The sequence below is a fragment of the Hibiscus syriacus genome, unplaced genomic scaffold (genome assembly GCF_006381635.1).
Source record: "Hibiscus syriacus cultivar Baekdansim isolate YM2019G1 unplaced genomic scaffold, ASM638163v2 tig00111565_pilon, whole genome shotgun sequence".
Taxonomy (NCBI): domain Eukaryota; kingdom Viridiplantae; phylum Streptophyta; class Magnoliopsida; order Malvales; family Malvaceae; genus Hibiscus; species Hibiscus syriacus.
Window position 1 is genome coordinate 131,725 of NW_024063121.1, and position 72,089 is coordinate 203,813.

The following is a 72,089-nucleotide window of genomic DNA, read 5'->3' on the forward strand; positions in this document are numbered from 1 at the left end:
GAAAACAAGAAATTGAGAATTCAATCAGCTAAAGTGCTATATGAGTGAGTATTTTGAAGAATTTTATTGCCAAATGATCTTCATTTGATGTCTTCTCTAATCTCGAATGACTTTTTTTATTAATCTAGCATAGCTTAGGTTAATATATAATAGTTGCAAATTTTGCAATTACAAACTGGTTGTGCTGAAAGTATTTCTGAGGATTGGGGTATTCCATTGCAGTAGAAAAATGTTTGGAAATGCAGAGTTTTTGTCATACTCTGGTTCGAGTTCGGATTTATTTGTTCAATTATCCAACATATCCAAGAGCTATAGATTGTTTTTCCGATATAAATCCTCTAGTCTGGACGAAATTCCCCGTCCACATTAATCTTTAATCGTGCCAACTGTCGGTGGTTTATCGTCGTCACTGAACCACTTTGAGTCGGGGCGATGACATTGCGTTGTATAGGAGTATAAGAGAGAATTGATCCTTCTTGTTGTAAGATCGACACTATTCACAAGCACAATCTCTCCCAAGTTTTTAAACCGCCACTCTTCTCTATCATTTTATGTACTGATTTCTGTTTAAATCAGAATGGACCATAATCTCTCATTTAGACCATCAACACAACTTTTCATTGATAATAATCCACAATATGTCATCATTGAGCTATGATTACATCAATTTGTAAATGAGTCGTCGAGTTATGATCACACACCAATTTATCAACGACCCATTGTTGTTTTATACATTTTTATATTAATATTGATGTTTATTTTCGTTAAAATAATATTTATTTGTATCTATTATTTGTTTGAGTTGTTTAATTAGATTTTTTAATAATTTATTTTTTTAATAGTCTAACGTGATTATAAGATAGCACATGTTCTGAATTTTATTAATCAATTGAGACACATATTCTATATTATATAGACATAGTTACTTAAGACCTTAAAAAACACTTTCATCATTAAATTCTCTCTTAGATGACTAATATATAAACATTGGTGATTTTAATTTATTTTCTTATTTAATAAAAGAAACCATTATTAGATGTTCAAAGAAATAGGAATTTTAAATTTTATAATAATTATAAATAATGTAACCTTTTATTATGTATATATTACCTCAATGGTTAAAGGAATTGTTGTTGTTTCTAGAGGTCACGAGTTTGAGCATCAACGGCTATAGCAGGTGATTGAGCGTTCACTGTCACATTATTGAGAGTATTTTAGAACATATATTACTTTGTAACCACTTTAATTTAATAAAAACTGAAATATTGAATTAAAAGTAATATTTTAAAATTTTAAAGATCTCTTAATTTTTATGCTAATTATAATGACGTATTTTCCAACAATAATTTACAAACCAAATTAGCACATATTTTTAAGGATTATATTTATTTTCTATGCTAATTATAAATGATATATTTTTAAAAATTAAATTACATACCAAATTAGCACTTATTTTTTAATTTCCTCCCAAAACCCCAATTGTGATTTTATTATTAAATAAAAGCTAAAATCAAAATAATTTATCAACCGTCAGATCAAAATCCAACGGTGCAGAAACCATGAACTAGTCGAGGAATAAGGCTAGGAAGAACACCGCCACAGTAGCTTAGCTGGGGCGTATCCGGGTTGATGATGTCAGTGCGACTAAAATTCTGATAAATACTTCTAAAATCTTAAAAAAGTCTTTTTCGAGGATATCTAAGATGTGTCAGTCTTAATATACGCTTAACGTTACTAGAAATGTTGATTTTTTTTTATGTTTTGAGTATTATGTTTTTCTGTTTCAAATGGCTTTAGTCAGAACTCTATACCTAGGAAAAATCCAAAGTCTTGTAGGACAAAATAAAGTCAACATTTTGTGTTACAAATAGCTTTGTCAGGAATTCTCTTCTTGTACCATTTGTTGATTTAGTGTTGATCCTTATATGGCAGTTACATCGGTTTCATAACAGGTTCCGTGGACAGCTGAAAGATGCTCGACTTCTTAATACAGAATAAGAGAGATTATCGGTGGCATGGGAACACTCATACGTGTTTCCACTTCGACATAATAAGTAAAGCGATCCGACTGATCGACAGTTGTCGGGTTAGATTTCAAGTCTGATTCCTTTCCACACTGCATTCCATCTATTACCTGGAAAAAATAATTTCCCCCCTTTCTTTTTCGTGTTTCGTAAAGCTGAGATAGAGAAATAGATATATCTCGTATTCTACCATTGTTCTTGCAAGCATGGAATGTTTGCAGTAATACCGTCAGTTCTTGTTATTAGGTCTGCGAGTCATGTCTGTAAGACATGAGATTAAATTATGAGCTTTGTGAAATGCTGAAGACATGGTTTTAAAGGTGAAAGGTCAACTTTACGAGTAGTGTCACTGATGTTTATCTTGCTCAACTTTTGGTCTCGTAGGACTGTTCCATAGCTACCGAAGAAAATATGTGATCGGTTCTGGAATTCCGTCATCCTGTTCGGTAGCGTTGAGGAATTCAGGTCAGGCTGTACAATTTCCTTTTCAGTATTTGCTCTAATGTTCTACAGATTGTAACTCGAGCCTTAGGTGGTGTTTGTTTTTATAGAGGTAAAATGTTTACAGTTTGCGGACCATCTGCAGCAAAAGAGATGGACCAAAAGTCTGCAGTCTGCAAGAAGTAAGACTGTTTGTTTTTTAACGTCTACATACTGCTAAAATAAACTGAAATATAAATAAACTGATTTTTTAAACTATACTCAAATAACCATTTTTGCTATTAATTTTTTAAAAATTATAAAATGTCATTAAATTTAATGAACTATTACAAAATAGTCACTATAATGTTGTAATAAATTATAAAAGTTCGATAATATAATAATTATTTTATAGTATTTAGATAAATTTATTAATAATTTTATAATCTTTTAATAAATTTAATAAGTATTTTATATTTTTTAAACTTTATTGAAGAAAATGATTATTTGTATATAACTCAACGATATCTAATATACTTTATTTGAAAAAATATATTAAATAAATATTATACGAATTTTATTATTATAAATTATTACATCTACGGACTATTAGATTTTGGTTTTAATATTATATATCATTTTAAAAATTATTATTAAATCAATCGATAATGAAATCAATTTGATTTTAATTCAATCTGTTTGTTTCAGTTTAAGTAATTGTTAAAAAATTATATTTTAATTCTCAATTATTATCGATTCAAAAATATATCAATACTCGATTTTATAATATCATTTAAATCATCTTAATTTATTCGAGCGGTACAATCCGACTCTAGTAACATAAAAAAATATATAATATATATTCCATATATTATACATCAATTAGTATTTTTCTATTTAGAAAAAATATATTATTTGTTATTTATTTATTTATTCTGTATAAAAGGACTTTCGTACTTTACCAGTATTAAATGATAAGAATCAGATTTTTCAATAGTGTGAATATTTTTTTTATTAAAACATTTATTTTGTCTTTTAATGCTAATAATTATATGTCCCCATGATTTTCTAAGTTTTTATATATAAAAAAAGTTTACTAAGTTTAATATATTTTTTCAAATAAAGTATATTAGATATCGTTGAGTTATATACAAATGATGATTTTCGTCAGTAAAGTTTAAAAAATTATAAAATACTGATTAAATTTATTAAAAGATTATAAAATTATTAATAAATTTATCTAAATACTATAAAATAATTATTATATTATCGAACTTTTATAATTTATTACAACATTATAGTGACTATTTTGTAATAATTCATTAAATTTAATAACATTTTATAATTTTTAAAAAATTAATAGCAAAAATGGTTCTTTGAAGAGGTTAGAAGAGTTTTGAAGACATAAGTCCACGTTTGCGCCAAGAAGAGGACGCGCAGACGTTAGAAGAACTTCTGTCTTATAAAAAACAAACTGTTTGCGAAGCCCAATGTCTGCGCGTGGTCTGCGCGGCGCAGACATAAGAGCTTTGAATATCTTAAACAGTGAAAACAAACACTACCTTACTAAATTTGTGCAGATTGTTACTGTCTTTCCTTCAAAAGAGAATTTTGTACGACACGGTCGAACAACAATGAAGTGAATGCTGCTGGCTCCATTCAATTATATATAGGAATAATATCCAATTGTATTATGTAAAACTCTTTTAGTTTTATATCTTTTTAATATCATTGGATGAGAGAAATTAAATGTTGAGATTAACAATAGAAAATGAGAATATATTCACTGAAAAAAGAGTTAATATCAGCATTTGATTTCCCTCATTCTAATGATCCTAAAAAGGTGATTTCACTCAATCCAACGATCTTAAAAAGGTATAAAGTTAAAAGAGTTCAGTGTAAGGGATCCTATCATATATTATCAAACCGTGTTAAATCTGTCTGTGAAAAACAGGTTATGGCAACTTTTTAAGCTTAGTTTTACGTAGTTCGTTGTTGTGTATTTGTTGTTTTGCATGGGAGAACGGGGTCTTGAAAGGCTGTGCCAAACTAAGCGTTACACAGTGCACAAAGTATTGGGTAAATTGCACCAAATATCATTTTTGAACTCTCTGATTTGTTTTTATCACAGTTTTAACTTATTTCAATTTTAGCGCTGAACTTTTTAAACCATTAATCAATTGAAAGATGGGTGATATTACATTCTAGTATTGGTATGCGTTGACGTGAAGTTTTTCATAACAATTGACGGTTCAATAATAAAATTGATACATAAAAGTCCAATAATGACATTTGGTATAGTGCATTCAAAATCATGTGTTACAGTTACCAGTTGGGCTAGATCATGGCCGTTTAGCAAAAGATCGTCTAACCCTGACCAGATAGGCCCAAAAAAATAATTGAAAAATGTTGGAAAGCATCTAGAAAATTTGCTAATAAACACTAATTAGGGCAGGGGCGAAAGGACATCATTTTTCTCGGAATGAAATTAGGAGGCTCAAAAGTACAATTAAAAGTACAAATTTTCTTTTGGATTTGATATAAATGACTTATCATTGGAATTCTAGCTAATATACAAAATCATAGAATTCCAATGGAGAAAAAGAAAAGAAATTTTCACAAAGCAGGAGTTATTTACCCACTAAAATAAGGTAAATGTGTAATATGAGCACTGCTTCTACTTTTTTAACCCCCAGGGAGTACTGAAATCTCTACTGTGCCCCTCTTCTAAGCATTTCCTGGTACCGATTCAGAGACTCCTGCCTTTGCAACCTCATTTCCTCGTTAAACTTCTTGATGAATTCTTCCACTCGGCGGTTCAGCTCGTCCTGACTCAACGAGGGGTCTCTCTTGAGTTTGCCCGATCCAGAAGACCGAGCGAGTGACGGCTCCCTGGTGCGTTCGTTGAAGGTATCGGATTTCTTCATGGTGTTTGGGAGAGGAGGGGGAGGGGGAGGTGTATTAGGGTCCTTTTGAGCACGTTGTTCCCACGTGTCGGATTTATTCAGGTGACGTGTTAACGGCATCGGACGGCCCTCCGTTATCGTCTTCCACGTCGATTCCAATGTATCGTGCCGTTTTGGCTTCGACACCCTCAACGCTTTCCCTGCAAAAATTTTGAATCATCCATCATCAAATTTACTGTTCTGTCCTCACAGTTCAATCTTGTGAATGAAATTTTGCACTTTTTTTTTCTAATTTCTTTTGCATTAAGCTTTTGAAAAAGCATTTATACGTTGCTTGATAATTTTGGCTTTTCACGAATGCGCTTTATAGTTTGATTTTGAAATCTCATGCTACAGAGGTTGAGAGATTTAAGGTTTCTAGTGGTTTACCTTCTGCCGCCGCTTTCACAGCTTTCCGCTGAGCGAATCTCTTCGACACCGGCGGCTTCTCCGCCGATTTCTCCCCCAACAAACTCATAATCTCCATAGACTCACTCCTCATTGGCGCTACCTCCGTCATCACTTTAACCTGCTCCTCCTCCACCGCTCGCTTACTCTCCTCCGCCGCAAGGACTCTTGCTGGAGCGGTTCCATAACTGAACTCGTTACTAAATACTTCACTCGAGACCTTGAACGCCGGTGAAACTATCTCCGGAGGATTGATCAGTTGAGGAGACTCTGGCTTCTGAGCCTGGAGCTTGGAAGAAGCGACGATGGAGATGATGATGCAGTTGATGAGAAGGTAAAGGTACGGAGGCCGAAGAAAAGAAAGTATTAAACCGTAAGTTGAAGGAATACCGGACGTTACGAATTCAGTCACAAACGGAGCTGAAACTTTAAACAAAACGGCCATGGATATGACTCCGGTTGATATCAGTGCTGTTTTGAGAGAGAACGTTAGATTTGCCATTAGCTTAAAAAAGAAAACTGAATTTTTTTCTCTCGAGAAAATGAGTTGAGAAAATAGTAATCCTGAAGGAAGTGGAGGAGATTGTTTTTGGAAGGTGGTGGAAGACATTTATATACGAGAAGCGGAACCGCGGAAGGTTTCGTGATGAAATATTGACCGTCTAATTGGAGTTGATGTGGGGTCACCCGTTACGGTTTTGAGAGACGACGCGTTGGCAGGCGGTGACATGGTCTTTTATTTCCACGTGGTACTGTGCACATTTGGCGTACAGTCCACGTATTTTTCGACTCTTTGATGATATTTATTAAATTTCCCTTTTCTATTTATGCATTTTGCCGTTTTCTAAAATCAATTTTATCTTAATAAATAAACTCAAGTTAATATATCAATTCAACTTGCAATGTAAAATTAAATTAGGTAAAGTAAACAAATAGTAAGGTGTTCTCTCGTGGACTCATTCAATCATTCAAAGTTATAAAATAATATTTCAATTATAAGATATTGATTTGTTAAGTCTCTCGAATATCAAAAAGTTATAAAATGGTCATCTGACTATGATTATGATCTAAACTCGTCATTTTCTGTTAAAAAATTGATGATAGTCCAAGTTAGATGTTAACCTACTGACTGAGATATGATAAAATATGATATTAGAATCTCAAATGACTATCATATCCCAATCAGCCTGTTAACGTCTAACTCAGACGATCGTCAATTTTTTAACGAAAAATGATGAATCTAAAACATTTGAATAATTAAGTGATTATTTTGTAACTTTTAAGAATCGATAAACTCAACAAATCGATGCCTTACGATCATACTTTTGATAGTTGGATGATTTAACAAAGCAATACCCTATAACCAGAAATCATTTGTGTATTTTACTCAAATAAATTTACGAATATCAACTAGAAATAGATTGATTGAATCTAATAAGAAAAATCCAATTTTTTTATAAGCCACAAGTTTTTTTTATTGTGCCAATGATGACATTTATCCTGAGGTTGGTTATCCACTGTCGATGTTCAATTTTTTTATTTCTTACTTTTTTTATGTTTTACGTATGTTTGTCTAATTTTGTAGCACGTTTTAACTCACTCTTGCGTCACGTTTCTTTTGTCTTATTTCATGTTTTTCACCTATCTTTGTGGTATATTTGCAATTGTGTAGATATTCTCATATTGCTCGTATTAGATTTATGATTATCAGTGGTTTTTCAGTGATTAGATTTCTTTTTGTGGTTGTTTTTCGATGTATACAGATTTATTTTGCAAATCAGCTTATAAGTTTGTTTTGATTTGCTCGTCACTCCATTCTCTCTAAAGCGTCTAGCTGGATAGAGACAAAAGAATAATATTGACGATTTTGGGTTACTATGGATGATAAACAGTCTTTGAGTTTTCTTTTTTCTTTTATTTTATATTTGAGGTTTTTTTTATGAACGTAGTCCCTAAAATTCTCTCTTTGATTGATTGTATTGTTAAGGTTGTATCTTTCTTGTTTCAATAACGATTAATATCATTTCAAGCATAAACAAACTTGTAGTGCGATAATAAAAAACTATTATTAAAATAAAGCCAATTGCATGCAGAAAGTATCCATTTGGAGATTCACCCCTAAAGTTAGGTGTGCGACGCATGTCAGTCCATATTAGTTAAGGCGAAGCCTTGGAAATCAAAAATGCAACAAAAAAATAAAGTTTTAGCATATATATTATTTTAATATAATTTAATGATAATTTATATATTTTATTAAATAAAAGGGTAAACTACACCCAATGGTCATTAATGTTTGAGTAAATTTTCGTTTTCCCCATTGAAGTTTCAGAAGTAACAAATTGGTCACTAACATTATTGATTTGTAACAAAATGGTCACTCCGCCATTATCTCCATTAAATTGATGACATGATAACATTAATAAAAATGTTATTCAGTTTTACCCTTAAACTACAACTAAAACATCAAATAGTTCATTGAACAATGATTTTATATCAAATTTATTCCCAAAATTTTCTAATTTGAAAAAAAAGATGTTCAAAGGATTGCCAATTGGGGATTAGCTAATATGTAAACTTCGAGAAAGGATACAACAACGATGTTAATGTGAACGTTAACATTATTGATAAATTACCAGACAACGAGGGGTTAGCTTTTACTTGAATCTTTGAATTTGATCCGCTAATAGAAATGATCAGGAGAGGTATTTATAATTTTTCCTAATGTTCGTGTACCAATAGGTTCGATTGCTCCATGCACGAGTTATGATTTAATAGGCGGTAATGAACCAAAGAGTAATAGAAAATATACAAATGTTCTCTTTAAGTAGTATGAAGGTTATTGTAATCAAGAAAATGAAGGTGCCACCATCTATAAAAGTTAAAGGATAACATGAGTTACGTGTTGAAGTTGATATCTTGAGCAGACTTGACTATCCGAACTAGGGAGCAAATGACTGAAATCTTATAGCAAAAGCTACTGCTAATGGAACACCTTAGACTCGATTGGGCCTAAATTGCCACATTGGGCTACCGAGGCAACACCTAAATTTTTAAATAAGCTCGTTATCATTTAAAACATATAAATGGCATCATACAAAATATAAAACAACTATTAAACCATTTTACAAACCAGAACTCCATGACACATAATTTAAAAGCAAAATAATACATCTTGATGTTTTTGTCTCAAATGCATAAGTAAGTTTCTATGAATACACATGACCACTAAGAATTAGTATGGTACTCTGAAGGAGATGCTAGAATTCCTGTTGCGACAGTGCTCCATGAACTGCTCAAGCTACCAACCTACTAACAGAAATCATCTGAAGGCTGAGATTACAAACCCATTAGTATAATAGCTAATCTAGAGCAACATTAAAAGTTCCATAAGCATAAGCGTACTAAGGATTAGGTATTATGCAGTAGACACACACATGATCTTGATAAATCGATACCTACTTAAAGCTTAACTATTTTGCCACTAAAATAGGCGGTCTCACACTTTCCTTAGTCCCCGGAAAGGCCTCGCCATGAGCATGCCTCTATCAGGTCTCTACTCAGACCAACTGCCACGTAGTTTAATAGCTAATCTAGAGCAACATTAAAAGTTCCATAAACATAAGCGTACTAAGGATTAGGTATTATGCAGTAGGCACACACATGATCTTGATAAAGCGGTACCTACTTAAAGCTTAACTGATTTGCCACTAAAATAGGGGTCTCACGCTTTCCTTAGTCCCCGAAAAGGCCTCTCCATGAGCATGCCTCTATCAGGTCTCTACACAGACCAACTGCCACTCTAACTCGACTGTGTACTATTTATATGTCATGCTGACTAGTATCTGGTCTCACAAAGCCATTAGACACTAGCGACTGTGGTTATCACGTCCGACTAACCCACCCCTCACGAGTGTTATGCCTTGTACACAAATTAGCATTTGAAGTGCCTCACGCACTTACTGTGGTGTATTTGGGTAAGGACATCATACCTACAAACCTGTCCCTCACTAGTGTAGGGCCTTGCGCTCATAGTTAGCCGCGAAAGTGCCTCGTGCACTAATAATTCCCTACCAGGGCCACTAAGGTAACCTGGGTATACCCTATCACGACTGGACTCACTAAGGTAAGGCCATCTTCTCACTGGTTGCTATCATACTCATTCTCTAACTAGAATGTTTCACGAAGCCTTATTAGTCTGCTACTGATGTTATTTACTACGCTGCTCCACTTTGGTTGCTCGTTACTAAAAGGGTAATTTACTAATTCCCTACCTCTAGCGAAGTCTTTACGCGATCTTGGGGTTTTACGATGATTTTTGCAGTTATTGTTCACTGATTGAACTATCCGTTAGCTTGATATTTGACTTGGGTTCAACCCTGGGTAACAACACTCTGAGCGCTCTTGTTGATCTTTCTTTCAATACCCCTCGGATTGAAAGGATGACTTACACCTCCTAGGTTCAATGACATTCCCGAAGCCCATGTTCTTTGCTATTTTTGAATTTGGCTTACTCGTTGTATCGCTGGTCGATACACCCCTTATAATGATCCTCGTTATCTACTATTTATATATGTGCTCGACTAAAGATACCTCAGTGTATACCGCTTAGAATGGTTGCCCCTGTTGTAACCCGCTTACATAAGTGTTTCTAGGCATATTTGGGCACTTCGATCCCTCATAGACTAATTTTTACTAATACGGATCATCTTTAGCTCTTACGGGCCTTCGTCGGGTCAAAACTGACCATCCAAAGTGAGTAGTATCGATACTCTACTTGTAGTATCGATACCTGAGGGTCAAGTATCGATACCTGAGGGTCAAGTATCGATACCTGAGGGTCAAGTATCGATACTAAAAATGCATTATGTTTATGAAATTGAGTCCTAGTATGCAGTATCGATACTCCCACTGGAAGTATCGATACTCCTAGCTTGAAATCCCTAATTTTAGCCCCAATTCATCCTAGTATCGATACTGGACACGAAAATGATTATTTAGTCTCGAGAAATCACCCAAAAATCTTCCTAAAGGCCATAGTTTAGTTTGTAATCAAGTTCTAAAGCTTTAAGGAGTTAACTAGGGTTTTAAAGTGGCATAAATACATCTTTTAAACCTCTAAAACGTGATTTGATCATAATATCAAATATAAACCCTAAAATACTTAAATACTCAAATCATAACAAAACTTCATACTTATGGAAATCTTAACACTTCAAAGGATTATAAATACACTATCTTAGTACTTCAAAGGATTATAAATACACTATCTTAGTTTTAAAAACCCGAAGTGAAGCCCTTTGCTTAGTCAAACTCCTTTCCTTGTTGATTTTGGTTGAAAACTCACACTTTTCCCTCCAACTAACAAAACCCATGGCTTGAAACATTAAAACAACATTGCTAGAGGAATTATGAACGAAAATGGAGAATGAAAAGGCTTAAACTTTTACCTTCGCTAAATCCTTGGAGTGGAGAGGAAGAAGAAGGAAAATGGAAGAAATGAGGAGAAAAAAATTTGAAAGAATATATAAAGGCTTTAAAATTGAAAAATGAATAATTGCACCTTTGGTCCTCTTTAATATTCCAACATTTAAAACCTTTTTTTTGGCTAATTGGACTCTGAACTGGCCCAATTAAACTTAACTCGACCCAACGAATTAAATCATAAAATTTACGGGGCCCACTTACCTTTCGAGTAAACCCAAAACTGCTAACCCAAAATTTGGGGTGTTACAGCTAACATCGAAACAACCCATTTATCCTTGGTTTCCATTGTTTTATTGATTTCGTGTTACCTAACTTCATTTTAATTTCAAATATTTTCCTCAAAAGCTTCCGCTGACCAGAAACAACCTATTTATCCCTTCACCATTTTTCCACCTGAAAAAATAATACAACTACCACTGTAATGTAGAAAGGTATTCTTTGAATCTAATTAACTCTCAGATCTCTAGTTTGCATATGCTTATACCCAGATTTAAAACGCACATGCTTTATTTACAATTGAGATTTTTTCTTTCTTTCTTTAGTTCTTTGGACCATAATTTTATCATGCTTAAATATCACAATTGATTCTAATATGTTGATTTGCAGTGAATTTGCTTTCTGAGTTTCTTTAATTTCAGCAAAACTAAGAGATTTTATTGCATATAGTTAGACATAAGGGAACCAAATACTTTTGAACGTTTAAACTCTTGACATTACTTTTATCGTTCTTTATTTTCGTATTATTGTTTGTGCATAGTCTTTGGAGCAGTTTTATATGTAATATCCACTTCAATTCTATGTATAACGGTCATATCTATGACGACCTCAATTGTTGGTGAAGAAACAATTATAAACTTGCTTCACTTTTGCTCATAATTATTGGTGTTAGCTATATGTTTATTGTTTCTTTGTATGATAAGGGTGGATGTAGTCTTTTCTATTTTTAAATTTAAAAGTTTTGGGGTAAATTCGATAAAAAAATTATTGTTCAATGACTTATGGATGTTTTAACAATAGTTTAAGGGTAAACTGAATATTAACTTTTTTATTAACGTTGTCACATCATCAATTTGATGGAGATAACGATAGAGTGACTATTTTGTTACAAATCGATAACACTAGTGACCAATTTATTACTTTTTAAACTTCAGTAGAAAAAATAAAAACTTACTCAAACATTAATAACCATCGATATATGTTACCCTAAATAAAACAATAAGTCAAATGCATCAACATAACATAAACCATGGACGAAAAACTTGCAAATGCAAATATCAAATTTGGGTAAATTAAAGACAACATTGTCTTGAAAACCAATTTGGGATGTAAAGAATTCCAACTAAGGGTTGTTTGTTTACTTCATAATGATCAAGAGCTGAATGATTCAAATACTGAATCATTCAGCACTATTTTGTTGAATCAGTCAATACTGAATCATTTAGAGGTGTAAAATAAAATGCTGAATGCTGAAAGAGACAAACAAACCGCCCCTAAAACCAAACAGGTTGCAGTTCACACACTTCCCAATTTCATCCTTGCCTTAAACTAATCCTCTAATAATGATCGAATCAAGGCTTTATTCAAGACGATCCGACAAAAGGGAATATTCAAAACAAGACAAAACAATATATTTAATAGTTAATTTAGGATTAGTGGGTGCTAATCAACGGTCAAAAAAAGAGAAGGAATGGGATCTTATATTTTCGGCAGCTATAAATGGTGGGTTGATTGGGACATGGTGCAATCATGAGGGGCGTCTCATTTTGTGTGGTCCACCCCTTCACCGAGCATGTTTTCACCTTGACACTATGGCAAGTTGACCGAATCATGACAATTAGGATGGTAAACGAGTGGTCGGATGCGAGTATCCCTTCTTAATCTTCATAATCATTTAATATTTTTAAATTTATCACCCGTCCACTATTTATTATAGATAAATTTTTTTAAATTCACACCCGCCAATACGGATATATTTTCAAATCCATCCCTACATCCACTATCTAACTGGAGACGTACTCGGCTAGACCCGCATGACAGTATATATCTTATACAATATTAAGATTTATAAATTAGTCTATAAGATTATACCTATATTCATAATGATCCAAAATTTAATGAGTATTTAGTGGGCGGGCAGATGCTGGGCGGGTAAGGTCTCAAACCCATCACCCGTCCACTACTCGCGACGAGAACCACTTTCTAAATCCACACCTTTCCACTACCCATTAAAATTATATACATCCTTATTCCAATTAAAACGGATACAATACAAAATCTACGAAACTGTACCCGTTTACCCTCCCTAATAACAATATATAGTAAAATAAGTAAACTGTTAGACATGTACACGTGGTCAGATTGATGAAGATTTAGATCCATATTTCGTGGTAAAAATTTCATAACGTTACAAACATTCAATTTCATTTTTTTTCTTCAGCTATTTTATTAGACGACCATAAATTATACTAGTGGACGAATAGAGTGCCACCGTCTCGCCGACACAAACCGTGACCATGTGCTTCTTTTTGTTTTATTTTTCTTTCCTTTCATACCTACATCGTTGACTATAAGGATCCCCGATTGTTAGTCGACGACGTGATTTGTTTCTTCATGGTACCGTGCCGTGTAGCATTACGTTCATAAGTTAATTATTAATATTATAATTAGGGATGTAAATAAATATAACATTGAGTGAATATTCACGAAATATTTGTATAGCGTTCGTTTATGTTTGTTTATTAAATTAAATAAATGAGTATGAACAAGATTTTAATGTTAATTTAATAAATGAATGTACACAAATAAAAGTGTATTTGTTTTGTTTATATTCACGAAAAATCTCGTTTATAAACTTATTTATCTTGTTCTCGTTTTCCTCTTATTTTTGTATATTTTAAATATTGATGAAGGTAAAGACTAAATTGAATATATAAATTATGAACATTAAGGAGCTTAAAGACTAGTGGTGTAATTTCATCAACATATTGACGAATGTTAAACGAACATGTGGGAGAATATATAAACATATATGTATGCGAACGCTAAACGAACCAAACACCTTCAAAAACAAACAAATGAACACAAACATGATTAGAGGTGCTTATCGAACGAGTCGATAGCGAGTTAGGCAGTGCTCGACTTGTGCTCGTTAAGTTTGTTACTCGCCTCGTTGCTCGTTAAGTGTCACAGACTTACCTTTTCCAACTAGGTTTGTAATCCGTGCGGCACCTGAAAAGGGACTCTTCCAAAGTCAAGTCAACCTTTATCTCGTATATCTGATCAAACATGAATAAACATCACGTTAGATCTTTGTAGCAACATGGTCCCTCGACCAATAATCTAAGCCCGTGAGGCATAGCGGATGCACACCTCAACCCCTGGACTTCTTCGAGAGAAAAATATTTTATTAACAAAAGAAACATCGGGTTACAGAAGACTCACCCACACCATCGATTAGGCCGTAGGGGCGACCCTCGATGATGTTCACAAGACACGTACTTTTACCTGTGGATCAGCCCAAGCTCTACCGACTGTATAAATTTAACAAAAAAATTATCAAAAGATGATATGAAACAAATTCAAAGTGTAAACTCTAAAAATAAAAATCCACAAATACATTAAAATAATAATTCTGATTTAATTTTTGGGTGCAATAAATAATAATTATTAATTAATAATTTAGTTTTTTTATTAGAAAATTAATAGGTTAGTCATTTATCATCTATTAGTAAATTAGTAAATTTTTAAAAAAATAATTTTTTAAGATAACTAGTAAAAAAATATAAAAAATGAACTAGTTCTTCGCAAACTATCGAGTTTAGTTGAACTTTGCTCGACTCAGCTCGTTAAGGTCTCGAGTCGAGCTCGAGTTCAAGCCGAGTCAACCCGATTCAAGTTTGAGTTTTCTAGCTGAGTCAACCCGAGTCAAGCTTTTATCGAATTTTTGCCAAGTTGAGTTTGAGTTGCTCACGAGCTGCACAACTCATTAAGCACCCCCTAAACACGATATTAAAAATTTAAACGAACATGAATACGCTCAAAAGTAAACAAACAAACACAAACACGACCTTATTCATTCAAACCCAATTTATTTACTCCCCTATAATTTACCCTTATAATTATTAACCCTTCCAATTATATATTATACTTAACGATTTTTCGTCCACTTCAAAACGAATGAACCGTTAATTTGAACCTTATCACTCTTAGTTAACATCTAATGAATCATAGTAAACCATTTATGTATCCGTTGTACGCCAATAAGTATATTGCCAACAAGCACGAACTAAACGACTTCGATAATAGAGGAATTATTATTATTTCTTGAGATCCTAGATTCGAGTACCAAGAATACTAGTATATGACGTTTAATGTCAAATGATTGAGAGTTATATTTCAACGGATACTACCACATACTTACCCAAATTAATAAAAAAGGTATGTGGCCAACAAAAAGAAAAACGTACTTGGGGAAGATACGAAAACAAACATTTTTCTCACATGCAATGAGAACAGCCTTGACTTTAACCTACCAAAACCTTATTAATTTCCTAATTAATTACTCAGTGTTCGTTCATTTATGCCGTTCCATAATTGTCATCCACAATTTTCAAGCTCTTCCAATATAATAATATATTCATAGTGAAACAATGAACATATTGCTTGAGCTGGACGTGTCTTTATAAATTTGATGATATTATCTTTGAAGCTCAGTTGGTAGACCACAAGGTTTTTAATTTTGGGGTCGTGGGATCGAGTCCCACGGAAGACATTTCATAATTCGGAGGTCTCCTACGAAAGCTGCTCTCAACCTGACATTGAGGGCAACCTACTATCCTACCTCCCCTTACCCCATTACATATGGGAATAAAGGTCAGCTAATAATTTATCTTTGAAGCCACAAGTGTGGGTATGCACTTTCAAATCTATAGATTTCATTGGAGACTTTTTTGGAGGATTATATGTAATGGCGTAATCACAAATTTGTGTCTATAATAGATTCAATTCAATAATATTGGGCAATAAGAGAAAGGTGGCATGGTGGCATGGTGGCGGAGTTAACAAATGGGGGAGGAGTAGTGGATAAAATCTGTATTCGACCTAATACAAAAGTATGTCTTATATAACGCAAGTAACCAACAAATCATGTAAAAGATCTAACAAACTAAGTCCTAACTAGTAACAAATTAAATACTAATCTTATTTCGAACAAACAAGAATAGAGTTAGGATATCAGCTCGAAGGGCAAAGTATAATTAACCATAAAATGACGAGATAAAATATAATTAATCATAGAATTAAGGGGTTAACCCAAGATAAATTAAAATTAAAAGTTTAATTTGATATTTATTAGGTATATTTTCAAATTATGAAAAAATGACCCCTGGAACAAAGCTTTGTTTTGTCCCTGACGATGGATGAATCCTTAGTATGAACCGTTGGACGAAATTACAACTCAAGTTATTTAATTATAAGATTATATAAATTTAAGAAGTAATATTAAATAATAGAGTAAACTATACCAATGACCAGTCAACTATAGTTTCTTTTTATTTCTACCATCACTTTTGAATTCTTGTCAATCGGACCATCAACTACTTAAATACATTCAATCATACCACTAACAGTTAACAGTTAACGGAATTGCTGATGTGTCAGTTAATAAAATTGGTCTAATTTACATTTAGTCCTTATTACTTACACAATCTATCAAATTGGTCATAATTTCAAATTAATTCAATATATTTAATTTTTTAATAATATGACGACACATGTCATAATATCACTGAATGACTTTTTAATTTAATTTATATTTAATTTAAATATTTCTTCTTCCAATCAGGTGGTGACACGTGACACCACTACACCAACTCTAATTCTTGGCATATGATTACAACCTTCAATATTTATTTTATCCTATAATGAAGGTCAGAAAAAATGAAAACAAAAATAATATATTTATACCGATCAAATTTGAATATATATAAAGGGTTAAACTAATAATTTATACTGGATTGGGTCAGTTTGGTGATTTTTCCCTTAAATCCAGCCCCGCCCCAATACAAATATATTAATATTTTAAAATAGTTAAAATAATATATTTATAATTATTTATTATAATTTAAATAAAAATAATATTTTTTACATTAAACCAGATCTGATTCGAACATATATATAAAGGGGTAAACTAATAATTTATCGGCTTCGTATTAAATTGTTATCATTGGTTCATTTTTTAAAATTTCGGGCTCGGAGCAGGGAAGGGTCACGTAAAAAATATTGATCCGACCCAACCTGATATAAAATATTAGTTTACCCTTTTATATATATTCGAATCAGATCGATTTTAAGGTAAAAATATATTATTTGTATTATTTAAATTATAATAAATAATTATAAAGTAATGTTTTTAACTATTTTAAAATATTAATATATTCGTATCAGGTCGGGTTGGGTTTAAGTTAAGAAATTACTGAACTGACCAACCCAATATAAATTATTAATTTAACCCTTTATATATATATATATATTTGAATCTGGTAAGTATAAATATATTATTTTTGTTTTCATTTTTTGGCCTTCATTATAGAATACAATAAATATTGAATGTTGTAATCACAATGTCAAAAATTAGAGTTGGTGCAGTGGTTGAGTCTACTGCTTTGCTTTCTTGGAGAAAGTTCAACTCTCCACAAAAGCCTCTCCATTCAATTTATGGCACCACATGATTGAAAGAAGAAATATTTATATTTAATATAAATTAAATTAAAAAGGCCCTCCAATGTATTATCATACGTGTCTTCATATTATTGGCAGATTAAATATGTTGACTTAATTTGAAATTATGACCAATTTATAGATTGAATAAGGACTAAATCTAAATTAGACTAATTTTATTAATTGCCACGTTAACTGCTAACGATTAATGTCCCGATTGAATGCATTTAAATAGTTGAGTGGTCTGATTGACAAAAATCTAAAAATGATGGTCAAAATGAAAATGGGTTATAGTTGGATGATCACTGGTATAATTTACCCTAAATAATATTGACTTTCCAAATAATTAAATAAAAATGGAGTAAGAGTTTTTATTTATTTTAAAATTAAAGGTACTTAAAAAGTTATTAAGTTAAATAAATGAAAGAATATTAAAATTTTATATTCATTTGTAAATGGAAAGGTGTTTTACATTTAAATTTACTTAAACCAACTATAATAAAAATATTAATTAAATTAAAATTTAACCATTTTGATAACCTACAAAATGTGTCCCTTTCAAGTAGCTAAACTTGTGTAGACAATATTGACCTACAAAATGCGCCCCTTTCAAGCAGCTAAATTTGTGAGGACAATATTGAAAAGACAGTCCAACAGTGTACATACGAAACTACAATATTCAAAATGTAAAATAATTAATTTTTAAAAGAAACTATACCATATAAATTATATTATTGGATTTGAATTTGAATTATATTAATGAATCTTTAATCTATTAATAGTTGGATAATATGTGGGGCAGACGTAAGATTTTATGTTAGGGGTGAACTAAAACTTAAGAGAGATAAGTAAAATACCAGGGACGAACTAAAATTCTAGAAGGCGAAACAGATATTTAATTGGAAATACATAAAAAAATTTAAAAATTATCATAAATTTTAAATTTTCAAGGGAACGACTGTCTCTACTCGTCAACCCTCGATCCATCCATGGACAACATTTTGTCGTTGACAATTAAAAAATATCATTATTTTTATTTCATTTCATCGCGATCTTTATTAAGATTAGAGGCTTTTTATCCATTTTTAGTGACTATTGAAATTTTCTTTCTTCTACATCTTTTACGATTATTCTAAATATCGATAAATTCGTTTCATCATCTTCTATTATTCTATCAGTTTAAATTTCTCAAAAATATGTTTAAAACCCACAAAATTAAAACAAAAATCATTTTGGATAATTTAAGAGTTTTATTGAATTTGAAGGGTTCGGGTGTTTGTTTGAAAATTGAACGATGAGAAGCATTATTTTAAAAATTCGAATAACATACCATAAAATTAGTTTTGTTGGATGAGATCAGATTATTAACACATCAAACCTTTAGATGAATTTTTATAGATTTCGAGTGAGTTTCTTGAAAAATTGATTTGAGGAGAAGAAAAAAGAGAATAAAATGTGAATATTTTGATATTGATTCTAACAAATGATAATGAGTAGCGGACGACGGTTAATTGCTAACGACAATCGAAAAATCTATCGCCTAAAATTGAAATATTTTTAAAATTTAGCGACAAAACGTATTCATAAATTAAAGTTAATGAAAAAAAACGTATTCATAAATATTTTCAATTACTTTAAGAGAGAGAGAGAGAGCTAACATGTTTTTATAACTAGCATGCAAAAAGGATACATAAAAGGTGATGTCTTACTTACAATTGGACAGGTAAGATGTGATAAGTTTATAGGTTGATTTTTTTTTAAACAATCAGATAAGATCACATCTAATCCTGTCATTGTTTGACGGTCCATAAATTTGAAAATACCAAAATCTGTAGGTTAAAGTAACGTACGGTTTTTGTATTATAATACAGAGTATTTTAATTTCTGTACTAAATTACACTATGCGTTATAGTGTAGGACTTTGTACAATCGAGTTTGTATCATAAATTATATTTTTCAATAAATAAAATAAAATGAATAAAAGTAAATATTATTATATTTATATACCAGACAATTAATGGACCGACCGACCGATCATTGTATATTCGACACATGTAGTGAGGAATCCAAACCGACCAAAATCTATGGCATGTTTCATGGCGAATTGGATATGGTGTTGTTTGAATGAAAATAGGTACAATGGTTTATAAATTTCAAAGTTCTAATACTCTTCACTATCATAGGAATTAATTGAATTGAATTCAAGATTTAAACCGATTTATTATCCTTACAAATAGAAAAATGGATTACAGTTTCCATAAATATGAAGCTAATGGAAGAATGAAGCAGATACATAGTAGCTGCCAACAAATTATATACAGAGGAAGAAGAAAGAAGAAACGCTTGATCGATTTTGATAGGCCGGAAACCGGAACGAAGGAAGACGAAAATATAGAGTTTGGCTATACCGACACGGTATGAAAATCGATCAGGCATTTACGATGTCACATTCCTGATGTTCAGACACATGACAATCCTCTTCACTGCAGTCTTCTCCGATCCGACGGTGTAAGACATATACATAGATATGCATAAGTTGCAAGATTGCACCCCCTCCGTTAGCAACTCGAATTTCTGGTGAAAAGAAGTAACAGAATTGTCTTACGCGACGATATCTGAAGCATTAGCAAATTAACAATCTGATGCGAAAAATACGAGAAAAAAACATTTCGTTCGCTTGCCGGGGTACCGAAAGCTCGAACTAATGCACACGTTTTAAGTTCTTTACCGTCTGTGCTAGCTATCAATCTGCATCTTTCACTTCAGCTTCAATATCAACAACCGGCCCCGAAGAGACGTTTCCTGAGCAAACCAAGTAAATTCTCCGAATTAATGAACCGATTAACTTAAATTAACATGCTCATCTGATATACAGTTGATGTTTATAACATCATTGTGAAAAATCCTTTCGACGGAAGATTTATGTTCGATATTCACAACACGTTTTTTCCTCCTCCGTGTTCTTGATGTAAAATATGTACAACATAAGTTGATGGATAGAAGAATCATGATCTTAAATGCACAACGTACTTTAGTCGTGTTGCAAAATAACATGTTCTGTTTCTCATAGAACTGTCGCATTATTAAGCTTCTGCCTTTTTTCAGGAGCGGTTTTGCATGAAAACGATTCGAGCGATTATGTTTGATAAAATAAAACCCAACTATCTCGAAAACATTGATCCGGTTATAGTATTATAGTATCACGGCACATGACAGTTGATACTAAATCCTGTAAGAAAATAATTCGAATACCCTAAGATATCAGGTGTTAAAGAGGGCACCTTTCTTGAAACCAGGAGAGAAGCCATTGAATGCTTGTTTTGCGTTCGAGGCTTCGTTTGAGAACTTTACGGGTTCCTTGTCAAATTTCTCATCCACCACTACATTTAAATCAGCAAGTCAATAAAACATGAAAAGCTAGTGAATCCGACTCGATGTAATAATGAAATGGACATAAGGTAGTCCGGGTAGCTATCGGCCGGATTATCCTTCCTAGTCCTAGGAGACATCTTCAGGAGTCTAAACACAAAGATGTGTCAATTAATATAAATAGATTCACCTGAAAATGGTTGACTGCAGTAAGGGCAGAGCTGCAACTCATCGTTTAGAAAAGACCTAAGAAATCGTCATTACCATCCGTGTCATAATAGTAACAAAACCATCTCATAAAAGTCCATAAGTTAGCTAAGTGGTGTTCATAGCGCTTACATGAAAATCTGAAAATCATTTCCACAATTTGGGCACTGCAATTATATAAGATATTATTAAAGGTGGTCAGCGGTAGAAAAGTTTCAATAACAACCCTATCTACAGAATTTAAAAAACATGAAAATGAAGATCGGAACTGCGGCTTAAGCCACTGACCACATCGACAAAGATAAGCAACAAGAAAACTTCAAGCATCGCTTTGAACAAGGAACATATATAAAAGCCGAACAAGGAACCAAAGGTTAAAGAAACCCTACACTGCTTTGAACAATATCCCTCCCCGCCCACCAAAGGAAGGCTCCCACACCAACAATAGGAACCAGCACTGCAATGAGCTGGCGATGACAACACCGGCAATTAGATGCAATTACATGAACTAATATCGATATTAAAAGTCCTAATCTTAGTAAATTATATAAGAAGAAAGTACCATACTTGAGATGGTTGCACAATACAAATATGGTGCCGCACAACACAACTGTTAATGCTACCATTTTTCGGAATAAGGGAAACAAGCATATAAGAATAACATCTGATATCACATAGTCAACAAGCACTCACTCATTCATTGATCTCCAATGAAACATTGCACCAAAATTTAGAAGGAAAAGGAAAATAAAAGCTCTCTTAATTCAGCCAAGACCAGTAAACAGTAAGTGGATTTAGCCAAGAAAATTCTAATCATAAGCCCTAATTATATCTACTGGATGCTCATAATTCATGTTCAAAAACAAAGTAGAAAGCTAAACTTTACACGCATAAATATGAAAAGGAGAATGGATTAGTACCCAAATAGAGACAATAGCATCTAAAACCCAGCCAAGCTGACCAGTTACTGAAAGAAAGTCAACCCGATAGCCAAAGCAGTATTTCCCAGAAGCCTAACAGCGTCACTATTAATTTTCCCACCATCACCACCACCACTTCCACCGCCACTGCCGCAGCCGCCATTAAACCCAAAGCCTTGATTAAACATCACCAAAACCGATCTTATCTTCATCTTCCACCCTTCTTTCCGAAAAATCCCATCCTTGTCCCTACAAACTTCACCAAAACTCCATCTTTGCCTCCCAAAAGCTCCCAACTTGAACCTTTTCGGCTGCAGAGAAGCAGCTTTGGGAGTTTTTATTGAGCAAAAGCAAATGGGTTTCTCGCAAAACTCTTCGTTTAATGAGCTGGAGGGTGAGAGCTTGAAGGTTATTTGCAGAATTGTTGTCATTGGCTAAGTTCTAGAAAAGTACTGATTTTGGATTGTGTACTGAAAATTCCATGGCTTATATAGTATCAGTTGTAGTTTCCAAATCAAACTATATTTTTTCCTTAAATTTTTCTTGGACTATTTTACATCCTTTGAAAGTGTTCCACGTGTATGCTCTCTGTTGATATCCTCTCTTTTTTTTCCCCTTGTTCCAACTGGATATCGGGTCCAATGATGTTTTGTCTAATTGCCTTAATAATTAACACATGCTTCCAATAAATTTGTAGATTAATTTCAACTTGAATATAACAAAATTAACAATGGTGTTGAATTTTAAAAAATATATATATTTATAATTTAATAAAAACTTAAATCATTGTGATACATCAGAATTTGTTTTCATTAATAACTACACTTCTAATCAAGTTACATTGGCGGAGATAGATTAGTTGGAAGAGCCTTAGATTGAAGATCCAAAAATCACGCGTTCAATCAACATTAATCTCCCTTTGTTTAAAATTTTAAAAATATCATTTATCAAAATTTGATCTTACATTCATTTGTGCGGCATCCATGTCCTGATGTTTTTTTGCAGGATATATTCCAAATGATTATGAACCATAAACAAAAGAGCGCAGGAGGGTGGTCACGAAAATCATTAGTTGTGTTCTTGTTCGGGAATGATTCGTATAGCTCGAGTAGCAAGACAAGATGCTCGTATAAATAAGAAACGACAGTAAAATGGCGAAGAAGGAAAAATAATACCTTATTACCTCAAAATTTCTGGATTGGCCGAGCTTTAATTCCATATTTCAGCAAAACTCTGGCAATAAACTCTGCAGATAATGCCAACAAATGTACCAACTCCGATGCCAACCTTAGAAAACTACATGCCTTTTGATGAATATCGATGAAACACATCTGCCTCGTATGTTCTCAAACTTCGATTTTCATATCAGAGTGATTTCAGAACATCACCCAGAACTAGTCCTCATTGAGTCCAGTGGGTACCACCCTATAAACGAGTTGATTCGAGTGAAGTTATGATTCAGGACAAAAACATTTAACCGATGAATTTACCGGTCCCCATTGAAATACAAACCTGGCAAAACACGGCATATGCTTCTCTTAGAGGCCTGTCACATGAGAGTTCACTTGTACTCCCATCGGTGAAGGTTCCATCAGCAAATATAATCTGATAAAGTATATGTGCAATTCTCTGCAAGTAATACAAAAGGCGAAGAAAGAAAAAAGAATACAACTTTTTTGTAACCTTTGGTAATGGTACTTAAAAAAACTAATTTGGCTAAGTTGGACTGATTGTTTAACTTACAACCATAATAAGCCAAATTTAACTTAAAACTCCACAAGTTAGAATTTTATAAAAAAAATCTAAAAGATCTTGGTTTCTCTTTTAACGAGTCCTAAAGGTTTCAGTCCCCCTTCAACAAGCTGAGCTATCCAAAATCATTGGTCGTTCCAAAAATAGGGGGAAGGAGACTACTTCTAGCGTTCCCATTAATCTCTCGGTGACTGGATCACAAACAAGGATTCATAACACGCTAAGGTATCGAAAGCTATGATAAAGGTGCAGAGAAATGTAGGGGAATGAATGATGATATGCTAGTCTAGTAATCAATAGTATTTATACAATAAGAGAGGCAGTGACATCCGACATTTCTGCTCCTTTATAATCATAAGCTGCAAAAGATAAAGGTGGGGGTAAAAGATACCAGCTATACCAAATGCAGTAAAAGATAAAGGAGGTAAAATATGACCCCACCTCTGATGCATATCCTGCAGTTGTACCAGGAACTGGCTTGGTGAATGAACCAACAGGAGAGCTTCTCTGTACAGCTTCGCACAAAGCAAGGAGAAGTTCCCGACTTCCGAGCTGCACTGCCTGGAAAGAAGAGCAAAATGACTTTTCCGTATGTTTTCATCATTTTGTAGAAAAAATGTAGAAAAAAACTAAAATATTAATGAACTAATCAGAATGTAGAACCATTTCTTAAAACAACAATACTCTTATAAGTTATAATATAACATACCTACAATAGAAATGCAAAAAAACATAGGTAACAAAGAATAGGCAGAAGGCAAACCTGTACCGTATCATTCCGGGGGACTCGAGGAAGAGGCTGCACCTATTACCCTTTAGAAGCCATAACTTCAGCAACCAGAAAGGTTCCCCGGAAATAAAGAAGAATACATGTTTTTTATTGCTGCATAGAAGGGGAAAAGGGGAATAAGAAATAAACAAAATTAGTGGGCTAAGAATATGCTCAATGCACCTTAATTGCCTCGCCAACCATTTGGTGCAAGAAACCCCCCCTGGAAAAAGGCACGCATACTCTCACCGGGTGTTGAGCCACAGTCAACTCCAAGGCCTGGTGCTGATAAACGAGCTGCTGCAGCATCAGCCCAGTTTTTACTACCAGCAACATATCCACCACATGGTGCGATGGTTCCACTGGGATGCTTTATCAAACTTACGGCAATCAGATCTGCACCCTGCCCACCGTTGAGAACATTGTGACCCTTCTTCAGAAAAAAGAAGTTAAATACTCCACCTACCACCATTGGAGGCTCAATGCTTTCCACAAATTCACCATAGCAATTATCCACCATGATCAAGCAGTTGGGTTTCTGCTTCTGTTCAAACAACAGAGAATTGAGAGGGGACGTCAACTGGGTGAAAGAACTACGATTTCCGAACTAAAAAGAAAAACAGAAAATGATTGTAACTAAACAAGTTGCTAATGTATAAAGAAATTTCAAGATAATATCCCATGTTTCTTTTTTCCACGATTTTTCATTTTCCACCTTTCAGACAGGAGACTAATGAATAAGTACTTTAATGAACTAATAACAACATTCCCTGCAAAGCAATACAATATAATTTGTCAGTGTAATTTGTAATGAGGTTATCTCAAGCCGAAACCCTTAGATTTTATCGCGGCAATGAGGTTATTTCATGACTAAATTCATCGTGTTCCCATCATATTCGCGGAATATGAACAATTTACCTTAATTATCTCTATTGCCCTCCCTATCTCTTTTACACTTAAACTCCAACGCCATGAGTGACCACATTATTCCTCTAGACACCCATTTTTGTCCGGGTTCTACTTTTATTATTATTATTATTATTACAACACATTTTGCATTTTTTGCAGACCCAATTTCGAAGCCCATTAACAAATCAGATACAAGCCCATCAGAAACTAACCCAACAGTACCCAAATTCGGACCAAGATTCGACCCGGATGACCCGATTCAAGCCCAACCAGTAGGCCCAAACCCGACTAAGGTTTTCACCCTTAGCCCCAGCCGCCTCAATCTCCATCGTTGGATCTGAACCCATCCAACGGTCCAGATCGTTCAAAGATTAGGGTTTTAACCCTAAATGTCATCCAGCCGCGGTCGACAAGGGAATCTGGATCGTCCATCATCGGCATGTGTGGTACACGCGCCCAACATTTCAACTCCCAGACCGGCTCGTAAACTTCACCTCTCGCCTTCCTCGCCGCGTGAGCCGCCGTCGAACACTCTGGAGCCCCTCTCGTCATCAAACCTAGCCGAACATGCCTAAAACAATGCACCAAATCAGTCAAAACAAAACAAAATCCTTACCTAATCTGAAACCCATTAAAAAAATGGGTTAAATCCTGATTTTTTCGGGATTTAACCTACCCAAGCCTAGGGAAATCATTCCCTACCAACAGACTTCATTATACCTGCCGAGAAGCAACCATAAATCAAGGACATGCAACCAAAAATAGGGAGGATTTGGAGAGAACCGAGAGAGAGAAAAAACCCAAACATCCATCCTATTCAATTCGGAAAAAGGGAAAAACAGAGAGAAAATCAGCCATATTCGAGCAAAAAAGGAAAAAATACCAAAGAGAAACCCCTACCTCGGTTCGAAGCTTTGGAAGCCCAAGAGTCGACAGTTTTCGAATTTTCGAAAGGTAAAACACTAGATCTGGGGGTCTAGGTGATTTTTTAGGCTAAGAAGGGTGAGAGTTCGAGTTGAGGAGATTGAGATGAGCTTTTGGGGAAGTTTTCGTTCCCTGCTGCCGCCGTGAACGGCGGCTCCTCTCTTTCTCGATGAAGGAGTTAAGAGAATTTGAGAATTCTCTCTCTTCCCTCTGCTGATTAACCGAGTGAAATGAGGGGAATGAGAGAAGAAACTTCGGTTTTAGGGTTAAATACCCAAGTTGAAACGACGTAGTTTCACCCCTCAATGTATTTTTCAATTTCTAAGGGGTAAATATCCGTTTAGGTCCCTACTTCTTTGTAATCTCATAATTTGGTCATCGAACGAAAACATGATATTCTATTTCAAACATTTGTTTTTCAATATTTACGTTTAAGTCACCAATTTGTATATTGCGATATATTTGTTTATTTTTGAATTTGGTCCTAAGGTTTATGATTATTTTGTTTTAGTCATTATTTATGAATGCATTTAGGTTTAATTACTATTCGCCCTTTTATATTTATGGCTTAATTTATTTTAGTCCTTAACATTATTTATGGATTATTTCCATTCCTAGTGCCTTTATTGCTTGGTATTTTTTATTGTGATTCTGGCTTGTTTATAATTATTGTTCGGCCCCTCAAGTTTATGTTGGAACCATTTTGGTCCTTTAAATCACCTAATATGATTATTTTTGTTATTTATATTTTGATATGTAATATTTTTATTTAGTTCTAGTCCTTCATGTATATGTATATTTTGTATACTACGACTCTATTTATTATTTTAGATAGACATTATTAGCTCTATGTGTTGTATATATATTTTATTTTGTAGATTTCAAATTGTATTTGTTTTCAGCGTTTTTCTTTATCTATCGATATTTTATTCGAGTATTTTCAAGAACACCAATTTGTAGAATGGACGTGGAAAGCATTGCTTGATCGAATTAGTGCGATCCGATACGACGTTCGAACGAAATGTGAACTTAAAATAAATTGAGTTTATTTTGCTAATTAATTCATTTATTTATTTATTTCAATGCACGTTTCTCTAAATATTAACTTACTTTATTTTGTGCAAATGTCAATGTACAATTTATATTCGATTTGCGTTCCCGTCGGAGGATAAGAAAAGATAGCCTTCCCGTCCGAGGATAAGCAAATCTCGATATTTCTTTTCGAATTAAAAGATTTTTCCTAATAAATAATTCGAAGCAAATTAATAAATGAATCATATTTTAACTTTATATTCGATTCATGATTTCCACCATTTACGATAACATGTAAGCGACTAAGTACCAATTTTTGGGCGTTGTGGGGTGCTTATCTTTCCCCACGAATCATCGACTCCCGGACCCGTTAAATCGAACTTTTGGTAAAATGCATACTAATTTTTGTCTTAAAAAATGATTTTCCTTAAAATTGTTTTAAAAGACGTTTTAGGTACTCGACCTACCTAATCTAAAGGTAGATGGCGACTCATTCCATTTATTTCAAATTAATTCAAAATCGCCAATTTTTTAAACATAGTCATAATTTTTTTAAACTTGATTGTTTAAAAAAAAAGGTTATGACAATTTCTGTATGAGAGCACAATTTGTATGAGGTTTCAAAGCACTGGTGAGTGCATCTCAGTCAAGTCCACCATCTTCGGTTAGCTGTAAGAAGATCATTTTCAGAGAATATTTATAACCAGAAACTGAAATTTATTCGGTGGTGTTGTTAGAAACATACAGGAAGTTCCCAATACATCAAAATCTTTTAGGGAACCCATTCCATGAGAATCCCTCTTTCCAATAACTTCCTCTTAAGGTGTCATAAGGTGCACTGGCCACTGCCAAGAGCTGATGATCAAATTAATCCCAAGCCTATTGTAGTTGAATAAAAGCTATTGAACTTCCTATAACTACCAAGGTAGTGCAGAACAATCAACCGAGATAACTTACCTCATCCCCTGGCCTTAGAAAAGCAAACAGTGCACAAGTGATAGCATGAGTACCTTAGAAGAACTGGTGGCCAAATGATCAATAGGATTGATAAGAATTCGTGGTAACTAGATAGAACTCATAATATCGAAAGATTGAAGGCACATGTAGCAAACCTAAGAGCGCACTATTGCTGACTCAGCCCCGACAATTTCGGCAAATGCTCGGTCAAGTGCTTCTCGTCCACCAGCTTCATCATGCCATAGCCAGTACACCCAGCAAAGTGCTGGTTACAAAATAAGCATATTAATAAAGGCAGCACGACCTCCAGCATTATTAACCGATTAAAAATTGGATGGTTTCCTAAAGTGATACATGTTATAACAGGCCATGCATATCCATACAAGGATATAAACTTGAATGTTCACATGTATGCATGTACAATGCCATAAGATACCTCAAAGACTAATAACATATTTAAGCAGAACATAGTTTCTCAACTGCAAATAAATGTGTAACTTACATGAGATTCAACCCTAGCATTTTGAAAAGCTTTAAGAACACGGGAGGAATTGCAAGCGACCAGATTATCGACGGCCCTAAATTCAGAGCACAGAGAATATGCAGCTTTTGCAACCTGCAGCGCAGATAAATAAAGAAACTCTTCGGGTTCACTACCACTTCTACAGTTCTACAGCATTCGAAACTTGAACCGGTGCTAACACTTCAAAGTCCACGAAAGCTTCAGTGCTCGTAGCAAAATGAAATGGAACATACATCATGCCAAGGGTTCACGTTCCCAATCCATCTTTAAAAGCTTCAAGCAAATGCTAAGCTATATGGTTTTACAGCAATCAAAACTAGAAATTTAAGCTAACACTTCAATCTCTGTAAATACTTGAATATATATCTTATTAAACTACTCAACAATGTACAAACTTTGTTCAATTCTCGAGAAAAAGTTGAGTTCACCAATCACCACATTCCCATGTTATCTCATAATCAGACTCAGAATTCAAAAGATTCAAACTTGAATTCTCAATAAGCTTTTACTTGAATTAAGTGTTCCAGTTTAAACCAGGAAAAAAATCCTTCAAAGTCCTTATCACTAAACCAAAATTTTCGAACTGTTTCCTAACCTCAACAAAATTTCATCCTTTCTCACTAAACCAGCAAAGAACTTTATCATTTTACAAGGTCGCAGAAATGGGTTATTGTCTTTAGATATAAATAGTTCCTAGCATGAAAAAAGGGGCCTTGAACAGGATTTTTAAACTTCTTCGTGTCTAAAATGAGCAATCCAAGAAAAAAAACAGTGTTTATGGGAATATATATGCATATACCCCTGGGACGAAAGGGTTGGCATAATTAAAGCTTGAATGAATTGCGGAGCATTTGGGTCTTGAAGGTGCGTGACAGAGCGTAGGATAAGCAGGTGTAGCACAGGATAAGATCAACTTCTTCAGAAAAATTTGCACTGTTGTTCGAAGACTGAATTTAAAGTGTCACTGTATCTCCTTCAAAATCTAACCCGGCTTTTCTTTTCATTTTTTTTAAATTGTATAAAAGTAAACTATAATGGTTAAATTAGTGAAATATTATGTTTTAGGCGGTAAACTACAATGATAGTCATTAAGTTCTTTAAAATTTATATTAATCACTAAACTTTTAATTCACTTTCATTACGATAATTTATATTAAGCTCTTTTTCGAGTTATGTTATACGAGAACAATAATATAATTATCGTGTTCATTTTCAAACTTCGAGCGTACGATTTCTGGAGAAATTATGTTAACATTAAAGGGTATTATTATACCAATCAAATCTAGTTTATTTTTAAGACAATAGTTTTATCAGTCCTTTATTTGAGTTATTATTTTATTTTTCTTTGTGGATTTCTCATTTTACGGTTATATTTCGAACAAAAAATAAGGCTAGATTATGTGAAAAATTGTATAAAATACACAAAATAAAAAGGTTATAATTAAAATAGTACCTATAAAATGGCAAATATAACGTATTATTTCAGAAAGATAAAATTAGCAAAATTGTGGAAGTTTTTCTTTAAATATTTTCTAAAATTGACATTTTTTAGAGTGTTTTAATTACTATTTTTCTTTCATATTTAATTTAAGACTGTTTTTAATGGTATCATCTCTATAATTTAAACTTAAATCCGCTCATTAAAAATATATTATACTTCTCATATTTCTAAATTTTTTTTCAAGTGATGGAGAAAGACACCATAACTATACATGATCTTTCTTTTTTGTGTGGAAAAATTAATGTCGTATCTATTATTTTTCCAAGCGACAAGGAAAGACAACTGCTATACATGATCTTTCTTTTTCTTTGTGGGAAAAAAATGTCATGAATTTTAATGCACCCATTGCTCTTGCTATCCAAATTTGCTGATCTTTACTTTTCAATGATCTGACTACACATGACTTTCCATATAAAATATTTAAAATACTATTCATTCATCATATAATCAAAAAGGGTTCAGAAATATTCAAATCAGAGCATCAATACAAAAATACATACATGCCAACTATGAATATCAAAAACATTATAAAGATGCCGTATTGATTCTAGATGTCTGAATTGGTCTGCAAATGGGAAAAAGGCAATACAAATAATATCGATATAAAATAAGATTCATGTAAGAGGTGAGATTTAATATTGTTCAATCTTGCATACATTCACATATTAAAGAATCATAATATATTATAAACGTAGAAGATCCCAAAAATATAAAATATGAAATTTCGTGTATTTTAAGAAGGGCGGACTGGTATGTGAATACGGTGGTTAAGTTCATGGAGAAAGTACTGAGAATAATGGAAGATGATGAGAAGAGCTAAGGTGAAGAAAGTATTGCCCATTTGATTTTGGATGGTTGAGTCGATGAATATGGAGTTTGTCAAGCTACCAAGGGAGGCACAAGATGGATATTTAGATAACCCATTCTTTTTTAAATAAATAAATAAATATTAATTAATAAATTTATAAATAGAAAAGAATAAAATCTCATAATTTCATAAATTAAAATATGTTAAACAATGTTCAAAATCTCATATGAATAATATTCTCAAAAGTCTAAATTTATAATACTTCAAAATCTGATGAAATAGTCTTAATATATAAAAATCCGGTGAAAATTATATTATGTATAATAAAATATGTCATTAGTCGATCCTCCAAGTATCAGAATAATCCTATCGAACAAGAGAATCTAAAAGAAAAAAAACTAAAGGGGATAAACTATAGAGCGCAATATGTCCTTTAAGCGCAGGTCAAACAACACAAAGTATAATATGCATTCAGTTCATAGTAAACTATAATTTACACAATTTTCATACAACATCAAATATAATATGCATGCACTGCAATCCACTATCTCATCTACATCGTCATACGATTACTCGTTGACTGCTGTAAATTCAGAACTTTAGGATTTTTTGTAAGAAGACTTTAACATGTCAAGTCGGTATTTCTTAGTAGTAGCTAACGAAAACTAATGACAGTGACCATAATGGGAAAAATAAAAGTTTAATGATTGTAATTCAAGTTTTAAAAATTTGATGACCAAAGTAAAAGTTTCTTAAAACTTCAATGACCACTTGATTTAACCTTCAAACCAAAAAAATAGGTATTCGAATTCAAATTAACTAAAATATATAAAATTAATCAATCGAAAACACGAATTATGAAAATTACAAATACAAAATGTAAAAAATTAACTAAAATTCTATGAATGAGTGTAGTTTCACCTAAGAAATAAACTAAAATTAAGTAAAAAGAGAATTATAATGGATGTGAAAAAAAATTAAAAGAAAGATAATCAAAATAACATCAACGTAAAATAAGATTAATATAAGTAATTAAAATTCACATGATTTGATCTTATTTATCTCTGTAAATATCATAAAATGTATAGAAACACTGTGTATTTTAAAACTCAAAAATCAATATATTTAAAAAAAAATCTTTACGACACTCATCTTTACAAGAGACAATAAGGGCAATAGGGTATTCTTTTCTTCTGGTGTTTGAAGGAGCTCTTATGGAAATTTGACGGAGCTTGAACATGGCAGAAGAGCTTTTGGTGAACTTAAAGTCTTCACAACATTCAAGGTCGAGAGAGAATAGGATGGCAGTATAAATCAGAGTTGGGACAGGACTTAACAGGAGGTCCCCTAGGTTCCGGACCTGCAAAATGAATAGCCCCATGTTATATATAATTAAAATCAATTATTTATACCATGAGTTTACTTACTTACTCAAGCTGCGGTGGTCGAACCATGGTGAAAGTGGAGATGAAAAGAGTGGTAGCCAGGAGAATCCATTGTATAGCAAATAATGCTTTCATGTTTTTATATATATTTATTACTTGAAAAAAGAATTACTTGGGAAACAAAAAAGAATTAAATTTCATGAACATAATGAAATTTGAAAAAGGAGAGAGTTAAATTTCATATTGAATTATACATGTTCTTTTCCATGTGCGTTGAGATGTCATTTTACTGAAATTGGAGTATGTTAATATATATATGTGTACAACATAATTTAGAAAATAATTACAGTAAAAGTTTTAATATATCGATTTTACTTACCCCAAAACAGCCGTGCTCGAGCCATGGTGAAAATGGAGATGAAAAGAGTGGAAGCGAGCAGAATGCATAGAATTGCAAATTGTTAGGAAATAAACCGAGTACAAGTAATTTCCCTATAACCAGATTAGTGAGAACGCGAAATAAAATCGGAAAAATAATACCCGAAAAATTGATAACGGAGTTCAGCCAATTTTGCTTACGTCTCCGGACTGCTGCAGATCTTTTACTAAGAGAGAAATTTTACAGGTGTTTACAAAACACTCACTACTCACAAGAAAGCTCTCTAGTATTGGGAGAAAGAAAATGATTTTTGGGATGATTTTGAAGCTAAATGAGCTAGGGTATTTATAGCTGAAGCTTAAGGACTAATATTGTAATTAACCCTATTATAAAAAATAAAAAATTACAGCAGCCCCCCCCTTAGCAGCCCCCTTAGCAGCCCCCCTTAGCAGCCCATGTGTTTTATTAATTTTCAACAATCTCCCACTTGAAGACTGATTTTAATCTGTCTTCACACCTCGATCAATGCAGCAGCATTTCTGGTCTTTTATTCTAGCATGCCAACTGAAGCTGAACACAACTTCAGTTTTTCTGTGGTCACCGTCTTTGTTAACATGTCTGCCGGATTTTGAGCTCCACTAATCTTTTCAAGTTTCAAAATCCCATCTTCCAGAAGAGACCGGATAAAATGATATCTCAATTGTATGTGCTTCGTCCTGGAATGAAAAGACGGATTCTTCGCTAGATGGATAGCACTTTGACTGTCGCAATACAAGACATTGTTTTCTTGTTTCTTGCCTAACTCTTCCAAGAAACTTTGGAGCCAGACCATCTCTTTGCTGGCTTCCGTAACAGCGACATATTCTGCTTCGGTTGTAGAGAGAGCAACTATCTTCTGTAGTTGAGAAACCCAACTCACTGCGGTTCCTCCTAGAGTATAGACATACCCTGTAGTGCTTCTTCTGATGTCAACATTTCCGGCTAAGTCAGCATCTACATAGCCTGTCAGTATCGTATCTCCACCTTTGAAACAAAGTGCTTTGTTTGTGGTACCTCGCAGATATCTGAGGATCCATTTGACTGCTTCCAGTGTATTTTGCCTGGATTATTCATGTACCTGCTAACAACTCCCACTGCTTGAGCAATATCTGGTCTGGTACAAACCATGGCATACATCAGACTTCCAATTGCTGAGGCATACGGCACCTTCACCATGTGTGCACGTTCTTCCTCCGTCTTTGGTGACTGTTCTTTGGAGAGTCTGAAATGAACACCTAAAGGTGTACTTACTGGTTTAGCATCTTGCATGTTGAACCTGGAGAGTACTTTGTTGATGTACTCAGCCTGTGATAACATCAAAGTCTCCGACTTTGTGTCTCTCTTGATCCTCATCCCAAGAATCTGCTTTGCAGCGCCCAGATCCTTCATAGCAAACTGCTTCGACAATTTTTGCTTCAAGTGTATAATCTCTTGCATGTCTGAGCCTGCAACGAGCATGTCATCAACGTACAATAATAAAATAATGAAGCTGTTGTCGAACCTCTTGATGTAGCAACAATGATCTGCTTGGCATCTGGTAAAACCACTGCTACCCATGAAACTATCGAACTTCTTGTACCACTGTCTAGGAGCTTGTTTTAAACCATACAAGCTCTTCTTCAACCTGCATACCAGGTTTTTCTTGCCTGCCTCTATGAAGCCTTCTGGCTGCCTCATATAGATTTCTTCCTCCAAATCACCATGAAGGAAAGATGTCTTTACATCTAACTGCTCAAGATGTAAATTTTCTGCAGCTACAATTTTCAACACCAGTCTGATTGTAGACAGTTTCACGACTGGAGAGAAAATTTCATTGTAATCAATACCTTCTTTTTGCTGAAAGCCTTTGACAACCAATCTTGCTTTGTAACGTTTGCTCCCATCGTGCTCTTCTTTGATCCTGTAAATCCACTTGTTATGGAGCGCTCTCTTGCCTGGTGGTAATTCAGCTAATTCCCACGTCTGATTTGACATAAGCGAGTCCATCTCATCTTTCATGGAAGACTCCCACTTGACTGAATCCTCCACTTGCATTGCTTCATCATAACACTCTGGTTCACCATTGTCAGTCAACAACAAGTAGTGTAAAGAAGGTGAATACCGTTGGGTTGGTTTAGGAATTCTGGAGGAGCGTCTCAGTTCTGGTGTGCCTGGTTCTTCCTCTTGAACTGCTTCAGGATTGATCTGAACATCATTTTCAGAAATCTCCTCGAACTCAGCAAATTCCTTTGTTTCAGCCTCGGTATTACTTGATTCTGCGGTTAACCTGTCTTTGTACATCACATTTTCATTGAAAATGACGTCTCTGCTTCTGATGATCTTTCGATTTTCGTAGTCCCAAAACCGGTAACCGAACTCATCACCGCCATAACCAACAAAGGCACATTTGTTGGACTTAGCATCAAGTTTACTTCTTTCAGCAGAGTCTATGTGTACATAAGAAATACAACCAAACACTCTTAAGTATGAAAGGTTTATTTCTTTCTTGCTCCAAGCTTCCTCTGGTATTCCGCCATCCAAAGGAACAGAGGGCCCACGGTTGATCAGGTAAGCTGCAGTGTTGATAGCTTCAGCCCATAGAAATTTGGGCAATCCGGCATGTATCCTCATGCTTCTAGCACGTTCATTCAGAGTTCTGTTCATGCGCTCTGCTACGCCATTCTGCTGCGGTGTTATGGGAACTGTTTTCTCCATCTTAATCCCATTGTTTGCGCAGAAATCTCTGAATCTACTGTCTCTGTACTCTCCTCCATTGTCAGACCTCAACCTCTTGACTTTCAACTCAGTCTCATTTTCCACCATGGCCTTCCATTTTCTGAAGGTATCAAAGACTTCTGATTTCTTCTTCAGAAAATAAACCCACACCTTCCTTGTTGAATCATCGATGAAGGTGACATAATATAGTGAGCCTGCAAGAGATGGAACTGGGGATGGTCCCCATACATCAGTATGAATCAATTCTAACCTTTCTGCCTTGGGTGCCTTGTCAATCTTTGCAAAACTGACTTTCTTTTGTTTGCCAAAGATGCAATCCTCGCATAGTCCGACATCCACATTCTTTAGATCCGGCAGCTTCCCTTTTGACAGAAGTATCTTCATTCCTTTCTCGCTCATATGGTCAAGCCTTTGGTGCCATAGGTTTGATTTTCCATCAGCATCTGCTACTGCAATGATATTCTCTAAATTTGAGGTTACATAGAGAGTACCAATCTTCTTACCACGTGCAATGACGAGTGCTCCTTTGGTAATCTTCCATTCACAACCTGAAAAGGTTGTACTATATCCTTCTCCATCAAGCTGTCCAACAGAAATCAGATTTCTTTTGAGGCCAGGAATATGTCTCACTCCTGTCAGCTTCCAGGTGGTCTGGTTTGGCAGCTTTAGTCGGATATCTCCTTTTCCGACGATCTTCAAGGTTTCATCATCAGCAAGATGAACCTTCCCAAAATCACCACTGATATAGTTCTCCATGATTTCTTGGCATGGGGTGGAGTGGAAAGATGCCCCTGAATCCAAGATCCATGATTCAATCGGACTGTTGACGCTTAGAATCATGGCATCACCTGTCTCCTCTGTCACGTTGGCAGATTCCTGTGCACCGGTATCTTTCTTCAGTGCTCGGCAATCTCTTTTAAAGTGACCTTTCTTGCCACAATTATAACAGGTAAAATCTTTCTTTCCCGTTCTGGATTTTTCCCGTCTGGATTTGGATCTGCCACGATTTGAATTTCTTTCTGAAGTTCTCCCTCTGGACTCCGTGTGCAAGGCTGAGGAGGTTGATGCTTCACCCGATTCTCTCCGTCAAATTTCTTCGCTCAGTACCAGATCCCGAACATCATCGAATTTCAATTTACTATTTCCCGACGAGCTGCTAACTGCTGTAACAGTAGCATTCCAACTGTCTGGTAGAGATGATAAGAGAATTAAAGCTCGAACTTCATCATCGAATTCAATTTCTACAGAACTCAACTGGGTTGTGATTGTGTTGAGTTCATTCAGGTGTTGAGCCACTGATGCCCCTTCCGTCATCCGCAAATTGAATAATCGCCTCATCAAGTGAACTTTGTTTGAGGCCGATGGCTTCTCATACATACTGGAGAGAGCTGCCATAAGACCTGCCGTGGTCTTTTCCTTTGCTATGTTGAAAGCAACATTTCGGGATAACGTCAGTCGGATAACTCCGAGGGCTTGTCTGTCGAGAAGAGCCCAATCTTCATCCTTCATGCCCTCTGGTTGCTTTCCTGAGAGGGGTTGATATAGATTTTTCTGGTACAGAAAATCTTCGATCTGCATCTTCCAAAAGCCAAAGTCCGCACCATCGAACTTTTCAATTTTCACCTTCCCTTCGTCTGCAGCCATCGCTCCCACTCGAATCTGGCTTCGTTTGGATCGTTTCTGACAATTTCTGCGAACCGCCGTGTATTAGAACACCTCCGTCGACAAACTCGTATCGCCGACCGAATTTCACTATTCACGAAATTCACTATTCACGTGAATAGTAATGAATAGTAACCTCGCAGAAAATTGACAAAATTCACAACCAAAAGCTCTGATACCAGTTGTTAGGAAATAAACCGAGTACAAGTAATTTCCCTATAACCAGATTAGTGAGAACGCGAAATAAAATCGGAAAAATAATACCCGAAAAATTGATAACGGAGTTCAGCCAATTTTGCTTACGTCTCCGGACTGCTGCAGATCTTTTACTAAGAGAGAAATTTTACAGGTGTTTACAAAACACTCACTACTCACAAGAAAGCTCTCTAGTATTGGGAGAAAGAAAATGATTTTTGGGATGATTTTGAAGCTAAATGAGCTAGGGTATTTATAGCTGAAGCTTAAGGACTAATATTGTAATTAACCCTATTATAAAAAATAAAAAATTACAGCAGCCCCCCCTTAACAGCCCCCTTAGCAGCCCCCTTAGCAGCCCATGTGTTTTATTAATATGTGTACAACATAATTTAGAAAATAATTACAGTAAAAGTTTTAATATATCGATTTTACTTACCCCAAAACAGCCGTGCTCGAGCCATGGTGAAAATGGAGATGAAAAGAGTGGAAGCGAGCAGAATGCATAGAATTGCAAATAATGCTTTCATTTTGGATATATTTATTACTAATTACTTGCTCCTTCGGGTTAAGCATCTCCACTGCTATTTGTAGGCCAACGAATTCAATTATTCAAATTTATAAAAACCAGCAAATTTGACAAAGGAAGGACTGAAGAAATTTCCATGGCTGAACTGAGGACTATTTCTTTAGTTTATATTCTCAATCGGAAAATTTAGAATTAACGGAGTGAAGAAGTTCCAAAATTCAAACCAAAGAAGCCTCAAATTTCCAATCAAATAGTAATTAATCAATAGCATTTGTCTTCATAAAGAATTATAGCGATCTATGTCAGTAGTAAAGTAGTATTAATGTCCATGTATCTAAGTTGACTAACCAATTCAGAAAACCAAAACCAAGAATTGATTTTCACTTACCTTTAAGTTTGTGTCATAGTCTCTCTTTTAATTTCACCGTTCTACGAAATCAAATCCCTTGACCTTTAACTATGGTGCAACGTCACCGTAGTAGAAGACAAGCACGTATAGGTCATTAAAATAAAATTCTTAAACTCTTATTTGGACCGTTCCGTTTATCAGTTCTTGAAAATTGGGAATTATATTAATCAATAGTTTCTCAAAATATAAGTCTAAATTAGTTTGAAGTCAATTGGCAACCATTTTTCTTTATACATGTATCAATCTAGTGATGTTGTGTGATGTTGAAAGCTACTGTTAAGACAAGGAGAAAACCACCGAAAAACATTAAAAATAAAAATTATTCGCGTGTTCCAAGTTTAGGAGTTAAACTGATAAAGAATAATAAATGGGGCTAAGTGAAATTTTCACTAGCTTAGAGGGGATGTTTTAGGTATTATTAGACCTTCAATTAACAATGGACGTGTGCAGAAATGCATGGGTCCAATATATTGTATATAAGAATGTATTATCAGGCTATTTCGGTTGTGCCTTCCTTTGTAGCTTGACAAACACCATTTCCATTGACTCAACCACCCAAAATCAAATGGCGAACACTTTCCTCGACTTGACTCTTCTCATCATCATCTTCCATTTTTTTCTGACCACTCTTTCCAAGAACTTAACCACCATTCTTACAGACCAGTTCGCTCTTCTTGCATTGAAAGACCATGTTATCCAGGATCCTGGAAATGTGTTGGCAACCAATTGGTCATCTTCTACTCCTGTTTGCAATTGGTTTGGTGTCAGCTGCGGGTCCAACCACCGCAAAGTCACAGCTCTAAACCTTACTGGTTTGGGATTTGTAGGCACCCTTCCACCCCACTTAGGAAATTTATCATTCCTTTCTCTTCTTTCAATCAAAGATAACAGTTTTCATGGCAGATTACCAGTCCAGTTATCAAATTTGCACAGGATGAAACATATAGACTTGGGTAACAACAGCTTCAGTGGAGAAATCCCATCGTGGTTAGGATCATTAACTCAACTTCAGGTGTTGCGTCTGTACTACAACAACTTCAATGGTGTTATCCCATTCTCTTTAGGATACTTGCAAAAGCTGGAGGAGTTGAGCTTGTATGGAAACAAGCTTTCGGGTTCAATACCCTCCTTCGTTTTCAACATATCTTCCCAATTTTATACTTAAGCCACCAAACTTTCAAAAATTATTTTTTGATCACTAACCAAAATTTGGGGTATTACATTCAAGAAACAAACTAAAATTAACTAAAAAGAGAATTATAACGTGACTATTGTAAAAAATTTAAAACTGAAAAGACGATTAAAATGATGTCAATATAAAATAAAATTCATGTCAGACTAGATTTAATGTGATTTAATAATATCTATTTTTATGGATAAAAAATTAAATAATTTATTATAAACAAAGAGATCACAAGAATATAAAAAAAATAAAATTTCATGTATGTCAAAACTCGAAATATATCTCCAAACCTGATATACTAAAAAAAAGTTTATTTCAACATTTTTTTAACATTCATTTGTACAACTAATATCCTAAAACTTACCGAAAACATCGATTAGGAACATAAAAAGCTGACCCGACCTATAAAATTGAGTGAAACCGACTCGAGTCAAAATTATTTATGACCTGAAGTCCTGAACGGTGGTGATTCGAAACCGACTCAAGTCTGAATTGGTGTTGACCTCAACCCGAGTTAGACCTGGAAATTGTGGATCTGAACCCGACCTCTACCCGATCTGAGAATTACCTAAACCCGAATTGAAACGATAATATGATAACTGAACCCGACCTGCATCTGACTGATATGAATTTGAACCCAAATATTAACCTGGTAAATAACTGGTATTACTCGTCCTGTTATCAACCTGACCTGCTATAAACTTTACATGTAATTGATTCAACCTGTAAATAATCCAACTTGTTATTGACCAGATCTGATATTTACCTGATTTGATATTTACATGACTTGTAAGTTACAATTGATGAAGTTGTGAGATTTTGAATTTATAATAAACCATGATAATTAATATAATTACTTTTAAAAGTTAAAACAAATTGTTAGTTATGATAATTAAATTAATAAATTTATTTTCTATATTAATTATAATTCTTATATTATAAATCTTAATTAATTTCATTAATTAATTTCATTAAATAATTTATTTATTGAGCATGATTTTATTAGATTATATAAAATTAATTTAAATATTTATGAATTTAATTTATTTTTATGTAATAATTAATTAATATTTTAAATATAATTTAACATAAAATTTTAAAATATACAAGATGAGTTTATTTGAGATTATATATTTATAAAGTGAGTGGTGGGAGGAAAGCTTTTTAAAATAAATATTTTTTTGTGTGTGGGGAAAAATTGATTTTAGTTGGGAGTTTAGAGAGAAATTGGGTAAAATTTGGGAAATTGGCGCCAATTGGGTCTCCAATAAGATTTTTTGGGTTAATTAAGTTCTCGCTTCTCCAACGATCATTATTTTTCTACTTTGTAAATTGGTTTTTGATTTATTTCATTTTAGTCATGGTCTAATTGTAAATCTCTTTTTAAGTTTTCAATTCGATGCAATTTAATCATATATACATTCTAATTACTTTATTTTTCCCTTCTTTCTTTAATGTGCATAATTATTAAATATAAATGTTAATTTTAGTATATTTTATTTTAGTCACTCATGTTTAATTATATACTATATATGCTTATTTATTTATATATATATACTTAAGTACATACTTATGTATATAGTTAATACTTATACATATACATACATATATACATACATACATACACTTTATATTTAATATATATATATATATATATATATATATATATATATATATATATATATATATATATACATTATACATATGTTATAAATATTATGAATACTTATATTATATGCATAATTATAATGTACAATATAATACATATACATGTATTATATTATCATAACATTCATCATACATATTATATTATTATGTATAATATTCAGTCTATTTTACAATTTTTTCACATTTTAAAATTATTTCAATTTAATCCCTCTGTGTTGTTTAATTCATTTAATTTTTAATTTTTAATTTCATATTTATTCAATTTAGTCCTTAAAATTATATTTGTATCTGAAATTGGACCATACTTATTTATATTTTTGTAATTTACTTCATACCCTATAAATCACATAATAAATTTCATTTCAAATTTTAGAAATTATATTATAATTTCCAAACCTATAAACTTTTTGATAATCGTCGTTTTGTTATCAAAATAATTTCGGCTTCTTAATTAAATAGAAAGGAAAATGTAGTATAGAGAAGCAGGGTCAATCCACAAGGACTATGGTTTTTGTGATTTAGTAAAACAATTTATTGATTTTAGGACAAGATAGAATTTCAGGTAAAGTTGAAAATATTTTAAAAAATAGATAATAATAAATAAAAGGGAAATAATAAAATAATAAATATTAATGGTAATAAATAAAAAAGGGTTTTAAATTGTTTAAAGAAGTATAATCAAATAAAAATTAAATAAACAATTTCCATCATTTTAAAATGTGGAAATAATATTTTTAAGCTTAAATTATCATCCTTCAAAATTTCTCAAAATTTCTATTCGATCCGATTTGTCGAATTTTTATCGGACTTTAACACTTTATAGCTTTTAACACAAATTCTAAATCGAAAATACGATTCCCACCAAAACGCCATTATTGAGGGTAAACTATTCATTTATGGAAATAAAAATTCTTTTTGGGAGAATTACCATTTTGTTCCCTAAACTTTTCCTAATTTTACACTTTGGACACTAAACTTTCAAAAATTATGTTTTGGTCACTAACCAAAATTTGGGGTATTACATTCACCTAAGAAACAAACTAAAATTAAGTAAAACGAGAATTATAATGTGACTATTGTAAAAACTTTAAAACTAAAAAGGCGATTAAAATGACATCAATATAAAATAAAATTCGTGTAAGACTAGATTTAATGTGATTTAACCTTGTCTATTTTTATGGATAAAAAATAAATAATTTATTATAAACAAAGAGATCAGAAAAAATTAAAAAAATTTAAAATTTCATTTATGTCAAAACTCGAAATATATCTCAAAACCTGATGTACTAAAAAAGTTTATTTCAACATTTTTTTAAGATTCATCTGTACAACTAATATCCTAAAAATTACAGAAAACATTGATTAGGGAAGTAAAAAGACTCGACCTATAAAACTGACTCGAGTCAAAATTGTTTGTGACTTAAGCGGTGGTATTTTAAACCAACTCGAGTCTGAACTGGTGTTGACATCAACCCGAATTGGACCTGAAAATTGTGGATATGAACCCGACCTCTACCAGATCTGAGAATTACTTGAACCCGAATTGAAACAATAATATGATAACCAAACCCGATCTGCATCCGATTGATATGAACCCGAACTCGAGATTAACTTGACAAATAATTGGTATTACCCTACCTATTATCAACCTGACATGTAATTGACTCAACATGTAAATCATCCAACTTGTTATTGACCATATCTGATATTTACCTGACTTATAAGTTACAATTGATGAAGTTGTGAGATTTTGAATTTATAATAAACTATGATAATTAATATGATTACTCTTGAAAGTTAAAACAAATTATTAGTTATGATAATTAAATTAATAAATTTATTTTCTATATTAATTATAATCCTTATATTATAAATCTTAATTATAATCATTAAATTAATTTCATTAAATAATTTATTTATTGAACATGATTTTATTAGATTATATAAAATTAATTTAAATATTTATAAGTTTAATTTATTTTTCATGTAATAATTAATTAATAATTTAAATATAATTTAACATAAAATTTTAAATAATACATATAAGATGAATTTATTTGAGATTAAATATATATATATTATTTAAAGTGAGTTGTGAGAGAAAGTTTTTTAAAATAAATATTTTTTTGTGTGTCGAAAAATTGATTTTATTTGAGAATTTAGAGGAAAATTTGAAAATTTTGGGAAGAGAGAGAAATTGGGAATTTAGAGAGAAATTGAGCAAAATTTGGGAAGTTAGCACCAAGTAGGTGTCCAATAAGATTTTTGGGCTAATTAGGCTCGAAATCTTCCAACAATTATCATTTTTCTACTTTGTAAATTGGTTTTGATTTCTTTCATTTTAGTCATGGTTTAATTGTAAATCTCTTCTTGAATTTTCAATTCGATGTAATTTTATCTTGAATACATTCTAATTACTTTTAATTTTCCCTTCTTTCTTTAATGTGCATAATTATTAAATATAAATGTTAATTTTAGTATCTTTTATTTTAGTCACTCATGTTTAATTATATACTTATATATTATATACTTTATATATATACACACACATGTATAAATATAAATATATATACATGCATCTTATATATTACATACATGCATATATGTACTTATATATATATATATATATATAGTACATATTACATACATAGCATGAGTATACAAATATATAAATATATAATATATAAGTATATAAACTATATAGTATATAGTTTATTTATTTTTGGTACACAAAAGTTTAAGTCAGGAGTGACTCCCTCAATCCAAGGTCAGAGCATACCTAAGACCCAATTGTGATTTGCATAAGAATTTACAAATTGCTTACCAAGAGTGACAATGGTAGGATTCGAACTTGGCCTTACAAACTCAAATTCCTGAATCCCAACCACTTGTGCCAACACCCATTGGCATGTTATATAGTTTATATACTTATACTTTATATATTTTATACTTTATATATATATATATATTATTCTTATATATATATACTTATATATTATATACATATATTATAAGTATAATGTATACTTATATTGTATGCATAAGTACAATGTACATTATAATATATATACATGTATTATATTATCATAACATTCATCATACATATTATATACATATTATATTATTATGTATGTATATATATATATATATATATATATATATATTATTTAGTCTATTTTACAACTTTTTTCATATTTTACAATTATTTCAATTTGATATCTCTGTATTGTTTAATTTATTTAAATTTTAATTTGTAATTTCATATTTGTTCAATTTAGTCCTTAAAATTATATTTGTATATAAAATTATCCCATACTTATTTATATTTTTGTAATTTACTTCATACCCTATAAATAACATAATAAACTTCATTTCAAAATTTAGAAATTATATTATAATTTCCAAACCTATAAACTTTTGTTCACCAACTTTTTAAATGGATACAATTTAGCCCAATTCTATATTAATTTCAACTTCATATTTTAAAATTATTTCGATTTGATCCCTCGTCAATACATGTTGTTTTAATTTATTTAAATTTTTGTTTGTAGTTGAATGTTTGTTCAATTTAGTTATTCAAAATATATTTTTATAAAAAGTGATCCATAATTATTTATATTTTTGTAATTTACTCTAAATTATATACAATCACAAATTGCAATTCAACGTTCATGAAAGGCGAAAAATAATTAATCATTACCCAATCTGAACGAGATTCGACTTAAGTCCATCCGAACTTGAATTAACCTGATATTTAACTACTTCAGACCTGAACCCTTTTTACCTGAACTGACATCGATCCAAACTGAAATTAACTCAACCTAAACCTGAACTGATTTGACTTGGACTCGACCTGATTCGGGTTCGATTCGGGTCGAACCATCAAATTGACCTGACACAACCCGTATCCGATTTTACTTGACCCAACATTATTTGACTGAAACCTGAACGATTACATGATTTTACATCCCTAACATTGACGATAGAGTATTCTTTTCTTATGGTGTTTGGAGGAGCTCTTATGGGAGCTTGATTAGGCCATATACATATATATATATATATATATATTCCCATTACATTTTCGCCTATAGCTTTGCTTTCCCACAGTATTCAAGGTCGAGACCAGATAACATGGCAGTTTGAATGATGCGGACAATTCCAAATAGGAGGTTGCTCATCTGCAAAATGAATAGCCCTATAATTCTCATGTTATATATATAATTAAAATCATTCATGTATAAAACATATATAATATGGTTGGACTTACGAAGCAGAAGCAGTCGTGGTCGAGCCATGGTGAAAGTTGAGATGAAAAGAGTGGATACGAGGAGAATGCATAGTATCGCAAAGAATGCTTTCATTTTAGATATATTAATTACTACTAATCACTTGATCCTTTGGGTTTAGCCTCTCCACTGCTATTTGTAGGCCAATGTTTCCAACAAATTCTATCATTCAAATTTATATAAAAAAAAAGAAGCAAAACTGACAAAGGAAGGTCTGAAGAAATTTCCATGGCTGAACTAAGTCCTATTTCTTTAGTTTATATTCTCTCACTTGGAAAAATTAGAATTAATGAGTGAAGAAATTCCAAAATTTAAACCAAAGAAAGCTCAAATTTCCAATCAAATTGTAATTAATTAATAACACGTCTTTATAAAAAGATCATACTGATGTATGTGAGCAGTAAAGTAATAGCAAAGTCCATGTATCTAAATTGACTGGCCAATCCAGAAAAGCAACCAATAATTTAAAAAATTTGTTCTCTTCTTATCTTAAAGTTTGTGTCATAGTCTCTCTTATAGTTTCATTGTCCATAAGGTCCAATCCCTTGATCTTTAACAATGGGGCAACGTCATCACAGTTAAAGACAAACACCAAATGTCGTTGTGGGATTATAACACAAAATTCGAGTTAGTGTAGATTTGAGAAGAAATTTTGTTCACGAGATATTCTAGATTTAAAAGGTTACAAATGTTTTAGTGAAGTGCTAAGCGAATATGTAATGATTTTTTTTTTGGATAATTAAGATTTATTACCCAAAGAAGCAATGTCTGCTACAAAAAAACCGATCAGAAAATTTACACTCTAATTACAACAGAATGATCGGCTAAATGATATCCCAAGATATACAAATATTGGAGTTTACATAATCAAGCCTATTTATCTTTTTCCCCCTAAGTTTAATTCCTACGAATTCTTTGACATTGCTAAGGATTTCTTCTCTTGTCCTTGAGGTTCCTTTGAATATTCGTCGATTACGTTCCTCCCACAAGCCATAGATACTTGCACACCAAGTAAGTTTAAGAATAGTAGAGATAAGAGATTTTCTTTTCCATGTGTTGGAAGCCCAAGTAACCATATTCTCTCAAGAATCAATTGTCTTCTTTAGTCCATTTAGGAGAAGAATTTTCTGCCTCAAAAAAGAAGCATACAAGCAATCGAAGAACAAATTCGATCTAAAAGAGCCATCCATGCAATCAAACTATGCTTGGGAAGATGGTGAGGGAACCATATAAGGGAGTGCCAAGGGACTTTGTCTTTTTTCATTCTAATCTCCTGCCAAATTTCTCTAATGGTGAAGTCTCATTTCGAAATAGTATCAAGAGTTTCAGTTCGTAGCTTCAGGATTTTGTTGATGCCCCAACTTAGAGTAGCAGAATTTACCATGCTCCAAAAATCATTCTCTTTAATCACAAGGAGAAAATCATTACATACATACATTACGTTGTTGAATATGTAATGATTTTCTCCTTGTGATGAAAGGACAAAAATCGATTGTCAAGTTTTATGTTCAAAAGAGTTTAATAATTTTAGATAATACATTTTTTTTAATTTTTTCCCTCTGTGTCAGATGATAACATTGTTAGTGAAGATGTCTTGATATAATCAAGCAGAAGATGATTTCTTGTTAAACATAACAACTGTGAGTATAATAACTGTGAGAAACAAAAAAAGAATGAAATTTCATGAACATAATGAAATTTGAAAAAGGGAGAGTTAAATCTCATATTGAATTATACAACACCCAAACAAAGTAGCATTGAGAACACAAACAATACATATATTAGGGGATCTCCATATATGGTTTCGCCAATGGATCCTATAGCTTTGCTTTCCCACAACATTCAAGGTCGAGAGCGAAGACGATGGCAGTCTCGATTATATTCGGGACAGAAGCAGATATTAGGTTCTTGACATTCCATATCTGCAAAATTAATAGCCTTATAATTCCCATGTTCTATATAATTAAAACCATTTATTTAAATATATGTATATATTAATTTAATTGGATAACGAACACAAAGCATCCAATTTTTTTTCCATGTGCGTTGAGATGTCATTTTACTGAAATTGGAGTATGTTAATATATATGTGTGTAAAACATAATTTAGAAAATAATTACTGTAAAAGTTTTAATATATCTATTTTACTTACCCCAGAGCTGCCGTGCTCGAGCCATGGTGAAAATGGAGATGAAAAGAGTGGAAGCGAGCATAATGCATAGAATTGCAAATAATGCTTTCATTTTGGATATATTTATTACTAATTACTTGCTCCTTTGGGTTAAGCATCTCCACTGCTATTTGTAGGCCAACGAATTCAATTATTCAAATTTATAAAAACCAGCAAATTTGACAAAGGAAGGACTGAAGAAATTTCCATGGCTGAACTGAGGACTATTTCTTTAGTTTATATTCTCAATCGGAAAATTTAGAATTAACGGAGTGAAGAAGTTCCAAAATTCAAACCAAAGAAGCCTCAAATTTCCAATCAAATAGTAATTAATTAATAGCATTTGCCTTCATAAAGAATTATAGCGATCTATGTCAGTAGTAAAGTAGTATTAATGTCCATGTATCTAAGTTGACTAACCAATTCAGAAAACCAAAACCAAGAATTGATTTTCACTTACCTTTAAGTTTGTGTCATAGTCTCTCTTTTAATTTCACCGTCTACGAAATCAAATCCCTTGACCTTTAACTATGGTGCAACGTCACCGTAGTAGAAGACAAGCACGTATAGGTCATTAAAATAAAATTCTTAAACTCTTATTTGGACCGTTCCGTTTATCAGTTCTTGAAAATTGGGAATTATATTAATCAATAGTTTCTCAAAATATAAGTCTAAATTAGTTTGAAGTCAATTGGCAACCATTTCTCTTTATACATGTATCAATCTAGTGATGTTGTGTGATGTTGAAAGCTACTGTTAAGACAAGGAGAAAACCACCAAAAAACATTAAAAATAAAAATTATTCGCGTGTTCCAAGTTTAGGAGTTAAACTGATAAAGAATAATAAAAGGGGCTAAGTGAAATTTTCACTAGCTTAGAGGGGATGTTTTAGTTATTATAAGACCTTCAATTAACAATGGACGTGTGCAGAAATGCATGGGTCCATTATTTTGTATATAAGAATGTATTATCAGGCTATTTCGGTTGTGCCTTTCTTTGTAGCTTGACAAACACCATTTCCATTGACTCAACCACCCAAAATCAAATGGCGAACACTTTCCTCAACTTGACTCTTCTCATCATCATCTTCCATTTTTTTCTGACCACTCTTTCCAAGAACTTAACCACCATTCTTACAGACCAGTTCGCTCTTCTTGCATTGAAAGACCATGTTATCCAGGATCCTGGAAATGTGTTGGCAACCAATTGGTCATCTTCTACTCCTGTTTGCAATTGGTTTGGTGTCAGCTGCGGGTCCAACCACCGCAAAGTCACAGCTCTAAACCTTACTGGTTTGGGATTTGTAGGCACCCTTCCACCCCACTTAGGAAATTTATCATTCCTTTCTCTTCTTTCAATCAAAGATAACAGTTTTCATGGCAGATTACCAGTCCAGTTATCAAATTTGCACCATATGAAACATATAGACTTGGGTAACAACAGCTTCAGTGGAGAAATCCCATCGTGGTTAGGATCATTAACTCAACTTCAGGTGTTGCGTCTGTACTACAACAACTTCAATGGTGTTATCCCATTCTCTTTAGGATACTTGCAAAAGCTGGAGGAGTTGAGCTTGTATGGAAACAAGCTTTCGGGTTCAATACCCTCCTTCGTTTTCAACATATCTTCCCAATTTTATACTTAAGCCACTAAACTTTCAAATATTATGTTTTGATCACTAACCAAAATTTGGGGTATTACATTCAAGAAACAAACTAAAATTAACTAAAAAGAGAATTATAACGTGACTATTGTAAAAAATTTAAAATTGAAAAGGCGATTAAAATGATGTCAATATAAAATAAAATTCATGTCAGACTAGATTTAATGTGATTTAATAATATGTATTTTTATGGATAAAAAATTAAATAATTTATTATAAACAAAGATCACAAGAATATAAAAAAAATAAAATTTCATGTATGTCAAAACTCGAAATATATCTCAAAACCTGATATACTAAAAAAAAAAGTTTATTTCAACATTTTTTAACATTCATTTGTACAACTAATATCCTAAAACTTACCGAAAACATCGATTAGGAACATAAAAAGCTGACCCGACCTATAAAATTGAGTAAAACCGACTCGAGTCAAAATTATTTATGACCTGAAGTCCTGAACGGTGGTGATTCGAAACCGACTCAAGTCTGAATTGGTGTTGACCTCAACCCGAGTTAGACCTGGAAATTATGGATTTGAACCCGACCTCTACCCGATCTGAGAATTACCTAAACCCGAATTGAAACGATAATATGATAACTGAACCCGACCTGCATCTGACTGATATGAATTTGAACCCAAATATTAACCTGGTAAATAACTGGTATTACCCGTCCTGTTATCAACCTGACCTGCTATAAACTTTACATGTAATTGATTCAACCTGTAAATAATCCAACTTGTTATTGACCAGATCTGATATTTACCTGATTTGATATTTACATAACTTGTAAGTTACAATTGATGAAGTTGTGAGATTTTGAATTTATAATAAACTATGATAATTAATATAATTACTTTTAAAAGTTAAAACAAATTGTTAGTTATGATAATTAAATTAATAAATTTATTTTCTATATTAATTATAATTCTTATATTATAAATCTTAATTATAATCATTAAATTAATTTCATTAAATAATTTATTTATTGAGCATGATTTTATTAGATTATATAAAATTAATTTAAATATTTATAAATTTAATTTATTTTTATGTAATAATTAATTAATATTTTAAATATAATTTAACATAAAATTTTAAAATATACAAGATGAGTTTATTTGAGATTATATATTTATAAAGTGAGTGGTGGGAGGAAAGCTTTTTGAAATAAATATTTTTTGTGTGTGGGAAAAATTGATTTTATTTGGGAGTTTAGAGAGAAATTGGGTAAAATTTGGGAAATTGGCGCCAATTGGGTCTCCAATAAGATTTTTTGGGTTAATTAAGTTCTTGCTTCTCCAACGATCATTATTTTTCTACTTTGTAAATTGGTTTTTTGATTTATTTCATTTTAGTCATGGTCTAATTGTAAATCTCTTTTTAAGTTTTCAATTCGATGCAATTTAATCATATATACATTCTAATTACTTTATTTTTCCCTTCTTTCTTTAATGTGCATAATTATTAAATATAAATGTTAATTTTAGTATATTTTATTTTAGTCACTCATGTTTAATTATATACTATATATGCTTATTTATTTATATATATATACTTAAGTACATACTTATGTATATAGTTAATACTTATACATATACATATACATATATACATACATACATACATACACTTTATATTTTATATAAATATATATATATATATATATATATATATATATATATATATATATTATACATATGTTATAAATATTATGAATACTTATATTATATGCATAATTATAATGTACAATATAATACATATACATGTATTATATTATCATAACATTCATCATACATATTATATTATTATGTATAATATTCAGTCTATTTTACAATTTTTTCACATTTTAAAATTATTTCAATTTAATCCCTCTGTGTTGTTTAATTCATTTAATTTTTAATTTTTAATTTCATATTTATTCAATTTAGTCCTTAAATTTATATTTGTATCTGAAATTGGACCATACTTATTTATATTTTTGTAATTTACTTCATACCCTATAAATCACATAATAAACTTCATTTCAAATTTTAGAAATTATATTATAATTTCCAAACCTATAAACTTTTTGATAATCGTCGTTTTGTTATCAAAATAATTTCGGCTTCTTAATTAAATAGAAAGGAAAATGTAGTATAGAGAAGCAGGGTCAATCCACAGGGACTATGGTTTTTGTGATTTAGTAAAACAATTTATTGATTTTAGGACAAGATATAATTTCAAGTAAAGTTGAAAATATTTTAAAAAATAGATAATAATAAATAAAAGGGAAATAATAAAATAATAAATATTAATGGTAATAAATAAAAAAGGGTTTTAAATTGTTTAAAGAAGTATAATCAAATAAAAATTAAATAAACAATTTCCATCATTTTAAAATGTGGAAATAATATTTTTAAGCTTAAATTATCATCCTTCAAAATTTCTATTCGATCCGATTTGTGGAATTTTTATCGAACTTTAACACTTTATGGCTTTTAACACAAATTCCGAATCGAAAATCCGATTCCCACCAAAACACCATTATTGAGGGTAAACTATTCATTTATGGAAATAAAAATTCTTTTTGGGAGAATTACCATTTTGTTCCCTAAACTTTTCCTAATTTTACACTTTGGACACTAAACTTTCAAAAATTATGTTTTGGTCACTAACCAAACTTTGGGGTATTACATACACCTAAGAAACAAACTAAAATTAAGTAAAACGAGAATTATAACGTGACTATTGTAAAAACTTTAAAACTAAAAAGGCGATTAAAATGACATCAATATAAAATAAAATTCGTGTAAGACTAGATTTAATGTGATTTAACCTTGTCTATTTTTATGCATAAAAAAATAAATAATTTATTATAAACACAGAGATCAGAAAAATTTTAAAAAATTTAAAATTTCATTTATGTCAAAACTCGAAATATATCTCAAAACCTGATGTACTAAAAAAGTTTATTTCAACATTTTTTTAAGATTCATCTGTACAACTAATATCCTAAAAATTACAGAAAACATTGATTAGGGAAGTAAAAAGCTGACCAGACCTATAAAACTGACTCGAGTCAAAATTGTTTGTGACTTAAGCGGTGGTATTTTAAACCAACTCGAGTCTGAACTGGTGTTGACATCAACCCGAATTGGACATGAAAATTGTGGATATGAACCCGACCTCTACCAGATCTGAGAATTACTTGAACCCGAATTGAAACAATAATATGATAACCAAACCCGATCTGCATCCGATTGATATGAACCCGAACTCGAGATTAACTTGACAAATAATTGGTATTACCCTACCTATTATCAACCTGACATGTAATTGACTCAACCTGTAAATCATCCAACTTGTTATTGACCATATATGATATTTACCTGACTTATAAGTTACAATTGATGAAGTTGTGAGATTTTGAATTTATAATAAACTATGATAATTAATATGATTACTCTTGAAAGTTAAAACAAATTATTAGTTATGATAATTAAATTAATAAATTTATTTTCTATATTAATTATAATCCTTATATTATAAATCTTAATTATAATCATTAAATTAATTTCATTAAATAATTTATTTATTGAACATGATTTTATTAGATTATATAAAATTAATTTAAATATTTATAAGTTTAATTTATTTTTTCATGTAATAATTAATTAATAATTTAAATATAATTTAACATAAAATTTTAAATAATACATATAAGATGAATTTATTTGAGATTAAATATATATATTATTTAAAGTGAGTTGTGAGAGAAAGTTTTTTAAAATAAATATTTTTTTTGTGTGTGGAAAAAATTGATTTTATTTGAGAATTTAGAGGAAAATTTGAAAAATTTGGGAAGAGAGAGAAATTGAGAATTTAGAGAGAAATTGAGCAAAATTTGGGAAGTTAGCACCAAGTAGGTGTCCAATAAGATTTTTGGGCTAATTAGGCTCGAAATATTCCAACAATTATCATTTTTCTACTTTGTAAATTGGTTTTGATTTCTTTCATTTTAGTCATGGTTTAATTGTAAATCTCTTCTTGAATTTTCAATTCGATGCAATTTTATCTTGAATACATTCTAATTACTTTTAATTTTCCCTTCTTTCTTTAATGTGCATAATTATTAAATATAAATGTTAATTTTAGTATCTTTTATTTTAGTCACTCATGTTTAATTATATACTTATATATTATATACTTTATATATATACACACATGTATAAATATAAATATATATACATGCATCATACATATTACATACATGCATATATGTACTTGTATATATATATATAGTACATATTACATACATAGCATGAGTATACAAATATATAAATATATAATATATAAGTATATAAACTATATAGTATATAGTTTATTTATTTTTGGTACACAAAAGTTTAAGTCAGGAGTGACTCCTTCAATCCAAGGTCAGGGCATACCTAAGACCCAATTGTGATTTGCATAGGAATTTACAAATTGCTTACCAAGAGTGACAATGGTAGGATTCGAACTTGGCCTTACAAACTCAAATTCCTGAATCCCAACCACTTGTGCCAACACTCATTGGCATGTTATATAGTTTATATACTTATACTTTATACTTTATATATTTTATACTTTATATATATATATATATATATATATATTATTCTTATATATATATACTTATATATTATATACATATATTATAAGTATAATGTATACTTATATTGTATGCATAAGTACAATGTACATTATAATATATATACATGTATTATATTATCATAACATTCATCATACATATTATATACATATTATATTATTATGTATGTATATATATATATAATATTTAGTCTATTTTACAACTTTTTTCATATTTTACAATTATTTCAATTTGATATCTCTGTATTGTTTAATTTATTTACATTTTAATTTGTAATTTCATATTTGTTCAATTTAATCCTTAAAATTATATTTGTATATGAAATTATCCCATACTTATTTATATTTTTGTAATTTACTTCATACCCTATAAATAACATAATAAACTTCATTTCAAAATTTAGAAATTATATTATAATTTCCAAACCTATAAACTTTTGTTCACCAACTTTTTAAATGGATACAATTTAGCCCAATTCTATATTAATTTCAACTTCATATTTTAAAATTATTTCGATTTGATCCCTCATCAATACATGTTGTTTTAATTTATTTAAATTTTTGTTTGTAGTTGCATGTTTGTTCAATTTAGTTATTCAAAATATATTTTTATAAAAAGTGATCTATAATTATTTATATTTTTGTAATTTACTCTAAATTATATACAATCACAAATTGCAATTCAACGTTCATGAAAGGTGAAAAATAATTAATCATTACCCAATCTGAAAGAGATTCGACTTAAGTCCATCCGAACTTGAATTAACCTGATATTTAACTACTTCAGACCTGAACCATTTTTACCTGAACTGACATCGATCCAAACTGAAATTAACTCAACCTAAACCTGAACTGATTTGACTTGGACTCGACCTGATTCGGGTCGAACCATCAATTTGACCTGACACAACCCGTATCCGATTTTACTTGACCTGACATGATTTGACTGAAACCTGAACGATTACATGATTTTACATCCCTAACATTGACGATAGAATATTCATTTCTTATGGTGTTTGGAGGAGCTCTTATGGGAGCTTGATTAGGCCATATACATATATATACACACACACACATATATATATATATATATATATATATATATTCCCATTACATTTTCGCCTATGGGCTTTGCTTTCCCACAGCATTCAAGGTCGAGACCAGATAACATGGCAGTTTGAATGATGCGGACAATTCCAAATAGGAGGTTGCTCATCTGCAAAATGAATAGCCCTATAATTCTCATGTTATATATATAATTAAAATCATTCATGTATAAAACATATATAATATGGTTGGACTTACGAAGCAGAAGCAGTCGTGGTCGAGCAATGGTGAAAGATGAGATGAAAAGAGTGGATACGAGGAGAATGCATAGTATCGCAAAGAATGCTTTCATTTTAGATATATTAATTACTACTAATCACTTGATCCTTTGGGTTTAGCCTCTCCACTGCTATTTGTAGGCCAATGTTTCCAACAAATTCTATCATTCAAATTTATATAAAAAAAAGAAGCAAAACTGACAAAGGAAGGTCTGAAGAAATTTCCATGGCTGAACTAAGTCCTATTTCTTTAGTTTATATTCTCTCACTTGGAAAAATTAGAATTAATGAGTGAAGAAATTCCAAAATTTAAACCAAAGAAAGCTCAAATTTCCAATCAAATTGTAATTAATTAATAACATGTCTTTATAAAAAGATCATACTGATGTATGTGAGCAGTAAAGTAATAGCAAAGTCCATGTATCTAAATTGACTGACCAATCCAGAAAAGCAACCAATAATTTAAAAAATTTGTTCTCTTCTTATCATAAAGTTTGTGTCAGTATCTCTTATAGTTTCATTGTCCATAAGGTCCAATCCCTTGATCTTTAACAATGGGGCAACGTCATCACAGTTAAAGACAAACACCAAATGTCGTTGTGGGATTATAACACAAAATTCGAGTTAGTGTAGATTTGAGAAGAAATTTTGTTCACGAGATATTCTAGATTTAAAAGGTTACAAATGTTTTAGTGAAGTGCTAAGCGAATATGTAATGATTTTTTTTTTGGATAATTAAGATTTATTATCCAAAGAAACAATGTCTGCTACAAAAAAATCGATCAGAAAATTTACACTCTAATTACAACAGAATGATCGGCTAAATGATATCCCAAGATATACAAATATTGGAGTTTACATAATCCAGCCTATTTATCTTTTTCCCCCCAAGTTTAATTCCTACGAATTCTTTGACATTGCTAAGGATTTCTTCTCTTGTCCTTGAGGTTCCTTTGAATATTCGTCGATTACGTTCCTCCCACAAGCCAATAGATGTATTCTCTCAATAATCAATTGTCTTCTTTAGTCCATTTAGGAGAAGAATTTTCTGCCTCAAAAAAGAAGCATACGAGCAATCGAAGAACAAATTCGATCTAAAAGAGCCATCCATGCAATCAAACTATGCTTGGGAAGATGGTGAGGGGACCATATAAGGGAGTGCCAAGGGACTTTGTCTTTTTTCATTCTAATCTCCTACCAAATTTCTCTAATGGTGAAGGCTCCTTTCGAAATAGTATCAAGAGTTTCAGTTCGTAGCTTCAGGATTCTGTTGATGCCCCAACTTAGAGTAGCAGAATTTACCATGCTCCAAAAATCATTCTCTTTAATCACAAGGAGAAAATCATTACATACATACATTACGTTGTTGAATATGTAATGATTTTCTCCTTGTGATGAAAGGACAAAAATCGATTGTCAAGTTTTATGCTCAAAAGAGTTTAATAATTTTAGATAATTAGTTTTTTTTTAATTTTTTCCCTCTGTGTCAGATGATAACATTGTTAGTGAAGATGTCTTGATATAATCAAGCAGAAGATGATTTCTTGTTAAACATAACATCTGTGAGAAACAAAAAAAAGAATGAAATTTCATGAACATAATGAAATTTGAAAAAGGGAGAGTTAAATTTCATGTTGAATTATACAACACCCAAACAAAGTAGCATTGAGAACAAAAACAATACATATATTAGGGGATCTCCATATATGGTTTCGCCAATGGATCCTATAGCTTTGCTTTCCCACAACATTCAAGGTCGAGAGCGAAGACGATGGCAGTCTCGATTATATTCGGGACAGAAGCAGACATTAGGTTCTTGACATTCCATATCTGCAAAATTAATAGCCTTATAATTCCCATGTTCTATATAATTAAAACCATTTATTTAAATATATGTATATATTAATTTAATTGGATAACGAACACAAAGCATCCAATTTTTTTTTCCATGTGCGTTGAGATGTCATTTTACTGAAATTGGAGTATGTTAATATATATGTGTGTAAAACATAATTTAGAAAATAATTACTGTAAAAGTTTTAATATATCTATTTTACTTACCCCAGAGCTGCCGTGCTCGAGCCATGGTGAAAATGGAGATGAAAAGAGTGGAAGCGAGAAGAATGCATAGAATTGCAAATAATGCTTTCATTTTGGATATATTTATTACTAATTACTTGCTCCTTTGGGTTAAGCATCTCCACTGCTATTTGTAAGCCAACGAATTCAATTATTCAAATTTATAAAAACCAGCAAATTTGACAAAGGAAGGACTGAAGAAATTTCCATGGCTGAACTGAGGACTATTTCTTTAGTTTATATTCTCAATCGGAAAATTTAGAATTAACGGAGTGAAGAAGTTCCAAAATTCAAACCAAAGAAGCCTCAAATTTCCAATCAAATAGTAATTAATTAATAGCATTTGCCTTCATAAAGAATTATAGCGATCTATGTCAGTAGTAAAGTAGTATTAATGTCCATGTATCTAAGTTGACTAACCAATTCAGAAAACCAAAACCAAGAATTGATTTTCACTTACCTTTAAGTTTGTGTCATAGTCTCTCTTTTAATTTCACCGTCTACGAAATCAAATCCCTTGACCTTTAACTATGGTGCAACGTCACCGTAGTAGAAGACAAGCACGTATAGGTCATTAAAATAAAATTCTTAAACTCTTATTTGGACCGTTCCGTTTATCAGTTCTTGAAAATTGGGAATTATATTAATCAATAGTTTCTCAAAATATAAGTCTAAATTAGTTTGAAGTCAATTGGCAACCATTTCTCTTTATACATGTATCAATCTAGTGATGTTGTGTGATGTTGAAAGCTACTGTTAAGACAAGGAGAAAACCACCAAAAAACATTAAAAATAAAAATTATTCGCGTGTTCCAAGTTTAGGAGTTAAACTGATAAAGAATAATAAAAGGGGCTAAGTGAAATTTTCACTAGCTTAGAGGGGATGTTTTAGTTATTATAAGACCTTCAATTAACAATGGACGTGTGCAGAAATGCATGGGTCCATTATTTTGTATATAAGAATGTATTATCAGGCTATTTCGGTTGTGCCTTTCTTTGTAGCTTGACAAACACCATTTCCATTGACTCAACCACCCAAAATCAAATGGCGAACACTTTCCTCAACTTGACTCTTCTCATCATCATCTTCCATTTTTTTCTGACCACTCTTTCCAAGAACTTAACCACCATTCTTACAGACCAGTTCGCTCTTCTTGCATTGAAAGACCATGTTATCCAGGATCCTGGAAATGTGTTGGCAACCAATTGGTCATCTTCTACTCCTGTTTGCAATTGGTTTGGTGTCAGCTGCGGGTCCAACCACCGCAAAGTCACAGCTCTAAACCTTACTGGTTTGGGATTTGTAGGCACCCTTCCACCCCACTTAGGAAATTTATCATTCCTTTCTCTTCTTTCAATCAAAGATAACAGTTTTCATGGCAGATTACCAGTCCAGTTATCAAATTTGCACCGGATGAAACATATAGACTTGGGTAACAACAGCTTCAGTGGAGAAATCCCATCGTGGTTAGGATCATTAACTCAACTTCAGGTGTTGCGTCTGTACTACAACAACTTCAATGGTGTTATCCCATTCTCTTTAGGATACTTGCAAAAGCTGGAGGAGTTGAGCTTGTATGGAAACAAGCTTTCGGGTTCAATACCCTCCTTCGTTTTCAACATATCTTCCCAATTTTATACTTAAGCCACTAAACTTTCAAATATTATGTTTTGATCACTAACCAAAATTTGGGGTATTACATTCAAGAAACAAACTAAAATTAACTAAAAAGAGAATTATAACGTGACTATTGTAAAAAATTTAAAACTGAAAAGGCGATTAAAATGATGTCAATATAAAATAAAATTCATGTCAGACTAGATTTAATGTGATTTAATAATATGTATTTTTATGGATAAAAAATTAAATAATTTATTATAAAGAGATCACAAGAATATAAAAAAAATAAAATTCATGTATGTCAAAACTCGAAATATATCTCAAAACCTGATATACTAAAAAAAAAAGTTTATTTCAACATTTTTTAACATTCATTTGTACAACTAATATCCTAAAACTTACCGAAAACATCGATTAGGAACATAAAAAGCTGACCCGACCTATAAAATTGAGTAAAACCGACTCGAGTCAAAATTATTTATGACCTGAAGTCCTGAACGGTGGTGATTCGAAACCGACTCAAGTCTGAATTGGTGTTGATCTCAACCCGAGTTAGACCTGGAAATTGTGGATTTGAACCCGACCTCTACCCGATCTGAGAATTACCTAAACCCGAATTGAAACGATAATATGATAACTGAACCCGACCTGCATCTGACTGATATGAATTTGAACCCAAATATTAACCTGGTAAATAACTGGTATTACCCGTCCTGTTATCAACCTGACCTGCTATAAACTTTACATGTAATTGATTCAACCTGTAAATAATCCAACTTGTTATTGACCAGATCTGATATTTACCTGATTTGATATTTACATAACTTGTAAGTTACAATTGATGAAGTTGTGAGATTTTGAATTTATAATAAACTATGATAATTAATATAATTACTTTTAAAAGTTAAAACAAATTGTTAGTTATGATAATTAAATTAATAAATTTATTTTCTATATTATAAATTTATATTATAAATAAATTAATTTCATTAAATAATTTATTATTGAATTTATTATTATATAAAATTAATTTAAATATTTATAAATTTAATTTATTTTTATGTAATAATTAATTAATATTTTAAATATAATTTAACATAAAATTTTAAAATATACAAGATGAGTTTATTTGAGATTATATATTTATAAAGTGAGTGGTGGGAGGAAAGCTTTTTGAAATAAATATTTTTTTGTGTGTGGGGAAAAATTGATTTTATTTGGGAGTTTAGAGAGAAATTGGGTAAAATTTGGGAAATTGGCGCCAATTGGGTCTCCAATAAGATTTTTTGGGTTAATTAAGTTCTTGCTTCTCCAACGATCATTATTTTTCTACTTTGTAAATTGGTTTTTTGATTTATTTCATTTTAGTCATGGTCTAATTGTAAATCTCTTTTTAAGTTTTCAATTCGATGCAATTTAATCATATACATTCTAATTACTTTATTTTTCCCTTCTTTCTTTAATGTGCATAATTATTAAATATAAATGTTAATTTTAGTATATTTATTTTAGTCACTCATGTTTAATTATATACTATATGCTTATTTATTATATATATACTTAAGTACATACTTATGTATATAGTTAATACTTATACATATACATATACATATACATACATACATACATACACTTTATATTTTATATAAATATATATATATATATATATATATATATATATATATATATATATTATATATATATATATATAATATATATATATATATATATATATATAATATATATATATGTATAATATATTATTATATTATTATGTCATATACATATACATATTATCATAACATATATATTTATTATGTATAATATTCAGTCTATTTTACAATTTTTTCACATTTTAAAATTATTTCAATTTAATCCCTCTGTGTTGTTTAATTCATTTAATTTTTAATTTCATATTTATTCAATTTAGTCCTTAAATTTATATTTGTATCTGAAATTGGACCATACTTATTTATATTTTTGTAATTTACTTCATACCCTATAAATCACATAATAAACTTCATTTCAAATTTTAGAAATTATATTATAATTTCCAAACCTATAAACTTTTTGATAATCGTCGTTTTGTTATCAAAATAATTTCGGCTTCTTAATTAAATAGAAAGGAAAATGTAGTATAGAGAAGCAGGGTCAATCCACAGGGACTATGGTTTTTGTGATTTAGTAAAACAATTTATTGATTTTAGGACAAGATATAATTTCAAGTAAAGTTGAAAATATTTTAAAAATAGATAATAATAAATAAAAGGGAAATAATAAAATAAAAATATTAATGGTAATAAATAAAAAAGGGTTTTAAATTGTTTAAAGAAGTATAATCAAATAAAAATTAAATAAACAATTTCCATCATTTTAAAATGTGGAAATAATATTTTAAGCTTAAATTATCATCCTTCAAAATTTCTATTCGATCCGATTTGTGGAATTTTTATCGAACTTTAACACTTTATGGCTTTTAACACAAATTCCGAATCGAAAATCCGATTCCCACCAAAACACCATTATTGAGGGTAAACTATTCATTTATGGAAATAAAAATTCTTTTTGGGAGAATTACCATTTTGTTCCCTAAACTTTTCCTAATTTTACACTTTGGACACTAAACTTTCAAAAATTATGTTTTGGTCACTAACCAAACTTTGGGGTATTACATACACCTAAGAAACAAACTAAAATTAAGTAAAACGAGAATTATAACGTGACTATTGTAAAAACTTTAAAACTAAAAAGGCGATTAAAATGACATCAATATAAAATAAAATTCGTGTAAGACTAGATTTAATGTGATTTAACCTTGTCTATTTTTATGCATAAAAAAATAAATAATTTATAAAACACAGAGATCAGAAAAATTTTAAAAAATTTAAAATTTCATTTATGTCAAAACTCGAAATATATCTCAAAACCTGATGTACTAAAAAAGTTTATTTCAACATTTTTTTAAGATTCATCTGTACAACTAATATCCTAAAAATTACAGAAAACATTGATTAGGGAAGTAAAAAGCTGACCAGACCTATAAAACTGACTCGAGTCAAAATTGTTTGTGACTTAAGCGGTGGTATTTTAAACCAACTCGAGTCTGAACTGGTGTTGACATCAACCCGAATTGGACATGAAAATTGTGGATATGAACCCGACCTCTACCAGATCTGAGAATTACTTGAACCCGAATTGAAACAATAATATGATAACCAAACCCGATCTGCATCCGATTGATATGAACCCGAACTCGAGATTAACTTGACAAATAATTGGTATTACCCTACCTATTATCAACCTGACATGTAATTGACTCAACCTGTAAATCATCCAACTTGTTATTTACCATATATGATATTTACCTGACTTATAAGTTACAATTGATGAAGTTGTGAGATTTTGAATTTATAATAAACTATGATAATTAATATGATTACTCTTGAAAGTTAAAACAAATTATTGGTTATGATAATTAAATTAATAAATTTATTTTCTATATTAATTATATTCCTTATATTATAAATCTTAATTATAATCATTAAATTAATTTCATTAAATAATTTATTTATTGAACATGATTTTATTAGATTATATAAAATTAATTTAAATATTTATAAGTTTAATTTATTTTTCATGTAATAATTAATTAATAATTTAAATATAATTTAACATAAAATTTTAAATAATACATATAAGATGAATTTATTTGAGATTAAATATATATATTATTTAAAGTGAGTTGTGAGAGAAAGTTTTTTAAAATAAATATTTTTTTGTGTGTGGAAAAAATTGATTTTATTTGAGAATTTAGAGGAAAATTTGAAAAATTTGGGAAGAGAGAGAAATTGAGAATTTAGAGAGAAATTGAGCAAAATTTGGGAAGTTAGCACCAAGTAGGTGTCCAATAAGATTTTTGGGCTAATTAGGCTCGAAATATTCCAACAATTATCATTTTTCTACTTTGTAAATTGGTTTTGATTTCTTTCATTTTAGTCATGGTTTAATTGTAAATCTCTTCTTGAATTTTCAATTCGATGCAATTTTATCTTGAATACATTCTAATTACTTTTAATTTTCCCTTTTTTCTTTAATGTGCATAATTATTAAATATAAATGTTAATTTTAGTATCTTTTATTTAGTCACTCATGTTTAATTATATACTTATATATTATACTTTATATATACACACATGTATAAATATAAATATATATACATGCATCATACATATTACATACATGCATATATGTACTTGTATATATATATATAGTACATATTACATACATAGCATGAGTATACAAATATATAATATATAAGTATATAAACTATATAGTATATAGTTTATTTATTTTTGGTACACAAAAGTTTAAGTCAGGAGTGACTCCCTCAATCCAAGGTCAGGGCATACCTAAGACCCAATTGTGATTTGCATAGGAATTTACAAATTGCTTACCAAGAGTGACAATGGTAGGATTCGAACTTGGCCTTACAAACTCAAATTCCTGAATCCCAACCACTTGTGCCAACACCCATTGGCATGTTATATAGTTTATATACTTATACTTTATACTTTATATATTTTATACTTTATTATATATATATATATATTTATATATATACTTATATATTATATACATATATAAGTATAATGTATACTTATTGTATGCATAAGTACAATGTACATTATATATATATACATATATTATCATAACATTCATCATACATATTATATACATATATATTATTATGTATATATATATATATATATATATATATATATATATATATTTAGTCTATTTTACAACTTTTTTCATATTTTACAATTATTTCAATTTGATATCTCTGTATTGTTTAATTTATTTACATTTTAATTTGTAATTTCATATTTGTTCAATTTAATCCTTAAAATTATATTTGTATATGAAATTATCCCATACTTATTTATATTTTTGTAATTTACTTCATACCCTATAAATAACATAATAAACTTCATTTCAAAATTTAGAAATTATATTATAATTTCCAAACCTATAAACTTTTGTTCACCAACTTTTTAAATGGATACAATTTAGCCCAATTCTATATTAATTTCAACTTCATATTTTAAAATTATTTCGATTTGATCCCTCATCAATACATGTTGTTTTAATTTATTTAAATTTTTGTTTGTAGTTGCATGTTTGTTCAATTTAGTTATTCAAAATATATTTTTATAAAAAGTGATCTATAATTATTTATATTTTTGTAATTTACTATAAATTATATACAATCACAAATTGCATTTCAACGTTCATGAAAGGCGAAAAATAATTAATCATTACCCAATCTGAACGAGATTCGACTTAAGTCCATCCGAACTTGAATTAACCTGATATTTAACTACTTCAGACCTGAACCCTTTTTACCTGAACTGACATCGATCCAAACTGAAATTAACTCAACCTAAACCTGAACTGATTTGACTTGGACTCGACCTGATTCGGGTTCGATTCGGGTCGAACCATCAATTTGACCTGACACAACCCGTATCCGATTTTACTTGACCTGACATGATTTGACTGAAACCTGAACGATTACATGATTTTACATCCCTAACATTGACGATAGAATATTCATTTCTTATGGTGTTTGGAGGAGCTCTTATGGGAGCTTGATTAGGCCATATACATATATACACACACACACACATATATATATATATATATATATTCCCATTACATTTTCGCCTATAGCTTTGCTTTCCCACAGTATTCAAGGTCGAGACCAGATAACATGGCAGTTTGAATGATGCGGACAATTCCAAATAGGAGGTTGCTCATCTGCAAAATGAATAGCCCTATAATTCTCATGTTATATATATAATTAAAATCATTCATGTATAAAACATATATAATATGGTTGGACTTACGAAGCAGAAGCAGTCGTGGTCGAGCCATGGTGAAAGATGAGATGAAAAGAGTGGATACGAGGAGAATGCATAGTATCGCAAAGAATGCTTTCATTTTAGATATATTAATTACTACTAATCACTTGATCCTTTGGGTTTAGCCTCTCCACTGCTATTTGTAGGCCAATGTTTCCAACAAATTCTATCATTCAAATTTATATAAAAAAAAAAGAAGCAAAACTGACAAAGGAAGGTCTGAAGAAATTTCCATGGCTGAACTAAGTCCTATTTCTTTAGTTTATATTCTCTCACTTGGAAAAATTAGAATTAATGAGTGAAGAAATTCCAAAATTTAAACCAAAGAAAGCTCAAATTTCCAATCAAATTGTAATTAATTAATAACATGTCTTTATAAAAAGATCATACTGATGTATGTGAGCAGTAAAGTAATAGCAAAGTCCATGTATCTAAATTGACTGACCAATCCAGAAAAGCAACCAATAATTTAAAAAATTTGTTCTCTTCTTATCATAAAGTTTGTGTCAGTCTCTCTTATAGTTTCATTGTCCATAAGGTCCAATCCCTTGATCTTTAACAATGGGGCAACGTCATCACAGTTAAAGACAAACACCAAATGTCGTTGTGGGATTATAACACAAAATTCGAGTTAGTGTAGATTTGAGAAGAAATTTTGTTCACGAGATATTCTAGATTTAAAAGGTTACAAATGTTTTAGTGAAGTGCTAAGCGAATATGTAATGATTTTTTTTTGGATAATTAAGATTTATTACCCAAAGAAACAATGTTTGCTACAAAAAAATCGATCAGAAAATTTACACTCTAATTACAAAAGAATGATCGGCTAAACGATATCCCAAGATATACAAATATTGGAGTTTACATATCCAGCCTATTTATCTTTTTCCCCCCAAGTTTAATTCCTACGAATTCTTTGACATTGCTAGGGATTTCTTCTCTTGTCCTTGAGGTTCCTTTGAATATTCGTCGATTACGTTCCTCCCACAAGCCAATAGATGTATTCTCTCAATAATCAATTGTCTTCTTTAGTCCATTTAGGAGAAGAATTTTCTGCCTCAAAAAAGAAGCATACGAGCAATCGAAGAACAAATTCGATCTAAAAGAGCCATCCATGCAATCAAACTATGCTTGGGAAGATGGTGAGGGGACCATATAAGGGAGTGCCAAGGGACTTTGTCTTTTTTCATTCTAATCTCCTGCCAAATTTCTCTAATGGTGAAGGCTCCTTTCGAAATAGTATCAAGAGTTTCAGTTCGTAGCTTCAGGATTCTGTTGATGCCCCAACTTAGAGTAGCAGAATTTACCATGCTCCAAAAATCATTCTCTTTAATCACAAGGAGAAAATCATTACATACATACATTACGTTTTTGAATATGTAATGATTTTCTCCTTGTGATGAAAGGACAAAAATCGATTGTCAAGTTTTATGCTCAAAAGAGTTTAATAATTTTAGATAATACATTTTTTTTTAATTTTTTCCCTCTGTGTCAGATGATAACATTGTTAGTGAAGATGTCTTGATATAATCAAGCAGAAGATGATTTCTTGTTAAACATAACAACTGTGAGAAACAAAAAAAAGAATGAAATTTCATGAACATAATGAAATTTGAAAAAGGGAGAGTTAAATCTCATATTGAATTATACAACACCCAAACAAAGTAGCATTGAGAACAAAAACAATACATATATTAGGGGATCTCCATATATGGTTTCGCCAATGGATCCTATAGCTTTGCTTTCCCACAACATTCAAGGTCGAGAGCGAAGACGATGGCAGTCTCGATTATATTCGGGACAGAAGCAGACATTAGGTTCTTGACATTCCATATCTGCAAAATTAATAGCCTTATAATTCCCATGTTCTATATAATTAAAACCATTTATTTAAATATATGTATATATTAATTTAATTGGATAACGAACACAAAGCATCCAAAAAAAATTTCCATGTGCGTTGAGATGTCATTTTACTGAAATTGGAGTATGTTAATATATATGTGTGTAAAACATAATTTAGAAAATAATTACTGTAAAAGTTTTAATATATCTATTTTACTTACCCCAGAGCTGCCGTGCTCGAGCCATGGTGAAAATGGAGATGAAAAGAGTGGAAGCGAGCAGAATGCATAGAATTGCAAATAATGCTTTCATTTTGGATATATTTATTACTAATTACTTGCTCCTTTGGGTTAAGCATCTCCACTGCTATTTGCAGGCCAACGAATTCAATTATTCAAATTTATAAAAACCAGCAAATTTGACAAAGGAAGGACTGAAGAAATTTCCATGGCTGAACTGAGGACTATTTCTTTAGTTTATATTCTCAATCGGAAAATTTAGAATTAACGGAGTGAAGAAGTTCCAAAATTCAAACCAAAGAAGCCTCAAATTTCCAATCAAATAGTAATTAATTAATAGCATTTGCCTTCATAAAGAATTATAGCGATCTATGTCAGTAGTAAAGTAGTATTAATGTCCATGTATCTAAGTTGACTAACCAATTCAGAAAACCAAAACCAAGAATTGATTTTTCACTTACCTTTAAGTTTGTGTCATAGTCTCTCTTTTAATTTCACCGTCTACGAAATCAAATCCCTTGACCTTTAACTATGGTGCAACGTCACCGTAGTAGAAGACAAGCACGTATAGGTCATTAAAATAAAATTCTTAAACTCTTATTTGGACCGTTCCGTTTATCAGTTCTTGAAAATTGAGAATTATATTAATCAATAGTTTCTCAAAATATAAGTCTAAATTAGTTTGAAGTCAATTGGCAACCATTGCTGGAAGTCAAACTCTTGAACAATCACATGTGAATCCAAACTTAACAATAAAAAAATATGTCGACAAGATTTAAGGTGGTCCCATAAATCACAAGTGTGGCAGCAATAAAACAAATGGCAGTAGCTACAAAAAAAAAAAACAAATTGAAGATAAGCACAAGCAAATTCAATCACGCAGCTAGAATATTTTAGAAACAAACATGAGGCGGCAACGAGAAATTGAGAAGCATCCAGAGTAAGTTAAGTCGGTTTAGTTTTCCTATATATACGTGTAATTTGTAGCAAAGGGTGTGTGTGTGAGTGAGAAAAGCAAAGTACGAGTGGGAGAAAAAATTAGAGAAAATTGAGAGAGCTTAGCAAAGCATAAAATAGTGAGGTTGTGTTTGTAAACTAGCCGCAGCTAGTATTGCAGTATTGTAATATTGAGAGTGTCGTTGTAAAATATTTTGTTTCGTATCAATAAAAATTTCTGAGAGTTATAAATTATTGTGAGCTCATCTACGCTTCCAGCAAGTGGTATCAGAGCCAGGTTCGAGTTCAACGTGGTGGAGAAGATGACCAACATGATTCAACCACAAATCCCGAGATTGACAAAGACAAATTATGGCAATTGGAGAATTCAAATGAAGGCGTTACTAGGCTCCCAAGATTGTTGGGATATCATCGAGGATGGTTACACCGAGCCTGAAAATGCAGCAGCAGAAGCAGTCCTGGCCAATGAAGAAAAGAAGGTATTGAAGGAATCCCGGAGAAAAGGTAAAAAAGCGTTGTTCTTTATTTTTCAAGGAGTAGACGAATCTACCTTTGAAAAAATTTCTGATGCAAAGACCGCAAAACAAGCATGGGAGATTTTGCAAAAATCTCTACAAGGTGCCGAAAAAGCAAAGAAGGTACGCTTACAAACTCTCAGAGCTGAGTTTGAGATGCTAAAAATGAAAAATACAAAAAATATCGATGATTATATTAGCCGTGTGAAAACGGTCGTAAATGAAATAAAAAGAAATGGCGAATCACTCGACGATGTTAGAGTGATGGAAAAAATTTTGCGGTCATTAACACAAAAATTTGATTACGTGGTGGTGGCAATCGAAGAATCAAAAGATTTATCCCAGATATCGATCGATGAGCTTGTGGGTTCACTTCAAGCCCATGAGCAGAAAATAAAACAAAATGAAGATTCTGAAAATTTGGAGCAAGCTCTACAAAGCAAGATGAATGTCAACGAAGGAAAAGCTAGCAGCAGCTACACAGAAGGACGAGGAAATCGTGGTGGTTATCGTGGAAGATATAGAGAAGGACGAGGAACTCATGGACGTGGTGGTCGATCATATAGCACCGATCAAATGAGTGAAAGCAATCTAACATAGGTCGTGGACGAGGATTCAGAGGCCGAGGTAGGGGCAAATATCAACAAGGAAGTAAATTCCAGGTACAATGTTATAATTGCAATAAGTATGGTCATTATAGTTATGAGTGTAGATCTGCTCCTAAACAAGAAAAAAGAAATAACGTAGCAGCAGCTGAAGAAGAAAAAATTGAAAAATCTCACGTATTCCTCACTTATAAAGGAAATGAAGAATTCAAGAAAAATATTTGGTATCTTGATAATTGTGCCAGTAACCATATGTGTGGCCAAAGGGAATTGTTTGTGAAATTAGATGAAACAGTCCATGAACGAGTAACGTTCGGAGATGACTCGCACGCAGAAATAAAAGGAAAAGGCAAAGTCATGATTACTCAGAAAAATGGAGAAAAGAAATATATTTCAGATGTTTATTATGTACCTGCTTTGAAAAGCAATATCATCAGTCTTGGTCAACTCCTGGAAAAAGGATATGAAGTGCAGATGAAGAATCGCTCGCTCGCCATCAAAAATAAAGAAGGAGAATTGATAGCCCAAGCTGATATAACTCGAAATCGTCTCTTTACAATTGATATCGAGTCAGGAGAAGTAATGTGCATAAAGACCGCGATCAAAGATGATTCATGGCTATGGCATCTAAGATATGGACATCTTGGATTTTCTGGATTGAAGCTGTTGTCAAAAACAAGCATGGTGAAAGGACTACCAGAGATCAACCCTCCAAATCAATTATGTGAGGCTTGCATCAAAGGGAAGCAACATAGACAAAGCTTTGAAGTTGGTAGATCCTGGCGTGCCCAAAGACTGCTGGAGATAGTACACACAGATATAGCCGGTCCTTTTGACATACCATCGCTTGGCGCTAACAGGTACTACCTAACTTTCATTGATGATTTTAGTAGAAAATGTTGGATTTATATCTTGAAAGAAAAGTCAGAAGCGCTGGAAAAATTGAAAGAATTTAAAGCAATGGCGGAAAAACAAAGCGGTCAATATTTGAAGATACTCAGATCAGATAGAGGAGGCGAATATACATCAAAGTTATTTGAAGAATTCTGCAAAGAGCATGGTATCATCCATCAGCTGACAGCCAGATACACGCCACAACAAAATAGAGTTGCAGAAAGGAAGAACCGCACAATCCTGGATATGGCGAGAAGCATGATAAAAGGTAAGCAACTACCGAGAAATTTCTGGGCTGAAGCAGTTCGATGTGCAGTTTATTTATTGAACCGATGTCCAACAAAAAACGTGAAGTATATGACGCCAAACGAAGCATGGAGTGGACAGAAACTAGGAGTTGGACACTCAAGATTTTGGATGCATCGCATATGCCCATGTTCCCGAACAGACCAGAAAGAAGCTTGATGACAGAGGAGAAAAATGTATTTTCATTGGCTATGATGAAAGAAGCAAAGCTTATAGATTATATAATCCTCTTACAAAGAAGATAATAATTTCAAGAGATGTCGAGTTCGATGAAGCAGACTATTGGAGATGGAACGAAGAGGAAAAGAAAGTTGAAGGACTATTTTTTGAAGATAAAGATGGTGATCTTATCAATCAAGATGAACAAGATGATGATCAAGATCCTCGACAAAATCTACCATCGTCGTCAAGCAGCAGCAGCGATGCCAGCAACATAATAGAAGATCGTGAAGCACCTCCCACAGAACTTCGAAGATCCACAAGAGAGAGAAGAATGCCAGAAAGGTACAACGATTATGAACTAAATAATGTTTCACTTTTCTGCTTGCTTGTGAACAGTGATCCAATAACATACGAAGAAGTGGTTGAAGATGACAAATGGAGGAATGCAATGGATGAAGAATTGCATCAATAGAAAGAAATGATACTTGGGAGCTAACAAGACAACCAGAAGGCCATAACCCAATTGGAGTAAAATGGGTTACAAGACAAAGATCAATAAAGAAGGAAATGTTGAGAAGTACAAAGCGAGGCTAGTTGTCAAAGGCTATAAACAAAGACAAGGAATAGACTAGATGAAGTATTTGCTCCAGTAGCAAGGATCGAGACCATCAGACTTCTCATAGCAGTCGCAGCACAAAAAGGATGGAAAATTTATCAAATGGATGTGAAGTCAGCATTTCTAAATGGCTACTAGAAGAAGAAGTTTATATTGAGCAACCACCTGGATACATTAAAAAGGGACATGAAGACAAAGTTTACCGATTGAAGAAAGCTCTATATGGTTTGAAGCAAGCCCCGAGAGCATGGAACACGAGGATTGATGAATATTTCCAGAGAAATGGGTTCATGAAGAGTCCATACGAGCATGCCTTATACACAAAGAAAAATGAAGACGGTGATATCATGATCGTGTGCTTATATGTGGACGACATGATTTTCACAGGAAATAATCCAGGTATGTTCAATGATTTTAA

General features: G+C 31.7%; 4 protein-coding genes and 2 pseudogenes across 4 annotated transcripts; 3 read left to right on the forward strand and 3 right to left on the reverse strand.

Moving 5' to 3' along the window:
- Positions 1-5,062: 5,062 nt before the first annotated feature.
- Positions 5,063-6,354, reverse strand: LOC120164988. Its single transcript, XM_039174600.1, has 2 exons — positions 5,780-6,354; positions 5,063-5,550 (listed from the first exon to the last, which is right to left on the reverse strand). Exons 1-2 carry the CDS (start codon positions 6,297-6,299, stop codon positions 5,156-5,158), a joined length of 915 nt encoding a protein of 304 aa, XP_039030531.1. The 5' UTR covers positions 6,300-6,354; the 3' UTR covers positions 5,063-5,155.
- A 14,021-nt stretch (positions 6,355-20,375) lies between these two features.
- LOC120164984 lies at positions 20,376-23,046 on the reverse strand (annotated as a pseudogene).
- Positions 23,047-23,590: 544 nt separating this feature from the next.
- LOC120164995 lies at positions 23,591-29,624 on the reverse strand (annotated as a pseudogene).
- Positions 29,625-39,547: 9,923 nt separating this feature from the next.
- LOC120164996 (LRR receptor-like serine/threonine-protein kinase EFR) lies at positions 39,548-40,147 on the forward strand. Its single transcript, XM_039174603.1, has one exon. The coding sequence runs from the start codon at positions 39,548-39,550 to the stop codon at positions 40,145-40,147; it is 600 nt and encodes a 199-aa protein (XP_039030534.1).
- Positions 40,148-49,334: 9,187 nt separating this feature from the next.
- On the forward strand, positions 49,335-49,934 carry LOC120164997 (LRR receptor-like serine/threonine-protein kinase EFR). The gene has a single exon (XM_039174604.1). It carries the CDS (start codon positions 49,335-49,337, stop codon positions 49,932-49,934), a length of 600 nt encoding a protein of 199 aa, XP_039030535.1.
- Positions 49,935-59,032: 9,098 nt separating this feature from the next.
- On the forward strand, positions 59,033-59,632 carry LOC120164998 (LRR receptor-like serine/threonine-protein kinase EFR). Its single transcript, XM_039174605.1, has one exon. The coding sequence runs from the start codon at positions 59,033-59,035 to the stop codon at positions 59,630-59,632; it is 600 nt and encodes a 199-aa protein (XP_039030536.1).
- Positions 59,633-72,089: the final 12,457 nt, after the last annotated feature.

Coding starts and splice junctions, on each gene's coding strand:
- LOC120164988 (XM_039174600.1), bottom strand. CDS start 6,299: ATGGCAAATCTAACGTTCTCTCTCAAAACAGCACTGATATCAACCGGA. Junction 5,551..5,779: donor TGTGAAAGCGGCGGCAGAAG/GTAAACCACTAG, acceptor AAATTTTTGCAG/GGAAAGCGTTGAGGGTGTCG.
- LOC120164996 (XM_039174603.1), top strand. CDS start 39,548: ATGGCGAACACTTTCCTCGACTTGACTCTTCTCATCATCATCTTCCAT.
- LOC120164997 (XM_039174604.1), top strand. CDS start 49,335: ATGGCGAACACTTTCCTCAACTTGACTCTTCTCATCATCATCTTCCAT.
- LOC120164998 (XM_039174605.1), top strand. CDS start 59,033: ATGGCGAACACTTTCCTCAACTTGACTCTTCTCATCATCATCTTCCAT.